Below are 71260 nucleotides of genomic sequence, written 5' to 3'. Positions count from 1 at the left end.
ACAGTCAAAATACTGCTTATTCATAACAAATGAAATACTCTGAGTCAGGTACAATAATGACTAGGCTTTGACGTCACTACTGGGGAATAACCTGATTTTTCTTTTTTAAATAAAAGTTGCGTCCCAAATGACGCACTATACACTATGTACTCAACCGTCTACTGTATGAATTTTATACTGTTATTTAGTCATCCAGCAGAGTCACACTTCACTTTTTCAATTTATTGAGTGCATCATGTGGATATACTTGAGTTGCCAGGTTAATCGTCTGCATGCAAACCAGGGCAAAAGGTTAATTCAATAAGCTGATTTTTGGGAGCTTTCATCGTATCAGTGTCTGCAATAATCCAAGAGTCAATGAAAAAATCCTATTAGGTTTTTGTTGAGGGAACCAGTGTGATACTAACTTCCAGGTTGGCCTACAAAAATGTAGGATGAATCTTTTAGATTGTCAACTCTGACCTCTCCAGCAACGTTGCCGAGTGTGTCAAGACCCAGCTGCCGTAGCTGGATGAAGGTGCAGTGCGCACACAGCAAGAGGAAGCGCAGACATGTGCGATTAGCTGCCAGGAGTTTGATGTTGGCCTCCTCGAAGGACAAGTTCCTCAGAATCATTGCCACCTGCAACACCCGCTGGCCCTCTACATCTCCAATGCCTATGTTACGTGCCGGGTGGAAGAGAGAAGTGCAGACGTCTCTCGTCTCCAATCCATCTGAAAAAAGCATGATGCACGCTTAGTTTTAAGTAATACTCGGTTAAAACGTCTCGACTAATCAAAGTGAAACTACACTATTCACCACAAAGGAAACGAGAGTAGCCGACACGTAAACAAACATACTTTGAGGTGTGCAGCTCCTGTCTGAGATGAGATCTTTGACTTCATTGTCTTCAATGACATCTTTCCAAAACTACAAAGAGAGGACAACAAGAGAGTTAAGAGCACAAGAAAAGGACAAGTTATACTGTTAAAAGAAAGCAAAAAGCATGCTTTGCTTACCCTCACAAAGTCTCGTGACGTTTTCTCCTGCCAGTCTGTCCCAAATACAGCAGAAAAGCTGCCTAATGCTGAAAGACAAGCACACATGTAATGTTAAAACACATGCAGTCCCAAAACACAAATACTCTAGTAACCGCAGGAGCAAACGTACAGTCGTCGAAGACTCCCGCGTGTGCCAGCAGCAGTGTGACGAGTTTGGGCTCTTTTTCCAGCTGCATGGCATGCTTGCTCTCGTTGGATAGCAGCGTGCACACGTTAATGGCAAAGTCCACCTCGTTCGGGAGCCCAGACAGGAGAGACAGCACCAGTTTGTTGTAATCGGATGGAGGGATGAAATCCGTCGACAGCCCATAGCTTTGGCGGAGATAGTCTGTCAAAAAGAATTAGCAAAAAGGAGGTGGTTTTCAGAGACTCATACAAAACACTCAGCCAAGTGTGAATGCACAACCCTCTACAATGCGACTAAATCACTCACATATGCGACTAAATCTTCACTCTGGGCAACTAAATAATGTTTATCATTAGCCACTGGCTAATAAATTCTTAGATTTTACTCGCTAGTGTGTGTGTTAGAGGCTAAGTATAAATTTAGCATAGATATATTATCACTTGCTGAACACTGAATGAGCGCTTGAGAGTTTCGGTTTCTGTCAAGCGATCTGTACTATTTCAATTCAGCTCAAAGGATGCGCAGCGTAGCTGTATTTGACGTACCGCAAACTCTAGTGTGAAGGTGCACAACTCACGGTCTCTTTTTGCTGAGAGCGTTTCTCTCACACACACGCAGAGAAAGAGCGAATCGACACGCTACATGTAAACAATATTGTTGCATTTTCCTGTCAAAATAACAGAGTTCATGTGGAATTATTCAGCTTTTAAGAACAAGCAGAAGAGATGCTGGTATTAGTAGTAATATTATCTTTTAATAATTACATTTATATCAGTCTGGAGAGTAAATATAGTCTACTATTTTTATAGCAAATGCCGATTCTATTGCCAAAGTGTGCGTAGAGGGCTGATGCATTAGTTTGTTCAGACCACAAATGTAAACTTCACTCCTCACTACATCAGCATATGGACGTTGAGTGTTTGTTGGACCCTATGAAGTTTTATTTTTTCCCAAAAACTGTTTTCTGTGTTAATTTGGCTGTATTCTGTTTAAATGGCTTAATGAAAACAAAAGAATGTCTAATCAATTGAATTCATAATACAATCTTTTTAACAATGCCATATGAGTATGTTTTTTTTCCGGATTCTACATTCACAAATGATCAAAAATGATGGTAATCAAATGAATGCATAAAACTAACAATTTAACTAATCTTTTAAAAAGTTATCAGGTTTGTTCAAATCACTAACCAAGTATGAGTGGTGCAGCAAACGGCACTTAAAGAAAATTTGACAATGCACAACAAGAAAAACCTACACCAATCCTTATATAAACGTAAACATCATCTGTCTGTCTGAAATGAGTGCGGTAGCAGGAGTACCATTTCCTTCATGGCATTCAGAGTTTTCACAGGTGCAGCTCCAGCACACACTAACCCTTTGAGCCAGGTGTGTGTGTATGTGTATGTGTGTGTGTGTGTGTGTGTGTGTGTGTGTGTGTGTATATATATATATATATATAAAAATATAAAAGCCTCAGAGCAGCAGACAGGGCTCATCTGTACCTGATACAGTGTGTTGCTGGTAGTTGTATGACGTGGGTATTGCACCAATCGGAAGCAAATGTTTAGGATTTCCCGGCTGCTCCTCTTCATCTTCCTCTCCAAAATGATGCACCTTTTCATACTTCTCTAAATAGCTGCAGAGAGAGCAGAAAAAGACATCAACACACCAAATGACAGATAGACAGATATATGCTCATGATCCCGGGGGAAATTCAAGAGACATGAAGACTTTAACATCCAGACACATTTATTTGCTGAGCAGTGAGCACCTGTTTAAAAGATTGAGGGATTATAATAGTATCGTATACATTTCATAAGATGTTTTAAATGAGCAGACGTCGGTTTCTGTACTCAGACGTGTATTTGGAGGGATAGCATGTGTGACTGAGAACATCATTTACTTCAACTGCAAAATCCACACAAACAAAAATATTGCTCCAAACTTGCATACCTCAGGGACTGAGAAAAAACGTTTACAGTTTAAGTGGTTGATGCCAAGAAAAGATATTTAGAGAGCAGAGTGGCTGATTGCCAATGCAATAACCATATACAGCATACAATTTAATGATAGTAAATAAGACAAACCTTCTTAGGATGTACAATATTTCATTTGACAAGATTTTGGAAGTAACACTAGGCAGAATGGCCAAGCGTGTTCAGTTGTTGGCTAAGATGATAACCGATTAATCGGCCTGTCAAATGCAAAGAGAATATGCAAACGCAAATGTCTGCACCATTTCCATTCTAACATAAATCACATTTTAAAGACCCACCAAAGACTCCAACCAAACATCACCATCATACAACTCGCATAATGTATGACGTTCAGAAAGCACGAGAAGTTTATTCCAGAGAATCAGGGATCAAATCCTATTGTGAGTCTAATAGTAATATTCACAGTCCAGCTCCGCGTGTTTGAGTGTGACTCATGAGTGGTTCCCTCGACTGAATGAGCTTTCACTTTTGCGCACACACTCACACACACGCCTCCCACTGTTACAATACAAACACTATAAATAGACATCTACTCACCATAAACACTAGAAAACACACTGTACTGGACACACGCAGCGGTGTATTAGGATTTTAATTCGTGAAAGCTGATATTCAAGACAACCAGAAGACAAGTTCTCCCATGTCAAATCAAATGTCATTTTCTTTAAAGGGGAGCCTATTATGCCCCTTTTGACAAGATGTAATATAAGTCTCTGGTGTCCCCTGAACATGTCTGTGAAGTTTCAGCTCAAATACCTCACAGATCATTTATTATAGCTTGTCAAATTTGCAATTTGGGTGTGAGCAAAAACACGCCATTTTTGTGTGTGTCCCTTTAAATGCAAATGAGCTGCTGCTCCCAGCCCCCTTTCCAGAAGAGGGCGGAGCTTTAACAGCTCACGCTTCGGTTACTCAACAACAACAACAAAGCTGGAGAATCTCACTCAGCCAAAATTAGGATTGTCAGTAACGGTGTTCAGCCTTACATTGTTCAAACCGGAGTCGGACACTGATGGAGAGACTAGTAGTCCATAAAAAGTGATTTCTGTAAAAGAAAATATCTCCCTTTGCATTGAACTTTGAGTGTCGTAACCTTGCAGATGTTGTTTATGCTCAAACAGCAACATTACACACTAACTTTATAAAAAAAAAAAAAAAATGTGAAATCATAATCAAGGACGCCTTTAATTAAATTGTGAATTGTATATAACAACTTATCTGCTGCCATCCAGTCCATCCAAAAATGAAAACTGTCATTACTTAATTGCCCTCATGTCATTCAACACATGTATGACTTTGTATGAAGTATTTTTTTCTGTGAAACACAAAAGAAGATATTTTGAGGAATGTTGGTAACCAAACAGTTTCGGTTCCCATTGACTTTAATTGTATTTTTTTGTCCATACAATGGAAGTCAATAGGAACCGAAATTATTTGGTTACCAACATTCTACAAAATAACTTTTATAATCCACAGAGGAAAGTCACACAAGTTTGGAACAACTTGTGGGTGCATAAATGACAGTTTTTATTTGTATATCATTTTCACCACCTGCAAATATATATCCCTATTGGCCATTGAGAAATTAATGAATTAAAAAACAAAACAAAACAAAACTGTAGTGATGACTCTTTGGTTGCTCAGTGTGAGAGTTCAGACAAACCCACAGCTGATTACAGGCTGATGTTTCACGAGACACTAAATGAGGACCTTCTGAAAGCATCAGGCCTATTCTGTACAATTTAAGTCAATTTTGTTCCTGCAAATCTACCTTCCTGCAAAGTTTAGCTCCAACCCTAATCAAATACACCTGAACCAGCTAATTAAGATCTTCAACAGCACTGGATAATTCCAAACAGGTGTGTTGCAGCAGGGCTGGAAATGAACTTTCATCGAGTGAAACCTATTTTTCATTCACAAACCTGCCAGGTAAAAAGGCAGACTCATTATCTGCTGCCCAAACCAGACATGTAAATACAGAAATGAAGCTGACAGATCAGGAACTATGGCATCCAGTCAGCGCTCACGTGCAAAGCCTCAGGTCCAGACAGTGATTTACTGCCCCCTACTGGAGACACAGTGAAAAAGGTCAAGTTTCACCTGCAGGAGCTGCTGAATGTGTTCTGTGTCTGGCAGAAAAATCACACAGTCTAGAGAGACAACAGTTGTTCTTTTATACAACTAATATATCCTCAAACAGAATTAAAGTGCGGCACCTAAAAACTAAAACAGTGCAGGTTATGAATAAACTAGAGCAAATTCAAAGTATTCATATTAGCATGAAGTTTCACATATTTACATGCAACTTCCATGCTTACTTGATGCTTCTATGATTACTTGAACAGCAGTACTAAAAAAACCATGCAAAATGTTTCTGGGAAAACTTGAATAATGACTCAAATGAATCAATGAATACTTTTTGCTAACCAGCTCATTGACATGAACCAAATCAATTGATTCGCTAAAATGAATCAGAGCAACAAATGACTGCATGGTCTGTACCAAACAAGGAGAAGAACGAATAACACCACACATGCTCCAATACGCCGTGCATAAAATAAAGCTGCCCTGTCCTTAAAAATAGACTATTTGCCAATTACTAAGACATTGACATGTGTTGTTCAGTTGCTCTCCTCTCTTTAGTTGGCAGACGGAGCGCCTGAATGCAGATGCCACATTTAAATGACTCATTTCACATGCTCCGATCGCTGGCGAGCGGTTCAGCGGAAAGCGCATCACGCCACGAACCCAAAGACCCAAGTTCAAATCCCTCGCCAGCTCTTCCTCAGCTGTGACGGTGAAAACAGACACACGGATTCCTCTTTTCAGCATGAGATAAGAGTTAGACTACACAACGGTTTCCACCTGTTCTACTACAATCCATCAAAAAAAAAGCACAAACGAAATTCCTTCAGAAAACAAGCTGTTTTGGATTCATTTCTCAGTCTGTGTGGTGCGAGTGAATCGGACTGAGGTCCGACAGGGCCTGCAGGACTTTTCCTCGTGGTATGTGTGTGGGATGCTCCCAAGGTTTTCAGAGGCTTTGAGATAGTTCTGGGAAAAGGTCTTTGTAAATTACATCTGTAATTAAAACATTCCAACATCCTGATCCAATCAAAACACCTGCAGCTTAAAACACAGGGCTTACTAGTTTTGAGTGTTTACTAATGTATAAACAGGGATGATTTGTTTTACTGTAAAAACTACACAGATTTAAACTCACAAGAAGATTCCCCATCACAGGTATTGAGTTTCCTCTGAACAATCATGTCTGTCTAAACTCTTAAAAGCTTCCAGATCCGCTTCCACCAAGACGGATACACCTCAACATGACACAAACCTCTTCAGGATTTCAAAAACTACCGGCATTAGTTACATCAACATTGAGCAGCACTAAGGCTACGTTCACACTAAAGCAGGTAAATGTGACCCAAATCTGATTTTTTTTTTGTCCACATGTGACTCATATCTGTTTTCCCCATGACAGTGTGAAACAGTACTAACCACATGGAATCTGATCTCTCCAAATTGTGCCACTTCCATATGTGGTACTAAATCCGACAGGGTCAGATGTTGTTTTGTGATGTACCTACAGTGTGAACAGTCATATTGGAATTCATGCGATTTTTACGTCACTCGAGATCAACATTCGTCTCGATTCTGCGCTCATGGGAGTCTATTCAAAGATTTGACATTCCCTACGTTATCAAGACAGTTATGAAAGGTAGTCAGTAGAAGGGCAGTGATGTGTCGTAAGTACCCCACGGAATGCGATTGTGCTAGTTTTGGACTAGTTTTGAGAAGCAATTGAGTGGATTTTGTGGTAGAAACCTGGCAACCCTGTTTGTATCATTCTTTTGGGCATGCAGGTCAGTTCAGAACCATGATCTGTTCACACTGGAAATCTGATACTGGCCACATTTAAAACAACAACAATGTAAACAGCTATACAAAAAAAAAAAAAATAGTTCTGAGCAAAAATCGGAATTGAGCATTAAGGCTCGCAGTGTGAACGTAGCCTAAGACCTTTTGATTATGAAAATAAAACCAGAGCATGTCTAATAAATCCATGCATGACTGGATGCCACAAATAAAACTGGTTAATGCTCTATTCACACTATTCTGTCCTTCATATACCGCTCTCATGAGGAAGACACACAGGAGAATGCGGTTTGCATCCCTCGGCGTTCTGAGGTCTTCTCACAAACAACCTCTCTTGCAATGATAGTAAAAGAGACTTTGCAGAATGATAATTACGTTTAGTCCGTTGCATGGCAGGTGTACGTCTCCTCGCGGCCCACACAGCCTAAACGCTCCCTGCTGCCAAGTCTGTCTGTCTCACCCCCCCATAACCTACTAAACTACAGAGAGATGCACGTGGAAAACCAGCAGCCGCTCTCACTGTACAGCAGACAACACTACGCTCCTCGCTTCTGATGCTATGAAGATATATCTATGAACAGAAAGATTTTGCATGTGCAACATCTTTGGTTGTTTATACATGAATCAAGTGTGCGCATGTTGTAAAACACCATTAACCACATTCATAAACAAGCAGATAACAACCTAGAAAGCACAAAACAAGTTCAAGTACAAGAGGAAAATAAAACACACCACAGATCCAGAACACAAATATAATCACAAACACACAGGAATCAGCACATGCATCATGTGAAACTTCTTGTCAAACTCTTATCGAACCACAAAACCCTGCCTCCAAAACAAAAGACTCCAATAGACCAATGCAAGTGACAGATGCATCCTTAAAAGTGACTCAAATACAAGTCCAAAAGAATCATCTATGACAGTAAAACACGCTGGCTTAGATTTTATGTCACAATGTTGCATTAACAATGTGTAGAACACTACAAGCTGAAAAGGCTTTTTAAAGAGAGTAAAAGCTAAAAAAATATCTAAACTAGAACCTCCTTAAGAGTTTTTTTTTATCTCTTATTCAAATATACAGGAATTAGCAAATGCATATTGTGAAACAAATTGAAAAAAAAAAAAAAACTAAACTAAACTAAACTTCAAACCATATAAAACAAAACCGTGCCTCCAAAACAAGAGTTCTAGTGACAGATGCATCCTTAAAAGTGACTCAAATGCAAGTCATTTTAAAGGAACCATGTATAAAACACAGAAAAATGATCTAAGCTAAAGCCTCCTTTAGAGTTTTTCTTTTTCTCTCTTATTCAAATATACAGCATGCATGTTGTAAAACTTATATAAAAAATATATATACTTCAAACTACATAAAAGTGCAAAGAAAACAAAGTATTATAGGCCAATGCAAGTGACAGATGCACCCTTAAAAGTGGCCCAAATACAAGTGCATCTATCCCTGCAAAACTCCCTGATTTAGATTGCATTTGTCACTTAATGATGCATTAGAATGCATGTGTAGAATACAAGTGGAAATTAATAAGAGTGTAAAAACTATCTAATGAAATCATCAACGCGAACATACAAGCCCCCAAAACACAGGCTTTTGAGTCGGAACCGAGCCGCATGTTTGAGTGCATCAGAGCAGAGAAGCGCCTGTAAACATTGAGCACATGTGCTGGAGTTGATCAGAGAGAGAAACTGAATAAGAAAGACTCACCGAAGGTAGTACTGTTTCAAAACAAAAGCAGCATTCGAGCAACTCCTGGGGAAATTGAAATCCTCGCCCAGTTCGGCCCACTGGTTCTTGTCGGACACCTGTAGGGTGATGAGACAGATGAGAGGGGTTCGGTTCAGATGCAGGACCGTGTGTGTAAGAGAGAGATAGTGTGTGTGTTGTGTATATGTGTGCATGCTAACTCCCATTAGCACTCCGGCTAACTTACACTTTCCCATGTGAAATGAATAAATCAGACCCGCTGCCGAAAAACAACGTGCTCCGAGGCGAACCTGTCCGAACCCCCGCGACTGGACCGCGGATCTGACGCGGTTGGTTTGCGGGTGTATTTACAACGCGGAATACACAGGCCTGTGTGCGGCCTACAGTCTCGCAGTCCTCCGCCACACGGGAGGAATAAATCCGCTGATGCACACGGCGGGTCCGGACGGGATTCGGCGCCTCAGCTTCGGTTCTCGTAATCGATGTAAAAGCCGCCCGGTAATTTTGAAGTGAGTGTGTGTGAAAGTGTGTGTGCGCCAACACACATACACTCACTCACTCACTCACTCACATACACATACTCATACATACACTTACACAGGCCGATGCTCGGCAGAACCGCAGGGAGATCCGCCGAACCGGGTCGGGGAGTTGAGCTGGAAGAGTGTGTGTGAGATGAGAAATGTTGAGTTTAGTGAGTGTGTGTGTGTGTTTGTAAGGAACTTACCTTCGCGAAGCCCCCTAAAGACACCACTCTCACATAGAGAGCACCCAGGTCCAGCTCCTTCCCACCCACCACGGGAACCTTTTTAAACGGTGATCTGTGGAGAAAAACAGCCGAATGAGCACCCGTGATCCGTCCGGACCCCCTCACGCGCCCGGCGCGGGTCACTCAAGTTATAATAAGCGCGAAATTCCCGCTCACCCTCTGCTGTGGTGAAACTGCCGCAGCTCGTCCAGGAAAGCCTGTCCTTTCCTCCGCTGCTCGGGGAGGTTTTTCCCCGTCGAGTTCGCCATCGTTTCGCTGAAATTCGGTCAAACCCCCGGCTCAGATTCGGTTACTAAGAGTCCGGGGATCCCATGCTCCGGTCCGGCGCGGCTGAGTGTTTTGAAAAGTTAAAGAAATGACGGAGGATGAGAGTGGAGAAACCCGCTCCAACGGCAGCCAGAACAGACCCCGAGCGAGCTCAGCCAAACAGCAGCGCTGCGCCGCTCATGGCTGCACGGGAAAACAACGGTACCGGCTGCGCTTGTGTTGGGGTTTGGTGTGGGTTTTTTGACAGTGCGGGACGGACGCGGCTCCGGTTTAATCGCGCACACTGTGAAGCGGCAGCGGGATCCAGTTCAGACAAAAAGACCCGAGGCCGCGCAACTCCGCGGCGCCCCCTTGCAGGCGAGCGTCGGTATTGACACCGCCACAGCGCCGCTCATGAACAATAGACGGAGCTCGCTGAAGAAAAAGGGAGAGTCTCGAAACTCCTCCTGACCGTTAAAAACGGAAACCAGCCATGAGCGTCGGTGGGGGGAAGGGAACTGTCAGTTTACACTAGCGTCATAAAAATAACAAAACTTGAGCCAAGCAAAGTGTTGGCTATGAGAAAGAAGTTTAAATGAAGTTGTTTTTAAAACTCAGCCATGTGTCATCTGAATTACTTTGTCTTTTTATAATAACTTTCATTAACTATTGTAAAAAGTAAAAAAAAATTGGGATATTGCATTAAAAACGTTGGGTGGAAAGGCCAAGATGTGCACAAATTCTAGAAATGTGCTTTAAAAACATATAGGTGAATTTGTTTATCCGATAAGAGGCACAAGTAAGTAATTTATGATGGCACAGTTTCTTTTCCGATCGCATCAACTTCCATTTTTAATACAGATATTTAACGGCAATTTCCCATGAAGTGACGATTTTGTTCTCATGAACACATGGGATGGAAATGGTGCTTTATGCACAACTGTTTTATTGTGATATTCCAGTTTTGTGCATAAGTAAAATTTGCAACTTTGGGGGCCGTTTATACAACACCATTTTCAACTAAAAACTGAAAACTTTTCACGTGTTTTGTCCTTTTATTTACGACAACAGCGTTTTGGGGGCCTGAAAATGCAAACTTTTGAAAATGGATTTCAAAGTGCAAGTTTTTGAAAACGATCGTCTCCGTGAGAACTACAAAATGGGAATCTGTGAAAATGGTCATGTCATGTGCACTCGTATTATGTTTTCGGTCTAGGTGCGTAGTGTTTCTTTACAGAATGACATCGCCATCTACTGGCCTGGCAGCATTTAAAACTCAGCAGCATAATACAGCGATTTAGTCGTTTTTGCGGATCCGTGGAAACGGGATCGTTTCGACAGCGTTGTCATCTGTAAAAAGAAAAAACTTTTCCGTTTTTTTGTCACCGTTGTTGCGTAAACATACCCTTGGATGGAAACATTTTTTTCATTGTGCTATGTAATTTTAATAAATGTAGATATAGCCTATATCCAATATATTTCATAATGACTCACAAACATCTGAAATGTATAAGTAAAAGCCTGTTCAGTCTGTTACAAAACGCCACATATCTGGCACTGCGCGCTGCTCAGAAATAAACATTAATAGCTTAAGTTACACCGTGGTGTCTGCAGTTAAAGTAGTACAATCTGCGCTTTGTTGCAGTGGATGGTTAGTCATTTACTCCCGGTCCCTTGTGATAACCGCCGGGCGGATATAAACGACACGGGGTGACTACATTCAACCATTACACGCACCCCTCTCGCAAGTTATTCTGCCACAAAATGGCGGAGCTCGACGCGAAAGACCCCATTTTGTCAAGCAGACGATAAGAAGAGTTCGAAAAAGCGGAATTTTATGTTTCTAACGATATTTCGAGCGAGTTTGGGATGCGTTTCGCCGCGCGTGCTGATATGTTGAGCCGTCGCGCGCCAGAGTGGAGAATAATGTCCGCGCGCTCTGGGTTTGACGCAGCACGATCGCTGCTCGAGTGAAGGCACATATTTAACAAGCTAGATTAGATTTATATAATATTTTAATAAATTTGATGGGTAGTCATTTTATCTAGAGTCTTAAATTCAGTTGAATGTTTTATGTTCTGATCGGTTAGAATTGTTAACCTGGTTTGTGTCCATTTATTTGTAATATATTAATAATCTGTTTTCATATTTTATGATCTGTACTGCAAAGTTGTGTACTTATGTCTGTTAAAAAATGCAGCTGGCTATACATGTACATCTGCGCAAACCATGCATTTATGTACCGGATTCTCAAGGTGATGGAACACCTAAAAATATCAGGGGATTTTAAAATTGTGATGTCTAAAACTGTAAATGTGATGGAAATGTATAAATATGATCATCTCATAGGCCGATCAGTATTCCATCTGTTAGAAACTACTCTTTTTTTTTGAGTGCAATCTCTTTAAAATGCTTTTTAAAAATCCGGAAAGACTGTAAAAGTCATGCAAGCATTGCAATATTGAAATTTATAGACTTGAAGACTGAACTACGTGCAGCTTTACTTCAGCAAACTCAAAAGCCTCCATCATCAGGGTAGTTATTAGACATAAGCCAATGTACCAGATTGTCCAGGTAATCTGTTTAGTATTAATCTATCATCTGAAGGATGCACGACTAAAACAGAATTATTATATCTAAGTCTTTGCTAAACTCAGACAGCAACAGATATTAAGTAGCATATAAAGGTTTTGAGGGGGGAAAGAAGAGCTTCAGGTAGATATGAATAGTGAAAGTGGAAAAGTGCGCCTTCTTGTGGTTAAACATCGAAAATGTTCTGTATTTATTGAGGTGTTTGGCCACATTCATTTAGCACAAAAGTGTCCGTGGAAAAGTTGAGGAAAAAAACCCCTAAAATTAAAAAAAAATTAAAACAAATACGAGTTTATTTAAATAATAAATCAATACATTAAATTAAAATACAATTTTAAATAAAATAAAATTAATAAATAAAATATATTTGATTAAAATAAATACATAAATAAAAACATTTGATATAAATAAAATAAATAATTAAATAAAATAATTTGATAAATATATTTGATTAAAACTATTTAAATAAATTAAGATAACATATTTAAATAAATGAAGGTTTATTTAAATGAACAATAAATGTAAAGTGAGTAAAAAAAAAGGGGCAATGATATAATGTAATAAAAACTAAATCTTTTACACATTTATAATATTAATTTTTCACAGTATTGGGTCTTTAAAATATAAAATGCAGGTAGTTGATCCCTCAGCTTGTAGCTTCCCTTTTAGCCACTAGGGGGCAGCACTTTCACACAAATGAACTGCTATAATCTCATATCAGGAAGCATTATATAGATTTAAGAGGTTAAATAGATTATGACGGAGAATGGTGGTGTTACTGATGTTGGGAATGCACAATATATCGGTTATCGGCTTTCAAATATAAAGAATTATCGGTTATCGGTATTGGCCAAAATTTCCATATTGGTGCATCCCAAACTGATGTAGTTTTCACTGTAACATGTAACAAAATTGTGATGTCCCGGCCTGGAAATGTTATGGAAATTGATAAATATGTTTATCAAAACACATTTAAAAATAAAAAAGGCAATTGCGAGTTTACCTACATCTCGCAATTCAGATTTTTTTGTTGTTGTAATTTTTCATTGTAATATTATCCTGCAATTTACACAATGCCAGTATAAGAATTAAGACAAAAAATTATACTTACCTTGCATTCTGAATGAATTAGTCTATGTTCAAGTAAAGCCACAAATGCAGGGAAATATACACTGTATAGAGCTTTATTTGAGCACAAACAAACAAAACAAACTACATTCAAAACAAACATGTTCTTAAAGTGCTGGAAGAATTTCTCACACACAATCTGACACAAAAAATACAATTAAAAGAACCATATTCCCCAAAAAAGAATGAACCATTACACAAAATTAATATTTTATAATAACCTTTCTGTATAGACGACAACTCTTGAATAAACCTGAAGAAGAATATTTAGCATTGTCCTGGACTGTATGATAAAATAAAAGCTCAGGTGTTTATGGGCATCAGTAGTATTTGTGTGGCGTAAAGGAGGTAGCAATTCATATAATAACAGCTGACTGCTCGACCAACTTAAAAACATACAAATTAATCCGCATGTACCTGCCAAACTAACCGAATAAAGTTGTTCGTGGGCGTCTGATAATAAACCACACACATATATATTCCAACAAACTTAAGGCACACAAACCCTAATCCTCTAAAAATGAGTTTAAAATGTGCTCTAAAAATGAGATTTAAACATGAATTTTGCTTTGGTTGCCGTAGAGAGGCCTTTCTGCATATTATGGGCTGTTACGGATTTCCATATGTCTCTTATGTAATAAAGCAATGAGGCGCTCTCAATGTAAATAGAACAGCACGTGTATTTCAGTATTATGTGATCTGAACGCCCACAGCGCATCTGTTCCTACATCATACATGAAGACACACGCATACCGCTTTACCTTTACAACATTCTGCTGGTTATGAGATCAGAAGGAAGACATTAACATACAGTGAATAAATCAGTGATGTTGATTCAGATAAAACATAATCAGGAGTCAAATCAGATCTTATAACAGACATGGACTGACTTTGAAGAGTAACAGATATTAAACACAAATGGTGACGATTGTGCATAATTTTAAAACAGACTTGAACTAAATCTATAACCTCTTAGCTAAAATAATGATAATTACAGTAGCTAAAAGGATGTGTTAAAGGATTAGTTCACTTCAGAATTCAAATTTCCTTATAATTTACTCACCCCCATGTCATCCAAGATGTTTGTCTTTCTTTCTTCAGTCGAAAAGAAATTAAGGTTTTTGAGGAAAACACTCCAGGATTTTTCTCCATATAGTGGACTTCAATGGGGACCAACGGTTTGAAGGTCCAAATGTCAGTTTCAGTGCAGCTTCAAAGAGCTCTACATGATCCCAGACAAGGAATAAGGGTCTTATCTAGCAAACGATCGGTCATTTAAAAAAAAATAAAATATATATATTATATATATATATATATATATATATATATACACACACACACACACACACTTTTTAACCACAAATGCTTGTCTTGCTCTGCTCTGCAATGTGCCACACATTAAGTAATCACATTGGAAAGGTCACGCGTGATGTAGGCGGAAGTACTGATCCAGTGTTTACAAAGTGAATGTGCAAAGACTAAGACAAATGGCCTTTACAAAAAAAAAAAAAAAAAAAAAGATAAAACGATGTCGGACAATTTTGTAAATGAGATGGAGTTTTTCACCCTACTGCGGTACTTCTGCCTATTTCACGCGTAACCTTTCCAACGTGATTATGTAACGCGTGGTGCATCACAGAGCAGTGCAAGATGAGCATTTGTGGTTAAAAGTATATAAATTTTTTTTTTTTTTTAGAAAATGACCAATTGTCCTGCTAGATAAGACCTTTATTCCTCATCTGGAATCATGTAGAGCTCTTTGAAGCTGCACCGAAACCGCAGTTTGGACCTTCAAACCGTTGGTCCCCACTGAAGTCCACTATATGGAGAATAATCCTGGAATGTTTTCCTCAAAAACCTTAATTTCTTTTCGACTGAAGAAAGAAAGACAAACATCTTGGATGACATGAGGGCGAGTAAATTATCAGGAAAATGATCATTTGAATTCTGAAGTGAATTAATCCTTTAATTCCTGTAAAATGTATCCGAGGCATTTCCTGATGATTTGTAATATGGCACAAATGAAAGCATGAGGCGAATGTTTTGACAGATGCAAAGAAAACAGGTTATGGCATATTTAATTTTGATATGAATGAAAACGAGACTGCTGGAAGACAGACGTGCAGGTTGTACTGTATTAAAAGTCTAATTTTCATGTTTTCCATTGCTAGAAACATTTTCAATGTTTCAAAAACGTGTTTTCAATGTTTAAAACATACATCCACACTTTGGTTTTCATTCAAATCAAATTAAATATGGTATCTGACTCCGTATAGTGCATAAGTGAAGCTTGACCCTTCGTGCAGATAAAAAAAAAAAGAAACATATCCCAGAATTCTCAGTTCTTTACCCTTCTCTTATTGTTCATCTCAAAGTAGGGCTCCTCTCGTTTGGTGGCTTTAGTCCGTGTAGTGAGTTTGTGGGAAGTGCTCGTGGGTGCCGGTTTGGCGGTGGTGCTCACCGCGGGCGGGTTACTGCTGACCAAAGGTTTCCTGTGGGTTGTTTTAACGTTGACGGCCGCGGCAGTTCGTGTGACACCGGCTGCGCTCTGCTCTACAGATTTACTCTTGAGAGGAATCATCTGTTTGGGGTCATTCGGACGCCCCTTCCTGGAATCTAATGCAGGGGAAGGAGGGCGTCTTGGTGTAAGCCGAGAGCGTACGGGTCCGGGAGGAGGTTTCTGCGCGGGCGGTGCCGAAGGTTTAGGCAGCTTGCAGGTGGGTTCAGGGCAGACGGGACTGCGAGGTTGAGATGGAGATCCACGCGGACGCAGTTTGGTCTTGGAGCCGGTGGCGGCAGGGACTTTCTGAGATGTTGGGATTGACTGGGGAAGCGGGCTTCTTTTCGGGACGGGCGATGATAGAGGGGTGGTTTTCGGGGAAGCAGTGGGCGTGTGAAAGATCTTCTTGGGTGCGGCAGCCTTACGAGGCATGGAGGGCGTGGAGGCAGGCGATTGGGCGTAGCCGCGCGGTGTGGGTGTGTTGGGTTTGGACACCGATGTCGTGGAGGCTGAGGATGATGATGAAGAGGACGACTCTGGGAGGAGGTTAACGGCTGCGATGGGGTCCATCGTGGGTGGCTGCGTGGTCTGTGTGCTGAGGGCAGGGCCTGGGCCGGACGGGCCTTTCTGGTAGGCCAGAATCTTCTGCTCTAGAGTCGTGAACTGCAGCACGCGGTCCGGGTCGTATTTCAGCAGAAACCCTTTCAGAGTGTCCCAACCTCCACCGACCCGCACCATCACATGCTTCCCATGGAGCATCTAAAAGAGAGGAGGATTTTAATTAGTGAGGAACCTAATGAATTTGCCACACTGAATGTTTTATCAGAAAGCAAGGTTTCACACAGCATCTGCTTGAGTTTTTCTCCAAAGAAACAACCAAACTCCACCTCTGTAAGCTCATGCTCATTTGCATACATGTTTGAGAGCCACGCCCACACCTCAGCATCCAATCAACAACTGCTGCACAGAACCAAGTCCCGCCCTACATTTATTCTTTTTCATTAATCAGTTACACTCAGAAGTACGTCACAATACAGAAGAAAAGATCTTCATTTCGTCGCGACTTTAAAGATTGTTTAAAGACACAACTCTAAAAACTCCTACCCTGATGAACAGGATCTTGTCTCCGAGCCTGTAGCGTCCCTCAGACAGATACTCAATGGAAAACTTCTGCGAGCAGTTACAGGGAGGGTCGTCCTGGTCCGCACGATCCTACAAATGAAAAGAGTTTAAGGTGAAGAGAAATTCACTGCAAGATGGAAAAATAACAGCTAGTTTGCAGATAGTGTATGAACTCATCAGTCCTTCAGGGACCCGAGGGCGTCCCGCTGGTATTTGGCTCAGAGACAGTGAATTTGTTAGCGTTTAGGGCAAAAATGTTCCCCACGTGAAGCATGAAGTCTCAAAACAACAGCTGCTGTTTACACACTCAACAAACTATAATAAACTTGACAGAAGATGTGTGATAACTGGGTCAGAATGAAGAGATAATCTAACAAATCTGATCAAAATCAGAATATATTTACATGTTTTATATTTACTTGATATGATAGTTTTTAATACTTTGAATTTATATATATATATATAATATAAATATATATATATATATATATATATATATATAAATTTTTTTTAAAAATTATTTTAAAGTTTTAGTAATTCTGCTGTGTTTATCATTTTTATTACTTAATTTTTTTTTAATATACCTTTTATTGTTATATTTAATTTTAGTTTAGTTAAAGTAAACGAAAATGAGAAATGTTATCTTGGCAACTAGCTGAAATAGAATACATTTTTTAATATTTTATATTTTGATGTTTATTTTATTTTAAGTGATGGATTTTTAAAATAGTTTTAGTTAACAATAATAACCCTGGATTGAGCCTACAATTAAACTGTGAAATGGGTAATGATTTTCTATAGAAAACATGAACATTATATTATATAGCATGTGGAACAGAATGCAATAATAAATATATTAGCAAATAAAAACTCTCTTCAATAAATATGGTTATTTTGGGTTCTTAATACAATTTTGGGTAAAATAGCTTGACTTAGGGCTCTCTGAGTAAAGCATCAGACGTTAAAATTTGTAATTTATAATCACTTCCAGTTCATTTGTTACATTGGGATAATTGGGAGGTAAATTTGAGTGCACTGCATTGTGGGAAACAGCAACACAAACACAGTGTGTGCTGCTGTATACGGCACATTGTCTAGGCACTATCTAGATAATGCATGCATGCATAAAGAAATTTGCCATTTTTTATACAATTTTTTTATACTTTATACAAAGTAAAAGCCTGACGTCAATAAGTGTTGGTGGTTTAATGTGTGTGATACTCACAGCGTGGTACAGCGCTCCGTGCTGACAGCATACGGTGAAGGTTTTCACCGGAGAAGCGTGATCAGTCATCATTAAACTCTCTTCCAGTTCAATTTCCTTCTCCAGTTTAACCAAAACCGGAGGCTCCACCCCGTACCTGAACCAACAAACATTACCAGTCACAACACACCCATCAACAGACTGACCTAACACTTTTAACCTTTACTTTTCACAATATAATTGTTAAATATGCCATCAAATATTTGTGTATAATTACCATTAAATGGTGATTTTCTCACATAATAAAATGTCAAACTCAAATCAGAATTTCCTATTTTTTTTTATTTGGTAAGTAACAAGTTAATAAGAAATCACAATCAGATGGTCATTATCACAAAATAAACCCTTTTACATTAGACATATGAGTCACTGTTATGTGTTATTCTAGAAACACTTAATAAATTCAGATTTGTTTTAGATTCTCTAGGACACAAAACACAATAGCTGCTCTAAGTACTGAACCCAATCCACTTAAATCCTGTGAAATCCACGTAAATTTGCCCCCAACCCAACTCCTAAGCCCTGACCTCTGACCTCAAAGCACAACCTGACATCTGTCACCTGTGGGGTCATCAGAGCTGCTTCACTTACCTGGAGACGATCCGTCCGATCTCCAGCAGGCAAAGACACACCTGCCGAGGGTTTTTATGCAGAACTGAGGGCGAGACAGAGAGAGAGAGCAGTTGGTTTACTTTATGATCACTCACTGTCAAAGACGCCGCAGGTGAAAAGGGTAACATTTATAACTAACAGATATCACCAGTTGATTAATCGCAGTAAGACAATTGAATTCTATTACACGTTTTCTGAACTGTTATGTTTAAATATGCAAATGAGGCCTTATTTAATCAAAAATGTACTAATTTTCAGTTTCATTTTTGTTTTGTGATATTCATATAATAATAATCATGTCTCATAACAAGCGGATCTATGAAATCTGTTTTTTTAATTTGGTGTTTTCTGGTTTAATTTTTCTGGATTCTGTTTTAATACTTTAAATTATAATAATCAAAAGCATGTCTAATCAATTGAATTCATAAAATTTAAACAATTTAATATTTATTAAAATATAATAGTGTCCAATTAAATGCATTTTATTTTTTCAGAAACTCCACGCTGACTGTTTTAATGTGTGTATTATGATTTAACACAAATTTATTACCAAAAACGGTGGTAATCGAATGCAGAAAATGTTAATTTGATTTATTTATTTATTTTTTAATGAAATTTACCAATTCATTTTATCTTTCGGCAAACAAAGTGCAAAAGAGCTAAAATATTAAATATATAAATGATGCATTATCTCATGTAAAGTGTAAATAAAATAAACACTTAAATGTCTATTTTGCATGTTTTTTTTTTTTCGTGCATCAGTTATGAAAGCAAAACAGAATAAAAAATTACCAGTGCATGAAAAAACAATGGTTTTGCCAGTAGTGTCTTGCCTTAAAGAGTCATATCACAAATATCAAATAGTTTAAAATGTAAAAAGTTTTATATAATCATACTTTCAGGGCTTAAAACTCCAAAAAGACAATTTTTGGAAACCAAAAGCCCTGAAATCCAACAGTAAGCATTGTTACTCATTTCTCATGCAAAGCCAATCATAACTAGTACGGTACAGTACAGTACACATTGAGTTCTGTCAGTTCCCGTCCCATAATGCACAGTGACACATGGACTTGTAACTCGCACTCCTCAGGACACAAAGTCCCAGGGCCGTCAGGTAACGACTTGCACCCCGGATCCCTCACACTCATTAAGATCGGAGATTTACGGAGACGTTCAGGGACGCAGCTCAACTGACGTACACGGACACAGATCCTCTGAAACGATTACAGCCCGTTAAACAGCTCAGAGAATGACACACTCGCTCAGAGGCCGCTGGGCTTGGTTTAAATTCATTAATTTAGCCAACCTGATTAGAGTCCTGTTCTAATGGACTACAGCGAGAGACTGACGAATGCTGGCAAACCCTCAAAATAGTGCTTCAGTCTCATTTTTGTTATGATATTCATATAAAATAATCATTAATGATAGCAAAGCAAATCTATGAAATCAGTTTTATCAGTTTCTGGTAACGCTTTACTTAAAGCCTTTATGTATAATGCATTATAAAAGGTATTCATGATGTATGTTATAATGCATTATATCCTTTCATAATTAATTGTAACCAAAGTTAAAATGCATTATAATATTTGCAGATTCCTTGTTGCATCTGAAATTGGTTGACTATCCAGGTATCCAGCATGACAGAAATAGAAACTAGGCGATGCACAAACTCCTACACATTTCAAAAGTCCTCAAACAGGTTCTCTTACCCAAACCATCAGACTCAAACAGATACGTCTCGTCCACTCCTATATGACGACACCAGGACAGAAAATTCGCTGTGTTGTCCCGGGCAAAAAACGATCCAGGGGAGGCGTTTTTCTTGAACTGAATTTTTTTTGAGGGCAGCTGTTAACAAAACAAAGACAGGAATTACAACTGAACAGCTCTGCGGTTATGCGCACAGTTTCACATGTTCCTTACCCACCTGTGTTTCTGAATCCTGTGGGATTTTACTCTGAAGAATTCCAACCAGACGACACAGTCTGACGCCATTGTCCAGCTCCTCCATGAAGCGTTCAGCTATCACCTGCTCACCTGTAAAACCAGATATCTTTGTATTTCCATGTTGTCAACTTGAGAATGATGATGCAAATGACCATGTTATGAAATAACTAGTGGCTAACAAATACGGACTATTTGATGGCTGATGTTGATATCTTAGAGAGCAGGATGGTCCATATAAAGCTGATATAGGCCTATATGATAATCACATCATTTAATTTAAAGAGAGTACATAATTTCGGCAATATATTTTTTTTCATAATATTTACTAATGTAAAATTCTGTATTTCTATTAATGTAACCAACAGTGCACTGGGGACCATATCTCAACTAAAGACTAAATGACAAAATTTGCTTGTATTTACTGAATGCAGACAGTACATGAAAAAAGTATTCCAGCATTTGCTTTCTGTTTAAATTATTAGACAGAACTGTTAAACAAAGACAGTAAACTACTGAAGACAGAGAAAGGAAGTCCCTGTTCGGTTCTCCGTGCTGTCAAAATAAAACTTTTTAACCACAAATTCTCATCTTACACTAGCTCTGCGATTATGTAATCACGTTGGAACATGATTACGTCAGTGCAAGTGCAAGATGAGCATTTGTGGTTAAAAAGTATATAATTTTTTTTTTTTTAGAAAATGACCGATGGTTTCACTAGATAAGACCCTTATTCCTCGTCTGGGATCGAGTAGAGTCCTTTGAAGCTGCACTGAAACTGACATTTGGACCTTCAACCTGTTGAACCCCATTAAAGTCCACTATATGAAGAAAAATCCTGGAATGTTTTCCTCAAAAACCTTTATTTTGAACTGAAGAAAGAAAGACATAAACATCTTGGATGACATGGGGGTGAGTAAATTATCAGGAAATTTGAATTCTGACGTGAAGTAATCCTTTAACTGCTGAAAAGACATTTCAAACTTCTTTTTATCCCAAGTGAAGAATGAAAAAGAACTTTGCTGTGAGTATTTCGGGCAAACAGAAAAACTTATGGGCTGAGAATTAGAAGAAAAAAAATTACCAGCAAAAATACCCTTTAATTTAATTAAATTTGGATCATTATGCCATCATGTGCTGGTCAGAATTCAATATATAACAAATAAAATTCACATTTATGACAGGGCATTCGCCAGCACCCTGTCATTGGAAAATAAAGTGCAGTCACATTTTAGTATTTTGTTCAAATTCCACAATGTGTGCAATGTATAATCTGAAAGAGGACTATAGGATTACAAGGACTTTAACAAAAAAAAAAAAGCAACAGGTTTATGGGTGAACAAGCTTTTCTGGGTGACACTTTTTCTTTTGGCCTACGTGAAGCATGTAGACAGACAGGTAAAGGCAACACCCTCTATTATTCTACAAAGACCGAGAGATTGAGTTCTTGTTTCGGGGGTCGTATGTCACCATTATACGCGAGCGAATGCCGTTTCCCACACTTCTTTGCTTGATTTATGGGGCTTTAGGTTTCAGTTATTTGACTAAAGGAAAAGACGTTTAGGCTAATAATGGCAGTGATTCTTGGCTTTCGAGCAAGTAAGTGGAAGAGGAAGTCACAGAGGTCTTATTTTGCGTGAACAGATTTACCCAGCATGCCGCTGAGCCAGATGGCGAGATCCTCCTGCATGGGCACCAGCGTTGCTTCGTGCCGCACGGCCAACCACTGGTCATACTGGAACACATCAGCCAAACCGGGGCCGGGACGGGGAGACCGCAGGCTTCGAGGGCTCTGTAACGGGACATCAAACTTCTCACCAAACCAAGCCTGAGACAGAAAGAGGAAGTGCAGACATCTCAGCTCAAGCACACAGAGAAACACACTCTACTGAGACCAAACACACACACAAAATTGTGTGGTGGGGCCACAATGACCCCTCACACGGATTCCACGCTCCCTCTCCGGAAGGAGGGTGTCTGCTGAAATCAGGACAGTTCTGCAAACACTCAGACATCAAAGTGAAGCTAACAAGCATGACTAATCAAATAACAAACTTACACATGGAGGAGAGAGATTCAACACACCTATTGCATGAAAAACAAACTGCTGAATGGAAACAGCTCATTGATTCTAAAAATGCGCAAGAAAATTTGTTTTTATCTGATAAGAGATGTGGATAAACTACAATGGAAACACATAACCCAAATAAATCCCTTGATGCGTAACAACAACAAACAACAACAACAACAAAAAAACTTGTGTCTTTGCCTTAACAGATCATGTGATTGGATAACTGGACTAACCAGCAGATCAATTCCATTGAACAGCATCTCAAATGTTTAAGTTATTCGGAAATGCCTCAGCCAAAATTGGCCATCAAAACGGTTGGGAAAATGACCTCCTAGAAGCGTCTCACACAATTGCGTTCCCAAACACCAGGCATCCAAATGCAAGATTTCATGTGTTTAATGCGTTTTGTCCGTGCGCTCTGAGGCTCAAGTCATTTATGATGTATGATAAACATGGGATGGAAATGGTGCTTTGTTTGCTAATGTTTTATGCGATATTCCAATTTTGTGCATTAAGTTAAATTCGCAACTTTCGATGGAGTTAAAGTGGATAAACTACAACATGTAAACATGTTAGCTGTGTGGACTCTAGCGCTGGGTTGATCATATTGATTTCCAATTTTTAATCAGTCTTCATTTCGATGAACCAAGATCTTTTAGTCTGTGCGTTTTTCTCTCTTTGTTGTGTGAACAAAACTTCACTAAACATTATTTGTAGAGTGCCCGTCATCCATACTTTTGATGTGAAATAAAGTTAAAAAAAAATTAAAGTATGAAAAAGTTATGGAAGTTTAACATTTACTGTATTAAACTTTTTACCAAATATATTTTACTCTAAAACTGCTATCAAATGAAAGCCATATGTCTAACCAAGATCTTTTCCAAATTTCAAGTTGATGTCACAAAAATTGAAGTTCCTATGAGATTTTGTTTAGGCGCTGTACCAAAAAATAGCCACCGGGTGTCAACAACATTGTATTGAATTTTTTTTATGCATTCTCCTGTAACAAATTTATAAATTTCTGTCCAAATATCACTTCTATCACAAAACAGTTGGCAAACATGGAACCGTGAGACTCAGACCTTTCCGACAATATGCATTTTTTTCAAGATCAGAAAAGATTGTGATTATAAAGTAGTTAAAATAAATTTTGTAATATGAAACCTGACTCCACCCACTAGGGGAGGAGCTCGCTAAAAGAATTTAAAGTAGTGTTTTCATGGTAAAGTCCGATTTCAAAACTGTTTTCACAGGATGAATCTTGAGTTTGTAAGCTTTTGTGATAAAAAAAAAATGTGAATATAAATGTGATATAAAAAAGGCAATGCATAAAACGAGCGGCAAGTGTCCCGCCAGCGAGATGTGACAGTTAAGAGGTTAAATAAATCTGATTAAATAATCGATTATTTATTTCGGTATAAAAACATTTTGATGCATTACTGACAAAACAACTCTCTCACAAGTGAACTTGTGGTAAAATCTCTCACAGGCTTTATTTGTGCTTCACATAAACATGCTAAAGTTAAATACTTGAGTTTAAGTATTTAAACAAACCCTTAACCATGAGTATAGTGCTGCCTTAGCAAATGCCACTAACAACATCTAATTTCTGTCTCACAGTCATATGGCCCCTTAGAGACTAAGGCGGAACATCTGTTTGAAACACACAAACAACACGACCATCCACAGCCACACACAGTATCAGTCACCAATTCGATCAGATCTTTAAAAGAGCCTAAATCACACCTCTGTGCTGGGAATGACTGAAAAATGAAATCACACACAAGCAGGCCACTCCAAGAGAAACCCCACAAGCTCACTGCTACTTTGTGAGCATGAATCCTGCCTTTCCCACACACACCGAACTCCCAGGAGGAACAGAGCGGGCGAGAGCTTCAGGCTCCTACTAACACACATATGGAGTGTTTCTTCCGCTCGTGCTCAAAACCTGACTAATTAAACAGGAAAGTGTTTGCATGTGGGGTTGCTCTGTTCATATTATATAAAGACATCCAAGATTACGGTCAGCTCAGCTCTACTAAAGTTTTATTGCAATTAATTACTGTTAGTCTTTGCTTTTTGGACTGCTCTTTCTGACTGGTCGATAACTCAATGCAAACACCTGCGCTGCCTGTCTGGTGTGTTCAATCTCACATGCACAGATTCAGCTGCATCTGTCATTACATAATGTGGTCAGTTCACACATGACATTAGATACAATTACAGATACACACATGCTGAATTACTAGGGGTGTGACGAGACAGGTAGCTCACGAGACGAGTTTTGCGCTCGCGGTTTACTTTCGCTTTCGTGCATACTCTGTGTAAAGGGAGCGGCGGTGCTGAGTGCGTAATTTACAAGATAAGACATTTATCAGGCGCTTTTAGGCTCTGTTGTGCAATGAATCCTCTGCCATGGTCTTGTCAGTCATCTCGCCGCTTACTCTCATCACGTGATTAGTGAACTCTGATTCCTGCTGCACTGTACCGCTCTGAAGCTCGTGTTGGATGAGCTGGATGGGATTGAAGCAACTGTTATCCAACCAAATTAAATGGTTTTTATTTCTATAAAAAGCAAAACGACAGTGGAGGCGTAATGTAAACGTAACGGTGGCAAATTCTATTTCACCCTCACACTAGCGCGAGACAGCTTTTCACCTCGATGCGAAATCTCGTCACGTTTTAATATCGTGAGATCTCGTCACACCCCTATGAACTCTTCTCTAACTAGCTCAGATTACCAACATCATTATTTTCCTTAATTCTCCTAAAAACTTATATTTGCTTGTTGTATTCCTCATTTTCACGTCTTTTTTGATAAAAGATCCAAAAAAATAAATATAAATATTCTAAACATCAAAGCTTTGGCAAGGTGGCTGCAGGATCTTGTGCCACTGATTCAAAAAGCATGCAAAAGCACATAAATAAGACATAAAAAGGCATAAACTTGTACCTGCAATCCAGCCTGAACCGCCATCATCAGTTACAAGAAAGATTCACGTCCACATTCTGAAAGAGAGACAGACAGATACTGTTAAAAACAGACACACCAGCTCAGACGCGCCAGTTATTTCCTGTGAACACACAAAACTGAAACTCTGTTTGTCCCATCACAGGATGGATAATCATCGCCTGCAGCTTATTGTTAAAATAAATTGTAATAATGCCCCCCCCCCACCACACACACACACACACACACAAAACAAAAAGAATGAAGAAAAAAACTAATCACTGTGACCAAACACCAGAGAGAAAGACGGAAAGATAGGCAGCAAAATTAAGACAGTTCAGTCAACATAAGCACAGCTGAGGAAACAAAGCAAATGCCTCCTTTCCCCAAAACACACACACACACACACGCTGTCAGTGACACACTCATGCGAATCCTGAAACCTCCATCATCTCCATCAGACCACAGCGAGACGCTCACCTGAGAAACACACTCAGAAGAATCCAGTCCCGCTGGCACACCTGAACACCTCAACGCATTAAATCCCACACACACACACTCACAACAACTCGCTGACAGAGGATATGAGCGCACGAGAGAGAGAGGGGAGGAAACAGAGATTGACTAATGAAGCCGCTCAGCAAACCCCCATCCAATCCCAGCCAAGCATTTACAATGGCCCTATTGTTACAACCCCCTCAATCAAACACACAGTCCAAGGTTCGCTCACACACAGTCCTTCACAACAAACTCCTCCATGACAGCACACAAAAGAATCTGAAAATTTTTTGAAGGGCACCAAGAGAATAAACAATCGCTTTCTCTCTTCGGCTAGACATAAAATACCACAGAGAGCGAGAGAACGAGAGTTAATTACTGGAGGAACAGCATGAGAGCTCGAATCAAGTCCGTCTTCTGTGCATTTCAAGCCCACAAAATGTCATGCAGCGGAGGAGATGAGAAACAGCAGAGGACACACAAAACCCAGAATTGATGGCTGCGGCTTATGAAGTGGGTGGCAGTGTGGCTTCAGGTCTCAAGGGCCACATTCCTCTGTCAGAACACAACGGCTGTGGAAAGAGTCCGTCACTAACGGACACGCTGACCGAGAGACGTGTCTGACCGCTCTGTGTTTATTTACAACAGAACGTGTTTCTGTGTCTCTTTAAAGGAAAAGGGTTGTTCCTCCCTGAAAATTAAAAATCTGTCATCATTTACTCACTCTCATGTTGTTCCAAAACATGCAATTATCTTTTTCAGACAAATGGATATTTAGTGGATACTTAAAAGTAGATGGTGACTAATAGCTGCCTAACTTCAAAGTACCATAAAAAAAAAAGTATAATAACAAATAATGATGTAAAATTAACTATTGTATGGATTCAGAAAAATTGTAACAATGTTTAAGGCACAAATTGGAAACAGTATTAAAATTCTATTGATTCTTTCCTTTTTTGTTCCATGGAACAAAGAAAACATTTGAAACAGCATGATGACAGGATTTTAATTGAACTATTCTTTTAAGACATTTAATTGAAGTTTCAGCCCAAATCCCATATTTCCTTTTCTGGAAAAAAATATAAAATTTAACACATGCTCAAAAGCAGAAAATGACAAATGGATGTCAATCTTAAAAATAAAACAAAAAAGTATCAAGAAAAACAGTGTTGGGGAAAGTAATACACTACTATATTGCGTTACGCCCTAAAAAGTAACTAATTGCATTACTTAGTTACCTTTAAAAGTAATGCATTACAATATTGCGTTACGCCCTAAAAAAGTAACTAACTGCGTTACTTACTTTTAAAAGTAATGCACTACAATATTGCGTTATGCCCTAAAAAAGTAACTAATTGCGTTACTTAGTTACTTTTTATGGAAAGTAATGCGTTAGATTACTTTTGAGTTACTTTTTCTCACTTGGGCTTGCTTGTTTGTTTTTTAGTAACAACAAAAAAAGTTCTATTTTCGGTAAATGTAAAGACCCTTTCACACCAAAAGTGAAATGAATAAGCTTCAGGCTGATCACAAATGTGATATTTATCTAAAGTCATTTTTGCTTATTAGTATGGTTGAATTAGATCATCGAAGGTCAGCAGCAAAGACATTGGTTAATAAAGTGAGATTAAATACATTAAGTATATGTTTAATTTAATATATTTAATTATTGCAGGTTTCTGCAATATTCTGTGATTGTGTTTCACTGTTTTTATTCATTTTGTTGAATACTGAATCATTTTTTGTGCAAGTGAGATGAGTAAATGCTCAGTCTAGAACTACAATAACCATCATGTTCACACAGCGCACACAACACCTCTGACCTTGATTTCTCTTAACATGCGGACAGGAGAGCTGTCAGTCAATAAATGGGAAAACACAGTAACTTGAGTTACTTATTTGAAAAAGTAATTCAGATATTTTGTTGTTAATTTAAAAGTAATGCATTAGTTTACTAGTTACTTGCAAAAGTAATCTGATTACATTACTCAAGTTAATGCATTACCCCCAACACTGTAGAAAAGTATGAATTGTGACTGTTAAAATTAACTATTGTATGGCTTCAGAAGAACAATTTTAAATGTAGTACATGAGTCTGGATTGGTTTTGTCATGCACTTTTCTGTAGCTTGACAGTCCCTGGACACTTTGTAGGAATTTTAAAACACTTAGATGGAAAAGTGTATTAAAATTATATTAATTATTTCCTTTTATGTTCCAAACATTTTAAACAATATTACATAAATGATGACAGAATACAATTTTTTTTTTCTTTTAACTAATTAAACTTTCAGTCCAAATCACAGACAGATGAAAACATGAGTAACCTCTCATAAACGGCGTCCTGATAAAAGACACACCCACAAAATAAAGACAGCTGACTTTTACAGCAGAAATGAGGCTGGGCGGAACATCAGACAGAATGTTGTAATCCCACTATAATGAACGTCTGCATGAGTTACAGTCGATTTGTCGCTTTAATTAAATGCAACGACACAAAGGGAGCGAGGGCTGGGGTGTCCACATGGTTCCTCAGGTCATCACATAATCACGTAAGAGGATCACGCTTCCAGACGCATCCCCGTTGGCCTGCTGCTCCTCCTCCCTCTAGACGTGAGCTGACACGTGGCACATGCATGTATGTATGCGTGTTTGTTTGTATATGTGCACCAGTGGCTCGCACATGGGTCCTAAAAAAAGCCGGCCATCAATCAAAGCCCCTCCCCTTCCTGCTCCTTTGTGATCTTAATTGGCCTGTCAGTTGCTTTCATTAGTAGGCAGAGCCATAAACACACATACAAACAGAATTAATGGTCCCGGAGAAGATGGGCGTCCGATAAACCAAGGGTCAGAAGCCCATCCCCCGTAAACCAGATTAAAACCCCTCTTATACACCTGCCACAGGCTCCGGATCAGTCTAAAACCATGCACACCTCACACGCCTTCTGATTTATAAAATAAGGGTCAGGATTTAGGAAAAAATAACCCCAAATGAACAGTGAGAAACGTACTGTAGGTGGTCAGTGAGACAAATTCCATATATTCAGCAAGAGACAGTGGCTCAGTTTGCGGTCTACTTTGGCAGATCATTAGGTTGAGACAATCAAATGGTCACCAACACAGTTTGAGACACGCTTTAGAGAATCATAAGTGTGATCTATTGAAAAGAAGGAAAGGAAAAACAACTTTCTCATGCTTCTACAATTACAAAACAAAGCAACATTTCACCAAAACAAAGATGATCAATGCAGCTCAACATAACAATGACCTCACCGCAATGATTCAGAAAAAAAATATCCAGAATTGCACGCTAATCTACAAGGAAACAGGCACTTAAAAAACCAATGGTGATACTCTATGGCATAAGGTAAACAGAAGCGGTTGTCGTGGTAATGCAATGACATGTTATAAGACACTAACAATTAACCAGTCAGCAGCAGCAAGAGGGTATGCAGCACCCCCGTCCCACTAATCATCTGCTGGGTCATTAATAAACTAACAGTAATCCAAGATTCATAACAATGACCAGCATGTGCACCAGAGATCATGGGAAATTAATCCCAGCATTCATTTATTTCAGGATTTCCCCCCCTTCACCCTCCTCTCAAGCTCAAGAACCCCCTGATGCCACGTATCAGGCAGATGGTTGGTAAAGTTGCAGGAAATGGGGTGTTTTTGGGGCGGCTTACATGTGCTAGTGTTCACACAAACACAGAAATAAAGTCGGCATGAAATGACACTATTTATTTTCTAAATGCATGTTATAGATTTTATTGTGAACAATCCAGTTTCTTTTTCTTTTTTTTTTTATGATTTTGACCTTAATATGTCATAACTGTCCCGAAAACGACAGATGATGTTTGTTATACTAGGATTTACATAACGATACAGTAGAAAATGGTCATCTTGACTTTAACATAAAAGCATGAGCTCAAATACTGTCGACACATTCAGTAAACAATCAATGCATTTGTCTATGCAGTCATATGCATTAAGTCTTAAAACATTAAAAAAAGCTCTTTTATTTGGCACTCATGTAATGGTTTCCTTATAAACAGCTGATTAATATGGGTTTTTCCCTATGGCCAGTGCCAGTACCGGTAATCTTGAGAGCAGGGTGCCAGATAACCATTGAAATTACAACATTTATATACAAAACAATTAAACAATGGCAAAATGAGATGTAAACAAAACAGTGAAATAGATACTTGTTTTACCCGATGTTTACTCATGTATTATCTAGGGTTGGGTTAAAAAAAAAAAAAAAAAAAAAAAACTTTTTTAAATCGATCCTTATTTTGAAGAACCAATAACGATACTTAAATCCAAAGAATCCATCTTTCAGTCTGTGCTGTATTCAGTTGATGAATGAACAAAACTTCGTAGTGTCTCTCATCCAATAAATCGCAATAAGCTTTGTGCTTTGTTACTTCTGATAAGAAACAACGCCTAAGATTTCAAATTCTGTCAATTTTATTACGAAATTTAAACAATAAATATGCTCTTAATGTGACGCTGTAGTGGTACGTGAACTAATCATCTCTTCCGCTTTACTACTAGTTGCAGCTCAAAATAAACATGAACATCAGAAGGTGTGTTGACAGATACAGTACAACTTACTGAAATCTGTATCATGTCTCATGTAATGTTTTAATCAGTGTTTCAACCATGGAAACACGTCAATTAAAACAGCTTGTAAACAATGTCACGTAATGTTACATTTACTTCAGAAAATCCATTCAATGTCCAAAGACGCGTTAGTCAGCTAGAAAAATGAACTTAGAGAGCAGCATTTTGATATGCACTATATTGCATATTCATTGTATTTCTACTTAACCTGTTCTTCAATATTTATTGTATGTTTGAATAAATCCGTTTTTATGACAGCCACCACTAAAATGTTTATATATAAAAAAGGAGTAGAAATATAATTATGTCATTAAAAATGTATTATAATAACATTATTATAAAAACTTCCTTATGTGTAATTTAAAAGTAAGTAGCCTACAAACCACTTAATTGTAACCTTTAATATTATAGAGATGTACCAACTGGGGTTCCCTGTATAGTATGGAAGTTTGTCAGAATTACGCAATATAAATTCGCAATAGCGAGAAATAAGTCAGAATTGCGCGATATAAAGTCGCTATTGCAGTCAGAATTGCATGATAAAAACTTGCAATTGCGAGAAATAAGTCAGAATTGCACAATATAGCTAAAATCACAATTGCGAGAAATAAGTCAGAATTGCATGATAAAAATGTGCCATTGCGAGAAATAAGTCAGAATTGCACAATAATGCTAAAATCACAATTCCGAGAAATAAGTCAGAATTGCATGATAAAAATGTGCAATTGCGAGAAATAAGTCAGAATTGTGCGATATAAAGTCGCTATTGCAGTCAGAATTGCGTGATAAAAACTTGCAATTGCGAGAAATAAGTCAGAACTGTGCGATATAAAGTCGCAATTTCGAAAAAATAAGTCAGAATTGCACGAGAGCCTATAAAATCGCAATTACGAGAAATAAGTCAGAATTGTGCGATATAAAGTCGCAATTGCAAGAAATAAGTTAGAATTGCATGATATAAATCAGAAATAAATATAAAATGTATAAAAAAATATAAATGATAAAAAAAAAAAAAAATCAGAATTGCAAGAAATAAAGACAGAATTGGACTTTATAACTCGTAATTGTGTTTATATCTCACAATTCTGAGAAAAAGTTTTTTTCTCGGAATTACAAGTTTATATCGTGCAATTCTGACTTTATAACTCAGAGTTGTGAGATAAAAAGTATCAAAAAAAGTTCAATTGTTTTATTCCGTGGCGAAAACAAGCTTCCATAGTACAGTTTACAGAATTAGTTGAGAGATTTTTTTTTTGCCATGTACTGTACCTGATAGGCCCGCCAATTAATCAATATTGAATCGAAATCGAATCGTGAAATTTGTGTCAATGCCCAAACCTAGCATTATCCATTGATAATATGATTTAAAAATGTCCAAATATCAGAGGTCTTTCGGTATAGTTGCCATTGTAAGCTGCTTAGGATAATAGCGTCTACTCGATAAATGGAGTTATTCACAACACAAAAGAATAATTCAGCTTCCTGAAATGTTTTTCTGGCACATTCAATCTGTTAACAGCACTTCAGCATGACCGAGAAAGTCTTTGGTGATAAACAGAATTCCCTGCCAGAGCTCAAGGACATGCTGAAATCTTTATGGCTGTAGTTCCCATCAGGAAACACCTGCAGTTTTCCACTCCTCTGGTGCTGGACCTATATCCAGCACACATCTCTGAGAGATGAAAGTATAATACTCAGATGAGCATCATAATTTGCAATTTTAATGAGACGTGGCTGAATATGAGGCAGTGTTTAACATGTTTGGGCAATTTCACTGTCCCTGTAGAAACATGTCTATCTGTCACTCACCACTGACACATATTTTAAGATCATATTAACTCAAACCGTTAAGATTTGATCTTAATCTTAAATATGTGAGCTGTATTTTTAAATGCTTGGTCATTCAGTACACATTTTCCATGGAAACGTCATGCAACTTCCTTCCTAAGAATCCTCCTCTTTCAGTGTAACTACCAAAAATAAACAACAGAGACCGTCTTTTATCACTTAAGTCTGGTTTGTTGACATTTCATTTCCTTTTCTAAGGAAATTATTTTTTTAAACAAGCACACAATCTTCAGATAAACAAAGTCCCTCCCTTTCACTAACTCCTGGTTTCGAGGGTTTGGGTTGAAAAAACAACATGAATAAACTCACCAGCGTTAAATGCGTTTGTTTAGTTGTCTCAGTAACTAGTTGCTTCTCTTCAGTTGGCTAAATTTGATCCACGTTTCGCTGCTCGGCTGCAGGGGCGTGCGCGCGTGGGTGCGTGGACGCGCATCAGCTGAAGCTGGAGCTGCTCGCTTGCTTTTCCTCCACGCGACTTGGAATGTTCAGTTGAGAGGGATTCGCGGTTCAAAACAGCCAATCAGAGCGCACATCAAAAGCCTCAATGGAAAGGGGCGGGGACATGAGAGCAGGTGGGCGGCGCCGTACATTACATGACTGAAAAAAGAAAAATAGATAAGAAATTAACATGGTTGCTATTTTATATATTTTAATATATTTTATAACTCATCAAATCACTAAAACAATGTTTAAATAATTAATTTAAACATTAAAATGACATTTTAATGTTAATATTAATGTTAATATTAATATTAATGCTATATTAAAATATTTAAGATCTGTCTGTGCCTATGGTTAAATAAAATACGCACTGAATTATCCATCTGACAGTGCATTTGTGTTTCTGTCATTGTAATTTCGCTGTGTGGCAAAGAATCCAAATGCTTAAAATAACTTAAGGTAGCAGGAAAAAAAACTTTTAATGATTCCTCTATATGGTTAGTAAGCTGGACATTGGATATAAAACTGAGTCATAATCACAAGACAGGATTTGTTTGCACAGGTAAAATCTGATTACCCCCTCTGGGTCACATTGGGGATTAAACTGGCCTCTCTCCACTTTTAAAACCCCTCAAACTCATTTAACAAAAGAACATTAGCTGGAGCTTTATAATGGTATTTTGAGGCCAGAGACATTTAGAGAATAATAGAGAATAATACGCCTCACCAAAGTGATTTGCGTATTTTACAGTAATAAACATTCATAATATTACTAATTGCAGTTTAAACATTCAGAAAGTTTGTCCATTGCGCCTCCATGTGGACGGTGTGCTCGGTAATGTAGGACGTTGGCGCCTACATCTCCCAGAAGTCCTCGCGCGTGACGTCAAGCCCGCGGCAACAGGAAGTGTTCTAACTGAGCCGTTGCTGTAGATAAGGTAAGACAGGATTTTACATTCGTTTAAAATTATTCACTGTGTTATTGGTAAATACAATAAAACAAAAAGTATTTCTGGCTTCAGGACAGTATTTATTTACACGATCTAGCATTTTATTATAATGAACAATGGTAGATTTATGTTCGTAGAAGCTAATGCTAGGCTTTTACCAAAACATTTGACAGTCACCTTTCAGTATTTCTGAAATCAAGACATACATTTAAGCCACAACAGTAACAATATAGGGCAGTAAAAGAGTGTTTCACTTATCTCATCATCTGTAGAGTATTTTTTTTCTCTCTGTATGTATTTATTAATGTAATCATGACACCAAGTCAGTCCAAGTGTGTTTCTTGTGCTCTTCAGGAATGACCTGTACACTTGAGAAGGTGCTGGCTGATGCCAAATCACTGGTAGAGAGACTCAGAGATCATGACAGTGCTGCTGAGATCCTGATTGAACAAACCACACTGCTGAATAAGAGAGTGGAGGCCATGAAGCAGGTATCATTGCTTGTTCTCAGTCTGCCCAATGAATAAAATCAAGTCTCATCCTCATATTTCTTGTTCTCTCAGTATCAGGAAGAGATTGAGGTGTTGAACCAGGTGGCAAGACATCGGCCACGCTCTACTCTGGTCATGGGAATCCAGCAGGAAAACCGGCAAATACGGGAACTGCAGCATGAAAACAAAGGTGTGTTTGGAAGGTATTTTAATACCCTGCATTTGTCAGGTTTTAAATCTGACTCCTCTCATCTCTCTCTCTCTCTCTCTCTCTCGGCAGAGCTTCGCTCGTCGTTGGAGGAGCATCAGTCTGCGCTGGAGTTGATCATGAGCAAGTACAGAGAGCAGGTGTTTCGCCTTCTGATGGCCAGCAAGAGAGATGATCCTGCTATAGTCACCCAGCTCAGAGAACAGCACACTAACGTCAGTCCCGCAGACGCTCTTTCTGAGATTCTCCCAAATGCTGGCGTTCAAATAGGCATTTACTGTGTTTATGTTGCAGGAGATGCAAGCGCACATTGAAAAAATAAATGAAATGGCCACAGTGATGAGGAAAGCCATCGAGGTGGATGAAGGGCGACTGTGTGAGGATGAAGAGAGAATCAAACGTCTGGAGGTGAGACGCACCATATGAATCTCAGTGGGGTGGGCGATATTACCCAGATTTTATTTCACAAAGTGAGTAATTTTATTTCACAATTCAGTGAAGAGTGGTGAGTTATTTTCACTTTGTCTTTTGTTGTTTGTTTAACATTAAAAACACAGACTAGAAAATTGTTGTTAGTAACATTATCTATTAGATTATACATTTTTAGGTAATGTAGTCTGACTACTTTTTGAGATTACTTTTGACCTAGACATAGATTTCAATAGGAAAATCCCACAGCATATTGATATACAAAATACATATAGAGAGAAAATTACTTTTTTTGTCTGCGGAACCCCTTTGACCTAAAATATTTACTTTAAGTACCCCTAAAATATTTAAATAATTTTCATGTTCAGAATTGAGCTCTCTTTTGTGCCATCTTGCGCTCAAATGGTTTAAAATCGCTTGAACTGACAGGATCTAAAACACGTTCAAATGATAATCTTTCATTGTATGATGGTCAAACTTTGCAATTAATCTGAGAATCACGTGCGTTTTGAACCGTGGTCTCTGGTCCGTATGGATTAACGATTCCTACACTTGACCGCACATCCTGCGACGTGACTATCGCGGATGCACACATCACGATTTCGATGCTAAAATGATACATCGTTCAGCCCTAATTCAAAATATTAATAAAAACTATAAAAGTATCTCAATAATACTAAAATAACACTGGCTGATTAAGACTGTTTTAAAACATAATATAATCTAATTACAAGTACCCAATTTAAAAAAAAAAAATCTGATTATGTTTTCCAGATTACATATAATCAGTTACTTTGCATGATATATATCGCCATACCACCCAGGCCTATACCGCAGTTAATGAAACACATATAATGGAGTAGTGATATTATGGTTTATACGTTGATGTTGATGTTGTTCTGTACAGCTGGAGAACAGCGGTCTACGAGAGCTGTTGGGAATCAGCCGCGAGGCGTTTCTGGTGCTGAAGAGGGACGACACGTCTGACAGCACGTCTCTGTCACCGCTGCTCACCAGCACAGATGTCAGTCTGAGGAAGAGCTAAAGGCCGTCAGAGACTCGGTGTTTACAAACCATCATTCAGAGCTGCCATACACATCCCACAATCCTCCATTACAGGGTCGTGATGACCTCACACGTTCTCACTGCGCAACCTGGATGTCCATCAGAGATTGAAGGCTGTCATTTGCAGAAAGGGCCTGTGGAAACTGTCAAACACTGGGATTCGATTACTTTTCCATCTCTTCATCATCATGGCTTCAGTCTGGAAAAGTCAAATGACCAAATTGACTGATTCAGCCATATGAAAACAATCATTTGTGGAATGACCTGTAGGCAGATTGTGAATGATTACTTTACCTGAGCATGGGACTTTGTAAAGGGAATGTCACAATGTGCCATTTTAATGAAAAGCTAGTTTCTTTTTGCTTGTTGTGTTTGTAACAATGTTTTATGTGAGTGTGAGCGGAAGTAGCATTGAAAGTGATTAAAACTGTTAAATGAACAGTGGCTGTTTCATTGGCTGATTTCATTCAGGATTTCCACCATCAATAATTCAGTGTGTTCAAATATAGCAGTGCATGTTATTCCAAAGAAAAGACTATAATAACTTGTTTCACCTTTAACATGAATGTCATTTTTAGCTTGAGTATTCTTCCACTGCAAACCAGGGTTATCACTGGCTAAAACATAAATTCATTTGTTAATTAAAATAAAATATAAATAAAATGTTGCCTTGACATTATGACATTTAAGTTTAAGCTGAAGTACTAAAATTATTAACTGGAAATAACACTACTACAAACTCTTGATTCTTTTCACAATCCAATTAATTCTTAATGGTTAAAATCAATTCCTGCTTGACATTTGTCTCATTTAATATCTTGTTTCACTCACAACTACGTCACATTATGAGGCAAAATGCATTGCAAATGCTATTTTATATAGACTTGAAAGGCATCAAAGCAGTTGCCAAGGCAACATTTTTTATTTTACTTTAGTTCTTGATATACTAAAATATCAAACTGAAATAAAAATTAATAAAAACTATATAGACGTAAAAAAGTAGACTAAAAACGTAATACGCCAACTAATGACGTCACAGACTTCACAAATTCGCGTTTTTGTTGTTTACACAGACGATAATGGTATCGTTTTCAAAAACTTGCACTTTGTAACCCGTTTTCCGATGTTTGTATTTTCAGGCCACCAAAACGCTGTTGTCGTGCAAATGAACGGCCAAAACACAATAGATTTCCGTTTTTAGTTGAAAACGGTGTCGTGGTGTAAACTCCATGTAAACTACAAAAAACGCGAATTTGTGAAAACGGCGACGTCGTGCGCATGCGTATTACGCGTTCTTGCTTCCACATCATGTACGGTCTTGGCGGGAAAAACGGCCGCGACTTCTCCCGATACAGCTGCACGACGATTCCCGAAACCCCCAGAACGACCCACACGGTGATCAGGATGAATTCTGGAGAAACATAAGACATGACAAACTACAACAAATATATTTTTTTGCTTTCCCATTTTCCCCAATATCAATGGGCGCGTAGTGTTTCTTAAAGTGACACCGCGAATTACTAACTAACGCAAAAGAAAAAAAAAAAAAAAAACGTTAAAATTTTTCATCATCATCAGTGTCGTGTAAACGTACCCTAAATTACTAAAACTTCAACTGGAATTAAAATGAAAACTGAAAATATATAAATAAAATCTATGATAGTATCTCAATAATACTAAAGTAACACTGATTCTAATCTGTCTTGGAACAGAAAACAATATCATTTTAGGTATTATGGCACAATTTACAACTTTATTAAACATTTAATTATTAAACAATTTTATACAAAACAAAAAATACATACTGCTACCACATAAAAACAGTTTCAACATGTGAAGTCTTTACTGCATGTTTTAAATGCTTTAGAAAAATAAGATGGTTAGTTCTGTGAGAGACACAAAGATCACATGAAGAAACCCTGAGAGGATATCAGAAATTAATGAATACGCTCATATGCCCGTATAATGCAAAATGACTTATTCTGGAGTCAGTTAGAGAGAGAAAACATTGAACTTGGGCTTGTGTCTCCATAAGAGCTACATATTCAGTTATAAAGCACAGATAAGGACCATCTTTGTGGACTGAAAGAACATTTCCTTTTAAACTCTACAGATTCTCAATATTCCTCTTACACTTGAATCTGCAGTTTAAATCCTCATTATCAAGTGCAACAGTCACATTCCCACAGGAACTCGGTCAAAATAAGCTCATTATTTCCATCATCAGCTCCAAACCTCTCCGAGGACCCGCAGGGATTTAGACATTTAGACACACACAAACATCAGCCATAGAGGCTTACAGTGGCTACTAATGAATACCTGTTCATTCGGTCTGCAATCGCAGCGTGTTATACATTCATTTTAATGATGAACATGAAAAACAAATTGCATGTCTTTAAAAATCCGACAGGCACATTGTGCTTAGATCCTATACTAATTAGACACAATAAAAAAAAAAAGTTTAAAAAAAAATCTCCACTGGACAGGACTGAACATGTGACATGTCTATCAAGTTTAATGTTTCCTCTAAGCTGCTAAAATGCATCTAAAATCAGGCAGTGGCAGCTTCTGTATATAGTAGAGGTCAATTGCTTAACATGAGTAAATCCGGTCAGAGAGCAGCAATGGGATCAAGCACTGCTGGGAACATACAAAAACACCATTAATGCTGCGTGTTTCTCCACAGGTTCTGTGACCTCAATCAAACTGTGTCAGGCTCTTAAAATCGAGCACAATCCTAATGTAAGTGTTCTCCACAAGTTTGAGCAACTGGAAGGACTAAAGTCAAGGGTTAAAACAGGAGAGGTGTGGTTTCACCGGCCGGTTCCGTGCGCCGCGTGAGCTGGCGAATACGTCCGAGGATTCGGGCGGACAAAGACGGCTTGTGGTGGCTGGGATCTAGAACGTTGGTTTTCCGGCGCTCTCGTTCTTGCCTCCACATTACGTACGGGCTTGGCGGGAAAAACGGCCGCGACTTCTCCCTATACAGCTGCAAGACGATTCCCGAAACCCCCAGAACGACCCACACGGTGATCAAGATGAAATCTGGAGAAACATCAGACATGACAAACTTTTATAGTGGTGAACAAAAACTACAACAAATATATATTTTTTGCGTTTCCATTTGCCCCAATAGCAAATCAAAATATAGCTGCGGACAGCAATTAACACTTTAAGGCATTTAAGCACATGCATAAAAAAGGTATAATCTTTTAATTAGCAAGCCTGTAACCATCTTGATCATATATGGAAAAGACCATTTACAGCCAATTTACCACAGTTTATAAAGCTTCTTAACAGTTATCGAGTTTGAGCCAAAAACCTAGAACTAGTTCGCCAAAGTTGGTTTTTGAAATAATCTCCAATATTTAACAAATGATTCGATGGACAGTGGCGGTCCTAGAGGCAAAGTTGCTCAGATGAGGAGTTCTACCATGTGCTATGAATGTCGTGGGCGTGTGTGTGAAAAATCACACAATACACAATCCTTTATGCGCATGAAAAACGTGAAGGCACCCCCCAGTGGCCGATTTCTTTCGAATTTCTCACAGGCCTCTAGGGCCGTGAGTCAAACATGCCCAGCGAGTTTCATTCTGATCTGCCTCCGTTAACCTTGTCTGATAGCTGCTTAATTTTCATTGGCCAATGGTGGACATGTTTTTTGAGATGCGTCAATGTCCTCATAGACAATCATGGCACCTCAGACAAAGACACTGCATGCCAATTTTCAAGTCGATCGGACTAACGGTAAAGTAGTTATAGCCATTTTTATGTTTTTTTTTTCTGTTATAGCGCCACCAAGTGGTCAGTCGCCACGTCCTTTTTCACACGACCACAGAATGACCTCTTACATACGTTTACCAAGTTTGGTGAAAATATCTCATTCCGTTCACGAGTTATAGCTATTTTAGTAAAGGTGGCTCTGCCCACTTCGAATGTTTTGGCGGCCCTGAATCGAAATTATAAAGTTTTTTATGATAATTATTGACATTATTATTATTATTATCAGACTCCAGAGAATCTTGCTGCACTGGTTTGGTTGCGATTGGGCCAAAAACCTAGGACTAGTTCGCAAAAGTAGGTTTTTCAAAAAATTCAAAATGCTAAAAAATTTCGCCAGAATGACAAGCAAATCTGAGGCATGCATTTTGTCCATCTTGAGCCAAGGATTCCAGCGATACAAGACATTTGAAAGCTGATCCTTGGAAATTTTAACAATTACAATAGGGTCTCAGCTAGCATCACTGATCGATATTTTCCTGTTTATTACCGTGAAGCTGCTTTGAAACAATCTGTATGTATAGAAAGATACCAAATTTGCCATTTCTCGCTCAGCCGTTGTGTTACGAACACTCACACAGCAGCGTTAACTAGTTAAGGTAAAAAGTATAGTGTTATAAATGAACATTGAAATTAAAATGACTGTGGAATCACTCTCTAAAAAGGATCCATACATCAATATGTTTGAGCGACCTACCGATATCCTGCAGCGGAACCGAGATAAACGCTCGGCTGAAGTTGTTGTTGAGCAAGCGTTTCAGGACGTCCAGTGTGATGTAGGACAGACTGGTATAGGTGTAGGTGTTGACGGCCAGGACAACCGTATATGCGCCAACCACTCCACATGTAGCTATATTGCCCTAAAACATACAGATAAACGTGTTCATGTTGTTTAGGTGTCGGATATTAACTTAATAAATATACATTACCGGTCTGGAATAATTAAAAATTTTCAGTGTTTTTGATTTTTCAGTCTTGTTCACCAAGGCTGCATTTATTTGATCAAAAATACAGTAAAATTGTGAAATATTATTACAATTTATATTAACTGTTTTCTAAATGTAAAATGTAATTAAAATGTAATTTATTCCTGTAATTCAAAGCTGAATTTTCAGCATCATTACTAGTCTTCGGTGTCACATGATCCTTCATTCTAATATTTGCTGATCAATTATTTATTATTTGACTAGAAAACAGCTTCTTCAAATTGTAATAATATTTCACAATTTTTAAATACATTTAAATTTTTGTTTTTGAAAGAAGTTTTTGAAAACTTTTTACTTTGAAAAACAAAAATCTCACCTCTCTAGGCCACCTGATGAAGAACATAGGAACAACCACCATTATGCAAGCAAACACCACCCAGAACACAGCATCATTATGAAATATAGGAAGGTCACCTGGAGGGAAAAAGAAAGAGAGAAGTAAAAATTAATAAACAACTAATATTAAACATTATCAGCAGCAAATTTGAATTTAAGCTGCTGCAGGAAGAGTGCATTTCATTGCATTATTTCCATTGCATTCCATTAAGTACTTCAAACAAGTACTGCAGCTCTCCCTGTCAGGTGCTTTGACAGATGTACGTGCTGTTTAAAGTATTTAATACATGTTTTCCCCACAGCATAACTTACATTTTATGGTTATATAATTATGTTCGAAACTCACACAAGTATTTGCATTTTGTTGTTTGGTTGTGCTATCATAAATAAGCTTTTTTTGTACATTAAATCTATGTTTAAAGTGGTAGCAGGTTTATTATCGTTAACATTTCTGTTAATTGAAATAAAGCTAAAATAAAATAAATAAATATTAGTTGAAAATATTAAATGAAAATTAGACATGTTGCCATGGCAATAAACTGAAATATGTTTTTGGAGACTAGAAATAAATAAAAGCTAAAACTAAAACTGAAATAAAAATAAATTAATCCTAAATCCTAAAAAAACACACTAATAAAATGACAAAAGCACATAATGAAATTAATAAAAATGTAACTAAAACTAACATGAAAACTAAAAATGTAAAAAATAAATGCTAATTCAAAATATTAATAAAACTAAAATAACATGTTTTAATGTGGTATAAATAATTACTATATCCAGATAAGTGAATGTGTATGTTTAGTCTGTGATTTTGTTTTACTTTATTATGGTGGGCATGTTTTAGTATGTTTTAACTGTATGAAACAGGATAACTGAAAGTTTTGAACATGATTTCTTACCAAGTGGAGTGAAAAAGGCAATAGAGGAGACAAGAAATCCAAGAATGAGTCCGACCACCAACACACAGGCCATGACAGAACCAAACCGCCACCAGCTCATCACCAGGGCCACGCCCCCGACCACGCCCATCAGCGCTGTCAGAGCCAATCGGACTGCGGAGAGACATTCATTGTCAACAAGCTGCTAGATGATAGAGGTGAACAGGGTAACATTTTAACTAATAGATACAACCATACTTTCACCAGTTGATTAATCACAGTGCATTAAGACAATAGTTTTGTATATTTAAATATGCAAATGATGCTATATCTAATTTGCATACATTTCCATAACAGAAACCTGAACATTGGATAAAGCCAAAAAATTAGTTTGATTTTATTGACATATTAGAGTGATTTTGGATCTCTTTTTATCCATCCATGGATCGATCAGAAAATACTGTCAACAGTCAGAATTTTTTATAAAGAATAAAATCAGAATATAGATGGTAATAAAGCTGTAAAGTTTGGCGTACGTAAATGCTGAAGTGGAAATTTCTGACTCAAAACTTGTGGCCTTTAAAGAGATGTACTGATAATAAAATCTACAGACGCAATAAAAAAAACACAAGTGTATTTTGGATGTTTTCTTTCCACTAGTCTGAAAGAAGACATGCTATGGAAGAAAACTAGACCAAAACTGACCAGTGAATAAAAAAAAACAATGGCTTTGCCTTGTGTCTTAACTTATTAAAAGTGTTTTACATACAAACTTGAGCTAATTAAAATGATCTGATTAATCAGAAAGCACCTACAACTATCTCAGAGAACCAAAAATCATTTCAAAAATGTTCTTCCTCATTTCAGCACTGCCTGTCCTGCAAACACATAAACAGCTGACAAACATCCTCCACACGCAATGCATTTGATAGAGACAGACTTGTTTAACAGCTCCAGCTGAAATCCACGGCACATGACTTCAGCTGCAGCAGCATGACTAATCTTCAGAGAGTTACGGCAGAACAATAACCTCAATCCTCTGAGATGGCTAATGACATTCGCTGCAGGTGAACTAGTTTGTGTAGCCAGTTTCAGTCATATTAAACTCGTCGTGTCCAGAAACTATTTATAGATATGTAGACATCAGCTCAATGCAAATCATCCAGAATGACATGAAACTCGGAATATGAGCACAGATGTAAGAGATGATCAGAAACCTCATACTAAAGGTTCAGGCAGACACTATTTGTTCTTCTCGAATTCTACAGTGATTCAGTACGTGTGTAACAACTCACTGTCGTATTCCAGCGTTGTGGTTCTGGTGATCAGGACAAAGAAGAGAAATGCCATAAACCCAAAGCCCATGAAGAACAGCTCTGAAAAGAAACAGAAATGGACATTTTTTACTGGTTACTTTAGGTGTGTTTATATGCACTAATTTTAGTCAATCTGAGTCAGTGTTATTTTAGAATCATTGAGATACTGTTAAAGTTTTTATTTACATATTTTTCATTGTAATTTTAAAGTTTTAGTAATTTTGTTGTGCGTTTTTGTAATTTAAATAGGTCTGTATTGTTTTTATTTATTATTTCACATGACATGCGGACAATAAAAAAATATATATATATTTTGTGGCCACGAATTAAGAATTCATACTCTCGTTTCAGTAAATTTGGTAATTCGTTCCCTCGTTTCACTAAATCATGTGCGCAATATAATAATTTGTTCCCTTGATTTAGTAAATGGCCACGTTGTACGAATTCGTTCCCTCGTTTAAATTTAAATAAAACATGGGGAAATTATTATGTGGCCAAGATTTAGTAAAACAATGAACCAAATTATTATATTGTGCGCATAATTTAGTAAAATGAGGGAACTAATTATTATATTGTGTGCATGACTAGTTTTAGTTATTTTAGTAAGTAAAAAAAAAAAAAAAAAAAAGACAAATGTTGCCTTTATATTTTAAATTATTTCAGTTAACGTTTATTTTATTTCAAGTAACAATATAACTAAAATTTGTGTTTTTAGTTTTAGTTAACTATAATAAACTATACTGATCCAAATGAATCCAATCCGATTTCAGATTCTTAAAGTTCTGTTTATATAAACCCTAAGCTTTGCAATCTGAATCACATATTTGTTTACAAATACATTTCTTGTATTCAGAACACAGGAAGAGTTCAGGTATTTTGAAATCTGATTGTCAGATTCAATCATTTACATGCTTTTTTTTTTTCCTACTGATCATATTACTTCAGGTCTACACCACCTCTTCCAATCTGATTGAAATTTAATTCGGATTGAGCTCAATCAGATCGACTGAAGTGTTTACATGAAGGCTTTTCAGTTCAGTTGAGCCATCAATCTGATTACTAATGGACTGGTTACATGTAAATGAAGCTGTATCCTATTGGTAAACTGGTATAAGAGTCCTGCTAACAGAGACATATAATGAGAAATCAAATATTCTTAGAGTTTAAAACTGACAAAAAGACCATTTAACGAAACTAAACTGCACATACAGCTCATTATTATTTAGCTTCACTAATGGAGAGAGTGTTGAAATGGTCATAAAACTCTGAATGGACTGTTTGTTGTGCAAGAAGCCTTGACTAACATTGCAAGTGGAGAAATTATGCATCATGTGACCCCTTTAAAAACATGCCATCCATTTGAGTGTTCAGTAACTATACTATATTTGTAACTATAATATGTCAAACTTTGACTCTTCAAATCTGTGGCAAAGACTTTCCCAGACCGAAAATACTTGGGTGTCTTTAGTAGATCGACAGATATTAATAGCAGTACCAGGGTCTGTTTCTAAGATAAGAAAAAAAAACATCACTCACCACATTTGAAGAAGCGATGGCCCACAAAACACACAAACAGCCCAGCCAAACCCATCAAAGTGAAAAACACTTTAGTGGAAGCTCTCCCTGCCAAAATGAGAGTATAATACCACATAATTCTATCACACCAAAACATGTCAATATGAAATCATCATTCAATCAATAACCTTTTTTGTAGCACATTTAAAAACAACAGAGCTTCACAATAAAAGCAATAAGTATACATTAACAAAGTTAAAATATAGCTGCAAGCAGCAATTAAGGGGCCAAGCACAAAGAAGGCACAATAAGGCATGCCATCATGGCTGGGACCATCAGACTAAATGAAACAATGAGCAATTAAAGACCCATTAAGATCATTTTAGGCTGAAAAATTATAAATATAGTCAATTTTAATACGATTTAATCGTTCATCACTTTTTACTAATAGGTGGCGCTGTGACCAAATTGATGTGGTGTGGTCAGAGTGAGGTGACAATGACGCATGCAAAGTTTGGTGTCAATAAGCAAAAGCACTGCAGATATATACTGTCTTTAGAGTCGTTTTGGCATCATGCCTCAACTTTGTTGCTGCGTCCATAACTTTTTGCCAGCATGGTCTGAAGATGATATGATTCAATTTTGGTGAAAATTGGACCAATGGTCTAGGAGGAGTTTGAAAAAGTAGGTTTTTAAAGAAAAACAAAATGGCGGACAAGAAGTTCGGCCGACTATGGCAAAATTTCATTACAGTAGGCAAATTTATTCAAAAGTTATTAGTATTTTTGTAAATTTCAGTATAACTTTTGACCACAAGGTGGCGCTGCCCCAAAACCTTTTGAGTACTGTTAGGGCATGGTGCCGAAGACCCATACCGAGTTTCATAATGATACACTAATGTGTTCACAAATTTTACTACAAAATTCAAAATGGCCGACACCCAAAATGGCAGATATGGGAATATTGGATGATTCGACTCGGCATGATGCCCCAAATATAACAAGATCACTTTTATGATTTTTGGACAAACCATTCAGAAGTTATAAGCCAAAACGCAGCATGTTACCTCAGGTCATGCTTGTGATGACATGGACCAAGTTTGGTCTGAATACGCTAAAGCTTTGAGGAGATACAGCCTTATGTCTATTTTCCCCAAGCGCTACATGAAATTTGGTTGCATGTTTTTCGAAAAACATTTAACAAATCAAATTAAGAAATTGAATTCCATAACTTTTTGTCAGCATGGTCTGAAGATGATCTGGTTCAATTTTTGTGAAAATCGGAGCAAAGGCCTAAGAGTTTGTAAAAGTAGGTTTTTCGAAAATATTCTCATGATGTCATAGCAATCGAACTGTATTAAGCCAAGGAATCAGAAGAAAAAATATATAATATTGTGGAGAGAAAATTTTGTTTCTAGCCCTTACGGTTAAAAAGTTATTAGCATAAGCGTGAGTGCAACTGTGGACAGCTGGTGGCGCTAGAGGGATTGAGTTAGAGACTCCAAATTTGCTATGGAGACAGTTCAGACCGTCCTCTATCTGTGTGCCAAATTTCAAAACTTTTCCGCAAGGGGTTCTATGGGCTGTCATAGACTACCAGAGCAGAAGAACAAGAACAAGAATGTCAACGATTACAATAGGTGCCGAGATTTACATATGAAGGAGGAAACAATGGTGTTTGTGGCTCACGGTATGTCATTTCCATGTACAGAACTCTAATTATTCAACTATGCCAAGGTAATACAATTTTCCATTCTATGGCACCTTTAATAATGTATACTCAAACATTCAATAAACAAACAGGAAAAAAAAAAAAAAAAAAAAAAAAAAAAACATTTGAATAGCCAGTCAAACCATAAACCTGTCATAGAATCTATTAAAAAGCTAATGTTTTCAAGTAGGATGTAACAGTTGCAGCTGAAGGAGCTGACCTCACAAACTAAAGAAATTTCTAAATTTATGAATAAAATAATTAAGCACGAATCTACAGCGAATCTCTGCAGGGAGTCGTTACTCTTCTAACCTAAATCGCTGCATCCGTCCAGCGTGGAGTTGAAGCTGCAGGCGTAGGTGTGAACAGGGATGTAAGACGCCGAAGTGTTGAGCAGTGGATCTCTCACAATCACTGAGAAAATCACACCTTGACCGGGCAAAGAGTTGAAGGAGAATTGCTTCCGGTCATGAGAGGATAAAGACATCACCTGAAAGAGCAGAAAAGAGTTGAATAAACTAACCAGTAACACTTCTCATTTGTTTACATTAGTTAATGCATTAACTAACAATGAGTGAATACATTATACAGCAGTTATTAACCTTTACTTAATAAAAACATTCATATTCATGTTAGTTCACAGTGCTTAAACGAATGTTAACAGATACAAATCTTTAAAATGTTTTAGTAAATGTTGTTTGTTAGTTCATGTTAGCTAATGTAGTTAACTAATGTTAACAAATTAAAACCTTATTGTAAACTGTTACAACTAAATAAATAATATAAATGAGAAACGAGTTTTCACACCGGTAGATCATTAGCTTTGTTCCAAAACATGGACTTAAACTACAAGTCTCTTCTGCTCAGCCAAGTCTGCATTTTTTAGAATCAAAATACAGTAAAAATTGTGAAATATTATTGTAATTTAAAACAGCTGTTTTCTATGTGAATATATTGTACAATGTAATTTATTCCTGTGATCAAAGCTAAATTTTCAGCATCATTTCTCCAGTCTTCAGTGTCACATGATCCTTCAGAAATCATTCTAATATGTCGATTTGCTGCTCAAGAAACATTTATAATTATTATCAGTGTTTAAAACATTTGACTGGCATGTTCATATATGAACAAACAAGCCAAACTAAGAGGGGAAAAAAAAGCACCAGGTTCTGAAACAAACACTGCAAACGAACCAGGTGTGAAAACGCACTAAAACAACATAACAGACCCCAGAAAGTTGAAAGGAAGGACAGAGAGAGATTTCACACACTTTTCTGCTGTTGTCCTGCACGTTCTGCACATTGGCCATTCTCTCCATACTGCTGATCAGACTCTGCTCTGATAGGTCACCTTCCGGCAGGAAGTACTGGTACACCTCATAAACCAGACGCCAACGAGTACTGGAGCCTGTGTCCACGTCACACACTGGAGGAATTTCCCCTCTGAAAAAAAAAAAAACATGTTAGATTTTTTTTGCACAGAATATTGCATTGTATTTATTATAATGATTCATCCGTGCACATCATTATTTGTTTAAATTCATGTTTCTCGTAATCTTGAATCAGAATAACTTCCCCTCCCTCTTGCAGCATCTCTTCTCTTCTCTGATGACGAGGGCGGGGCAACCTGTCACTCGCGTGAGATCAGCTAATAGCAAACCACAACCATCCAATCAATTCCCCACGGACAAAATCAAACCCCGCCCTACATTTGTTCTTGTACCAGAAGCCGTTTCACTTAGATATACGTCACAATAGAAAAGGAAAGACTTGCGCAACTTCTGTTTTATGGCAACTTTAACAGGTGTTGCACATCACAGAAGATGACAGCATCCATTGATTTGAATTGTAGTAGAAAGCTGGTTAATTTTGAGCTTTTCCTGCACTATTTATTCTTCTAGAAATAAGTTTTCACGCTGATGACTCATCGGTCTCATTCATGAGACTGTCGCATCCTTATCCTATGAGAAGACACTTCTCTCATTTATTAATGGCAGAACGTGATAAAGGCTTAAAACTGTGAGATCACGTACAGTAGATGCAGTGAGTTTTCGCTTTGTAAGAGTTTCTGCGTGAAATAAACCCTCTTCCATAGTTCCCAAGTCTTTGACACAAATGCGATCCATCCATCTTTAGAGCTCATGCATTTAACAGATCAAACACCACAATATAACAGTCTTATTAAAAATGCAACAGTGCATTTATGTGCATTACATTATAGTTCTCACAGGATATGCATGTATTTGTGTAATGAATTTAAAACTTGCTTAAAAACCAGTGTATAATATTTTTGTTCATTTTGTTGCATGCAGTGGTGAACTGCAGCATGCATTTGTGGAAACCTTTCAATTCAAAAATGTTCAGCTAATTTGTGCTGAAACAGAGGGTTTCATAACCCTTTAAAATGCCCTGACAAGTCCATGACTTTATTAAATTTCTCTCACCTTCCATATCCGATGTTAGCAGATGCAAAGGTAATGGTGGTCTCGAACAAGTTGTATTGCAGGTAGATGTTTGGATCAATGTCCAGCGCAAACTCCTGATTACAAGCTCCTGGAACGGGATCTGCACACAACAAGACACACTAAATATTCTCTATTCCAGCCAATAGACTGTTAAAGGATTACTTCACTTCAGAAATAAAATTTCCTGATAATTTACTCTCCCCCATGTCATTCAAGATGTTCATGTCTTTCTTTCTTCAGTCGAAAAGAAATTAAGGAAAACATTCCAGGATATTTCTCCATATAGTGGACTTCACTGGAGTTCAACGGGTTGAAAGTCCAAATGTCAGTTTCAGTGCAGCTTCAAAGAGCTCTACATGATCCCAGACGAGGAATAAGGGTCTTATCTAGCGAAACGATTGGTCATTTTCTAAAAAAAATAAAAATTTATGCAATGCACCACGCATGACGTAATCACGTTGAAAGGTCACCCGTGACGTAGGCGGAAGTACCGAGCAAGTGTTTACAAAGTGAACGTGCAAAGACTAAGTCAAACGGCTTTTACAAAAAAAGGTAAACCAATGATGTCGGACGATTTTGAAGTTGGAGGAGAAAATGAGATGGAGTTTTTCACCCTACCGCGGTACTTCCGCCTATGTCACACGTGACCTTTCCAACGTAATTACGTCATGCGTGGCGCATCGCAGAGCAGTGCGAGACTAGCATTTGTGGTTAAAAAGTATATTATTTTTTTTTTTTTTTTTGAAAATGGCCGATGGTTTCTCTAGATAAGACCCTTATTCCTCGTCTGAGATCGTGTAAAGCCCTTTGAAGCTGCACTGAAACTGACATTTGGACCTTCAACCCGTTGAATCCCATAGTCCACTATATGGAGAAAAATCCTGGAATGTTTTCCTCAGAAACCTTAATTTCTTTTCCACTGAAGAAAGAAAGACATAAACATCTTAGATGACATGGGGGTGAGTAAATTATCAGGAAATGTTAATTCTGAAGTCAACTAATCCTTTAATGAGAGCGTTTGTGTTGTGGCATGCAGGTGAAGTGTTAGGTCTCTAACCAGCGCTGCTGTACGGCAGAATCACACCGATTCCTGCTGCGCTGCTCCCATCTGGTGTCTTCAGGAACCAGGAGAGAGTGGTCTGGCTCAGCATCAGGGTGGACAACAGACCAGCATCCAGTGCCGTGACCGAGAAACCATAAACAGGGACCTAACCAATACACACAAAAACACACTTATACTGTATATAAACATGGACTCTATATATGGAAGTAACATGGGTTCCAAACAGCATTTCATGTTGACTTTAACTATGTGTCTGAACTTGTGTACAGCTGCATAACTGCTGACATTATGAATAGAATGCATGGAGGCGTGTGTGTGTGTGTGTGTGTGTGTGTGTGTGTGTGTGTGTGAGAGAGAGAGTTGAGATCAGAGCTTGTGATTAAACTCTCACATGATGTCTTGCTCAGTCAAGCCCCATGCAACTGGGGCAGCGGTGTGTGTGTGTGTGTCTGTTTCTTACTCATGTATGTCAGTGCATTACAGTCTTGTGTGTGTGTGTGATATCTTACCTGTAAGTATGAGAGTGTAACATTGCTGCGTTGTGTGTGAAACTGAAGTGTTATGAAGGAAACGTTAGCGGGAATCCGGGAAACGACAGCTTGAACCGTCCCGTTCACTGGGACACTCACATTCTGGAAGGTTCCCAAAGAAAACACCACACGGTCTGCAAAACACATACAAGAACGCGTTTGTATCAGTACCTGTTTTTTTGTTGTTGTTGTTGCCGCCAATATTATAATAAAGGCGCAATATTTGGAGTTGTTTTTCCCATTTTTACAATAACATATTTTTTCTTACGATAAAAAAGTGTTTTTTTTATGTTAAATACTTTTTAAATGTTATGTTTAAATATTTAAGAAACATTTATTTATTCATACATACAGTACCGGTCAAAAGTTTGGACACATTACTATTTTTAATGTTTTTGAAAGAAGTCTCTTCTGCTCATCAAGACTGCATTTTTTTGACCAAAAACACAGTAAAAATAGTGAAATATTATTACAATTTAAAATAGCTATTTTCTATGTGGATATTTATTAACATGTAATTTATTCCTTGTGATTCAAAGCTGAACTTTCAGCATCATTACTCCAGTCTTCAGTCACATGATCCTTCAGAAATCATTCTAATATGATGATTTATTATCAATGTTGGAAACAGTTGTGCTGCTTAATATATTTTTATAACCTGTGATACTTTACAGGATTCATTGATGAATAAAAAAGAACAGCATTTATTCAAAATAGAAATATTTTGTTACAATATACACTATCGTTCAAAAGTTTGGGGACGCTAATTTTTCTTTCTCTCTTTTTTTGAAAGAAATTAATACTTTTAATACCCTTACGTGTTAAATTGATAAAAAGCGATAGTGAAGACTTATATTCAAAATAGAAATATTTTCTAACAATATATCATCATATTAGAATGATTTCTGAAGGATCATGTGACACTGAAGACTGGAGTAATGATGCTGAAAATTCAGCTTTGCATCACAGAAATAAATTGTATTTTATAGTATATAAAAATAGAAAAACATTAAATTGTAATAATATTTTACAATATTACTTTTTTTCTGTATTTTTGATCAAATAAATGCAGTCTTGATGAGCATAAGAGACTTCTTTCAAAAACATTAAAAATAGTAATGTTTACAAACTTTTGAACAGTACTGTATATATATATATTTTTTAATATTTAACAACTGTTTATGTATTCATATATCTCATTTATATATGTATATATACAGCGATGTAATAATTAAATACTGCTAGGAGAGACATCGCTGAACGCTTCGAAGGAGGAAGTGGCTTTTGACAGTTTATGTGATTTGGTGTAGAAAGAACGCTCATGATTGCTCAGACTTCCTGCCTGACTGTGAAATCTTACCCAATAATCAAGTCATCTTATTTCATAATGACTCACACCTGCGGTACGTCACGGAAAACCTGAAACCTTTACAGGCGGAATGCTGAGGTAGAAAGCCGCCAAATATTGTCTTGTTTTAATGTTAAATTTGTTCTACGTCTACATTTAAAAATGTTTAACAAACAGTAAGTGAATTTGTTTTGAGGTCTGCAGAGATCTTGAAGACACTTCACTGCTCTGGAAGAATCTCTCTTTCAGGAATGTGGAAATAGTTTCTAAATTGCATCTCATGGATTGTTGCTCTGTTTCATTGTTGTCGGTGCATCGTGAGCAGGAATTAGGTTTATTAATAGAAAAAAAAACACTGAAAGAAAATGCAACACTATTACAGTCTTTTAGTATAAGCGTACAAACGTCCACCTTGCCTTTTTGCTGTGAAATCTTATAAAGTGCATGTAATAAAAACTTTTATATTGTTAGTAATATTTCAATGGACTGAAGCAACTTAAGTTTACTTGATCATTTTTTTAGAAAAATCTGTGAGTCTCAAATATGATCATCAGGTTTTTGAGGAAGGTTTATTTATTCATCTCTCAATCATCTTTGTATTGCACTGCATTATATGTTTTAAAACTACAGAGGAAGCATTAAAATATCATCTTACTAAGAGATATTATTGGCAGATACAGAGTGACGACTGATATTTACGTGCATTTTATGCAAGTAGTTTGCAGTTATTGTTATAAAGATCTCAGTGATTTATATCTGAATTTCATCTTACTTATGAATTTGCATATTTTTGCTCAGTTTGGGACTAAAAAAGTAAAATTAATGTGTTTAACTTTCTCGAGTTTGAGCTCCATATTCTCACTTTTTCATACTATGAGCCATAAAGGCGTGATGCATATGATAGAAAACATAAAACACATATACAAACGTACTTTTTTAATATTTTGCCTTAATTTTTAATAAATGTTCCAGATTTTTCTGCCCTTTAATTCATACCAGACTGTACATGTACACTTGGTCTTAATATGGGGACTTACATTAGTACATTATGTGTCTTACGTACATTAGTTTAGTCCAGTTCATAAAGAATACAGGTAGTCAATGTGTGTGAGAGACCTCAGAAAACATAAATACACCCCAGAAAAACTAGCTTTTGTAGCATTATGTAGTAATAATAGGGTGAATTCAAGGGGAAGATCAGCATTAAGTTGGTAAATCATGTCTCAGTTGTCTCATAATCCAAGCAAATGTCCTTTATTAAATGCAAACGTTTGTATCTGTGATTATTATAACGATGTATAATGTTTGTTTACTCACTCTCATCCTGCGCGCGCAGAGAACTGACCCACGACAAGACGAGCAAAACGAAGCATTCTCTCTTCAGTAGCATTTTCACGGATCAGTCCAGTCCATAAACACGCTCTAGCAGCAGCGCTTAGAAGCGGGAGTCATCTTAAAGCTTCACATTTAGCCTCCGGAAGTGTCACTCGCAGACTAGCTCCTGCACTGCGCTACAAGTGCAACAACTTTTGAGTCAAACGAGCGCTTCTCCTGTAGTGCGCAGGCGCGGTTGCATGGCGTCACGTGATCTCGCTTTGAACTCTGCGTCGGCGGAAACGGAAAAGGAGAGAACGCGCCGACATGGCGGACAGGCTAACGCAGCTTCAGGATGCTGTTAACTCCGTAAGACTAATTTAAACATTTCTTTCATGATTTATAAGTTGCAGAAGACGGCAAATATCGTCAAATTATATTCATTCAGTAGTCTAGTTCATGAAATCATATTATGTGTAAGAGGTCATATTAATATCCTGGAGCGTATGAAGGTTTTAGCATAGCATGCAGTTGTGAATGAATATACAATTAAAGTTTGCGCATTAATTTGTAGAGAAAGAAGCTACTACTTTAATTAAATTACTAGATGTTGTTTTAAAGTATGTTTTAATAGGAAATAATGTAAATGTAATACTAGCTCTGTTATAAACTCAGTAAGTGGGATTAAAATGCTTTTTTTTAAATTAACATTGAGGTCAATACATACCTGAAATACATACATAAATAAAAAAATAGAATATACATATTATATTTTATATGTATAAATTTTTATATATATATATATACACACATTAATTTATATGTATATATAAACAATTATTTAGTTACATTAATTATGTAATATTACCTTTATTTGTGACATACCAAAGCATTGTTTTTGTTAGTGTTCTTTAAAGTATGTACTCTTTTTACATATTATTTAAATATTTTTACATATTATTGCCATGTACTCTTGTTTTTACATATTATAAAAATAAATAATTTAAAAAAAACATAGTAACACTTAAGGTTAGTTAATGGTAATTCCATCATTTACTAATACACAATATTAAAATCAAAAGTTGTACCTGTTAATATTATTTAGTGAACTTAAAATAACATGAATTGATATTTTTATTAACTAACATAAACAAAGATTAATAAATACTGTAAAAAATGTATTTTCCATTGTAAATGTTAGTTTAGTTAATGCATTAACTAATGGGGCATTATTTTAAAGTGTTAAACATTTACACATTATTCACAATATTAGCACTGAATTGTAAAACTTTTCAGCATGTTTATTTAGGAAAGACAAATACCCAATAAAGCAAATGCAATGGTGTATTGTTATACAAGGCTGTATGCATGCGCAGTGTGTTTGATTTATCTCTCTGATGTGTGTGTTTTAGCTGGCCGATCAGTTCTGTAATGCGATTGGAGTCCTGCAGCAGTGCGCGCCACCTGCCTCCTTCAGCAACATCCAGACCGCCATCAACAAAGACCAGCCCTCCAACCCCACAGAAGGTGCACGAATCAGGGCTGAATGGGGTGTGAGAAAATATTGTCGTTTAACTGACATGTTGTCATGTGTTCTTCTAGAATATGCTCAGCTGTTTGCCGCACTGATAGCAAGAACAGCAAAAGATGTTGACGTGCTGATCGACTCACTGCCCAGTGAAGAATCTACTGCTGCGCTGCAGGTACATTTATGTGTATATTTGTCCACTTTTTACAATGAGCCTACTGCATTTGTGTCTACTAACTTTCCATGTTCATCTTCCTTTAGTGTGTAATGTTGCTGTTAGAGCATAAAAAAAGGTCTGCAACTATGAACTCCCTGAAACGCCTCCATTGTAGTCTTGAGTTTTCTTCCGGGAATGAACACGTCACAATATTCCTTATTTAAATAATATAAATTCTACTGGACAGAATAGTGTAAATCGGGGGTTCCCAAACACATTCCTGGAGCCTCTTCAGCACTGCACATTTTGCATGTCTCCTTTGTCTGACACACCCATTTCAGGTCTTGGAGTCTCGACTAATGAGCTGGTGATCTGAATCAGGTGTGTTTGATTAAGGAGATATGGAAAACATGCAGTGCTGGGGAGGCTCCAGGAATGTGTTTGGTATAAATGCAACAAAAACTCAGGCCAAATGTGCATAAAAACACCTTTTACAAACCCATTGCAAATGTTTTATTGAAAGTAAAATCTATCAAATGCAATTAACTAATCATCTAATAATATATATGAAGTGTCTGTATATGTTTAATCATCAATTTTCAGGTCTTGTTTTGTTTGTTCCATGGATTGCTCATCTAAACAGGCAAATAAGAGACTATTAACTACTGTTATTCCTTTTAATTTTACTAATGTCTAATTAAAACATCTACAAATGTATAAAATGAGAAGAGATCACGTAAAACCCATAGATACTTGTTCAATGATACCCAGCGGTGAACCATTGAAATTTCGAAACGTTTTGAAAAAGTTATGATGTAACGAAGCCTCGTTTACTGAAATCACGTGACTTTGGCAATTTAATACACGCTCCAAACCACTGATGCGGAACTAAAATCACCCATCACTAATATAGATAGAAATGGCTCATTCTAAGGTAATATATAAATGTTCATTATGTAAGGTCTTTATACACCACTGAAAACATAGTTATGTATATTATATTGCATTTCTGTCAATAGATCCTCCTAAATATTACACACTGGACCTTTAAAATTCTTTAAAAAGAGATCATGCCATCTTGAATCTAAGGTTGTTAAATTTCTCATTCTTTTTGTGTTGCAAAATAAACAGGAGTTTTACTTCCACTTATTTATATGCTGCTTTGCGCTTCTGGCTGTGTACTATATTATTTGTTGCAGAGTCCAAGACCAATAGAGTTGAATCTAATCTAATCTTATACCTTTTCTCTACACGTCATTTAATCTCTCTCCTCCCTCTTGTTTCACAGGCTGCCAGTCTGAGGCAGTTGGAAGAGGAGAACCAGGAAGCTGCGGCCCGTCTGGAGGAAGTGGTTTACAGAGGAGACATGCTGCTGGAGAAGATTCAGTCAGCTCTAGCAGACATCGCTCAATCACAGCTGCGCACACGCAGTGGTGCCCCGAGTCAGCCAACACCCCAAGAGTCATGACCCGAACCAAACATGGACTATATCGTCTGTACACAGCAGGGATTTTATACTCATCCTTCATCAATTGCAGGAGATCTTGTGTTAAATGTACAGCTTGTTTCTGGACTGAAGAATGATTCTGATTTCATTCTGTAAGTGCCCACTGTTTCCCATCGCACGTCTTTATTATGTGACATCTGACATTGTTTTCTACCTGATAGCAGTATATGTTCAGCATTCATCAGCCCTTTTCTGCAATAAACAGTCAGCGGTTGGGTAAGTTGGTTTTTGTATATTTAATGATATTTTTTCTGGCCAGGATCATGCCGTGATGCTGTTTGTTTTGTTTTGAAAGAAATTTTGTCTTTGTGTTTGACCAATAAAAAATTGTTGTATGAAGGGCTTGTTATTCATTGCAAATTGAATTGTGAATGTGGTAATTTGTTGCCATTGTCGGTGAATGAGTGAAGAGACTATTCTTTAAAAACAGATTTTTGCAAATGATGTCTAGCGCACACAACAGATCTAAAACCTTATTCTTGTCTTATTCCTATGACCAGCTGAAGTTATTTCATGAACAAATGCTTTGGTTGGTTCTGAAATGTACAAGGTGTTATATGCTATCCAAGAATTGTAAATATTACCTTCAATATTTTGTTTGTGTAAAGAAAGTTTGCTAAATAATTATAGGATTTGTTCACTGTTACAGTGCTGCCATCTGCCGGTCATATAAGCGAATTTTATGTGCTCAAACAGACGTCACTTCGTGGTCATAAAGAGCTTCAATAGTTTTCTTTAACACTAAATTATTTTTGTACTGCAGCCACGCTGATTAGCGCATGACGTTTACGTTTTTCCATCCAATAAGAGCTCGCCTTTTTAAGAACGTCAACAAAACAGTTGCTGAATTCGAAACCGCATACTACTCTTACTATTTCTGCAATAGAATAATATGGTAAAAGTAGTACGAGTAGTATACTAGTATGCAATTTCAAATTCAAGTATGTGTGTTTGAACTTAAGCGGCGCTTCGCAGACCGTTGGGTGTATGACATCGAAGTACCGCGAGAGCGATTCGAAAGCATACGGAGCGCTCTGCTCTCGCGGTACTTCGATGTCATACACCGATTCGGTCTGCGCAGCGCCCGCGTCGCTTCAAGTCGACCATGCCGTCGCCGCGTTCGTGAAGTGGAAGAAGATTTTTATGAAAACGAGTCACTAACAAGGTAAGAGTCGACAGAATATTATTAATACCATTTAGAACTAGCAAAATATTAAAGAATTTCTGACGAACATTTAAAACATTCAGGCCGTCATGGCTGTTGGACTCAGTGAAAGCAAACTGAAATTGTAACTTCTAAAACATTTAACTATATCTTTCCAAGCCATAATAATTGAAAAAAACATCCACCAAAACATATATCAATCTTTAGAATGTAGATTTATGTTGCTTGTAAACATTTTATTAAATCAGACTTTTTAAATGGCTGTCAATTTAGAACCACGTGATGCAGTGCCAGCGGAGTTTAGTGGGGGGGTCATACTAACTAGCCTAATTAGTCCACTTAGGCTGTCAGTCAGGTGATATAACATATACCTGAGTATTACTTCATGCCGTACGCTGTATGTACTGTGGTTAGTGCCTTAAAGTTAATACATTTTATGTAAAATTAGCACCAGGGCCAATAAAACATATGTACTCATTAAATGTACACACAAGGTTGAATGACAGTAAAAGCTGCATGGAGAATTAAGGGTAAGCAAGTATTTCAAGCTGTACTTTTTATCTACCTGCTACCTCATATTTAAATTGTTTTGTTTTTAAATTGCCAGAAAATAATTTTGTTATACAGAAAATGTCAGCCGATGCCATTAATAATCTCTGCATTGATTGTGCAGACTTGTCACTTATTTTTTGTTATTCCAACCTTTGAATAAAAACTCAACTACTTGTACCTGAAGCTTTTTCTCTCATATTTAGATTATAATTTTCTCATATTCCCTGTCAAATTGGTTTGCTGATAGGCATCATTAGTAACCTATTTAAAAGATCATCAATAAATTGTCAGAAATGTTTCAGAGCTGTTAAATGTATTTATTTGTGTGTGTGCAAAATAAATCGACACGTGTGAAATTTATGTCTGCATTATAATAAATATGATGAGCATGTGGGAAGGTCAGTTTCCACAGATCAAACATTGAGATTTTATGTGAGGGATTGAATTAGAAAAGGTTTTGCATCCACACATTGCAAAAAAAAAAAAAAAAAAAAAAAAGCACAGACCAGAGTTATTAACCAAGTCTTTAGTAATTGCCAAGCTGAAACACGTCTGTGAGGTTCTTTGGGATTTTCTGGAGCTTGTTCCAGCGATTCGTCTTTGCCACAAAGTTCTCTGAAGTTCGAGATTCAGATCATTGGGTGCTGGTTCGAAATTTTTGGAGAAATCGATCCATGTCAGTGTGCTCAGTGGTCTTCCGGATCCGGGTTTGAACCCTAGTTCCTTTGGCTAGTGTACTTGCGTTTAAACACCAGTAGGTGTAAAAAAAAAAAGATATGTCCCCAAAAAAAGCATGGTGAGTGTGAATGTGCCAGCAGCTCAGTGGTAATGAGCACATCCTTCCATGTGGAGGGTTCCCGGTTCGAATCCCGGGCTGGTCACTGAAGGAGGTTGTGGATGAGCTGGAGAGTGGACCGAGTCTGGGTGGAGGATTGAAGACCATGGCTGAGCAGAGGATTATCCAAGCAAAAGTGGTATAAAAATAACGACTTAGTCTCCGGGCTGGATATTTTTTTATATAAGTCGACATCTTGGTGTAATAGATAACCGCTGCTGGTTATCGTCCCAGAAATCCCCAGGGGGAGGCAGCTGGATATTACCTCCCCCCTTCGTTTCCGACCTTCTCTCGTCCTCCTGTCAGGACCTGATCGCTCCTGCCACAGCCTGTCACAGATCCTGATCAGGTGACCATTCCACAATGCAACCACGCTTCAGTGTCCAGGCCGGTTTTGAACCGGGAACCTCCCGACAGGGAGATCATGCTCATAACCACTGAGCTACCTTGCACACCCACACTTCCACTTCTTTTTTTTGGGGGCATATCCTTTTTTTTGGACAAACCCAGTTAAACTAAAGCTTTTCACTGCAAAGAGAGAGGATCGAACCAGGATTCTCCACATAGAAGAGCAACACTCAGATCGCTGAACCACTGGAGCATCTACGCTTGTAGCTCTTTTTTTTGGGGGCATATCTTTTTTTTTTGGACAAACCCAGTTAAACTAAAGCTTTTCACTGCAAAGAGAGAGGATAGAACCAGGATTCTCCACATAGAAGAACAACACTTAGACCGCTGAACCACTGGAGAACCCACACTTACTTTTCAGTTTTGTGGGGGCATGTCCTTTTTTTTTTCTTTTGGACCAAACCAGTGAAACTAAAGCTTTTCACTGCAAAGAGAGAGGATAGAACCAGGATACTCCACATAGAAGAGCAACACTTAGACCGCTGAACCACTGGAGCATCCGCACTTACACCTCATTTTTGTGGGGGCATGTCCTTTTTTTTTTCTTTTGGACCAAACCAGTGAAACTAAAGCTTTTCACTGCAAAGAGAGAGGATAGAACCAGGATTCTCCACATAGAAGAACAACACTTAGACCGCTGAACCACTGGAGAACCCACACTTACGTTTCAGTTTTGTGGGGGCATGTCCTTTTTTTTTTCTTTTGAACAGAACCAGTGAAACTAAAGCTTTTCACTGCAAAGAGAGAGGATAGAACCAGGATTCTCCACATAGAAGAACAACACTTAGACCGCTGAACCACTGGAGAACCCACACTTACGTTTCAGTTTTGTGGGGGCATGTCCTTTTTTTTTTCTTTTGAACAAAACCAGTGAAACTAAAGCTTTTCACTGCAAAGAGAGAGGATAGAACCGGGATTCTCCACATAGAAGAACAACACTTAGACCGCTGAACCACTGGAGAACCCACACTTACTTTTCAGTTTTGTGGGGGCATGTCTTTTTTTTTTCTTTTGAACAAAACCAGTGAAACTAAAGCTTTTCACTGCAAAGAGAGAGGATAGAACCAGGATTCTTCACACAGAAAAGCAACGCTTAGACCGCCGAACCACTTGAGCGTCCGCACTTACACCTAATTTTTGTGGGGGCATGTCCTTTTTTTTTTCTTTTGGACCAAACCAGTGAAACTAAAGCTTTTCACTGCAAAGAGAGAGGATAGAACCAGGATTCTCCACATAGAAGAGCAACGCTTAGACCACTGAACCACTTGAGCGTCCGCACTTACACCTCATTTTTGTGGGGGCATGTCCTTTTTTTTTTTTCTTTTGGACCAAAGCAGTGAAACTAAAGCTTTTCACTGCAAAGAGAGAGGATAGAACCGGGATTCTCCACACAGAAAAGCAACGCTTAGACCGCCGAACCACTGGAGCATCCGCACTTACACCTCATTTTTGTGGGGGCATGTCCTTTTTTTTTTCTTTTGGACCAAACCAGTGAAACTAAAGCTTTTCACTGCAAAGAGAGAGGATAGAACCAGGATTCTCCACATAGAAGAGCAACACTTAGACCGCTGAACCACTGGAGCACCCACACTTACACCTCATTTTTGTGGGGGCATGTCCTTTTTTTTTTCTTTTGAACAAAACCAGTGAAACTAAAGCTTTTCACTGCAAAGAGAGAGGATAGAACCAGGATTCTCCACACAGAAGAGCAACGCTTAGACCGCTGAACCACTTGAGCGTCCGCACTTACACCTCATTTTTGTGGGGGCATGTCCTTTTTTTTTCCTTTTGGACCAAACCAGTGAAACTAAAGCTTTTTACTGCAAAGAGAGAGGATAGAACCGGGATTCTCCACACAGAAAAGCAACGCTTAGACCGCCGAACCACTGGAGCATCCGCACTTACACCTCCTTTTTGTGGGGGCATGTCCTTTTTTTTTTTCTTTTGGACCAAACCAGTGAAACTAAAACTTTTCACTGCAAAGAGAGAGGATAGAACCGGGATTCTCCACATAGAAGAACAACACTTAGACCGCTGAACCACTGGAGAACCCACACTTACTTTTCAGTTTTGTGGGGGCATGTCCTTTTTTTTTTCTTTTGAACAAAACCAGTGAAACTAAAGCTTTTCACTGCAAAGAGAGAGGATAGAACCAGGATTCTTCACACACAAAAGCAACGCTTAGACCGCCGAACCACTTGAGCATCCGCACTTACACCTCATTTTTGTGGGGGCATGTCCTTTTTTTTTTCTTTTGGACCAAACCAGTGAAACTAAAGCTTTTCACTGCAAAGAGAGAGGATAGAACCAGGATTCTCCACACAGAAGAGCAACACTCAGATCGCCGAACCACTGGAGCATCCGCACTTGTAGCTCTTTTTTTTGGGGGCATATCTTTTTTTTGGACAAAACCAGTGAAACTAAAGCTTTTCACTGCAAAGAGAGAGGATAGAACCAGGATTCTCCACATAGAAGAACAACACTTAGACCGCTGAACCACTGGAGAACCCACACTTACTTTTCAGTTTTGTGGGGGCATGTCCTTTTTTTTTTCTTTTGGACCAAACCAGTGAAACTAAAGCTTTTCACTGCAAAGAGAGAGGATAGAACCGGGATTCTCCACACAGAAGAGCAACGCTTAGACCGCTGAACCACTTGAGCGTCCGCACTTACACCTCATTTTTGTGGGGGCATGTCCTTTTTTTTTTCTTTTGGACCAAACCAGTGAAACTAAAGCTTTTCACTGCAAAGACAGAGGATAGAACCAGGATTCTCCACACAGAAGAGCAACGCTTAGACCGCCGAACTACTTGAGCGTCCGCACTTACACCTCATTTTTGTGGGGGCATGTCCTTTTTTTTTTCTTTTGAACAAAACCAGTGAAACTAAAGCTTTTCACTGCAAAGAGAGAGGATAGAACCAGGATTCTTCACACAGAAAAGCAACGCTTAGACCGCCGAACCACTTGAGCGTCCGCACTTACACCTCATTTTTGTGGGGGCATGTCCTTTTTTTTTTCTTTTGGACCAAACCAGTGAAACTAAAGCTTTTCACTGCAAAGAGAGAGGATAGAACCGGGATTCTCCACACACAAAAGCAACGCTTAGACCACTGAACCATCCGCACTTACACCTCATTTTTGTGGGGGCATGTCCTTTTTTTTTTCTGTTGGACCAAACCAGTGAAACTAAAGCTTTTCACTGCAAAGAGAGAGGATAGAACCAGGATTCTCCACACACAAAAGCAACGCTTAGACCGCTGAACCACTTGAGCGTCCGCACTTACACCTCATTTTTGTGGGGGCATGTCCTTTTTTTTTTCTTTTGGACCAAACCAGTGAAACTAAAGCTTTTCACTGCAAAGAGAGAGGATAGAACCAGGATTCTCCACACAGAAGAGCAACGCTTAGACCGCTGAACCACTTGAGCGTCCGCACTTACACCTCATTTTTGTGGGGGCATGTCCTTTTTTTTTCCTTTTGGACCAAACCAGTGAAACTAAAGCTTTTTACTGCAAAGAGAGAGGATAGAACCGGGATTCTCCACACAGAAAAGCAATGCTTAGACCGCCGAACCACTGGAGCATCCGCACTTACACCTCCTTTTTGTGGGGGCATGTCCTTTTTTTTTTTCTTTTGGACCAAACCAGTGAAACTAAAACTTTTCACTGCAAAGAGAGAGGATAGAACCGGGATTCTCCACATAGAAGAACAACACTTAGACCGCTGAACCACTGGAGAACCCACACTTACTTTTCAGTTTTGTGGGGGCATGTCCTTTTTTTTTTCTTTTGAACAAAACCAGTGAAACTAAAGCTTTTCACTGCAAAGAGAGAGGATAGAACCAGGATTCTTCACACACAAAAGCAACGCTTAGACCGCCGAACCACTTGAGCATCCGCACTTACACCTCATTTTTGTGGGGGCATGTCCTTTTTTTTTTCTTTTGGACCAAACCAGTGAAACTAAAGCTTTTCACTGCAAAGAGAGAGGATAGAACCGGGATTCTCCACACAGAAGAGCAACACTCAGATCGCCGAACCACTGGAGCATCCGCACTTGTAGCTCTTTTTTTTGGGGGCATATCTTTTTTTTTTGGACAAACCCAGTTAAACTAAACCTTTTCACTGCAAAGAGAGAGGATAGAACCAGGATTCTCCACATAGAAGAACAACACTTAGACCGCTGAACCACTGGAGAACCCACACTTCCTTTTCAGTTTTGTGGGGGCATGTCCTTTTTTTTTTCTTTTGGACCAAACCAGTGAAACTACAGCTTTTCACTGCAAAGAGAGAGGATAGAACCGGGATTCTCCACACAGAAGAGCAACGCTTAGACCGCTGAACCACTTGAGCGTCCGCACTTACACTTCATTTTTGTGGGGGCATGTCCTTTTTTTTTTCTTTTGGACCAAACCAGTGAAACTAAAGCTTTTCACTGCAAAGACAGAGGATAGAACCAGGATTCTCCACACAGAAGAGCAACGCTTAGACCGCCGAACTACTTGAGCGTCCGCACTTACACCTCATTTTTGTGGGGGCATGTCCTTTTTTTTTTCTTTTGAACAAAACCAGTGAAACTAAAGCTTTTCACTGCAAAGAGAGAGGATAGAACCAGGATTCTTCACACAGAAAAGCAACGCTTAGACCGCCGAACCACTTGAGCGTCCGCACTTACACCTAATTTTTGTGGGGGCATGTCCTTTTTTTTTTCTTTTGGACCAAACCAGTGAAACTAAAGCTTTTCACTGCAAAGAGAGAGGATAGAACCGGGATTCTCCACACACAAAAGCAACGCTTAGACCACTGAACCACTTGAGCGTCCGCACTTACACCTCATTTTTGTGGGGGCATGTCCTTTTTTTTTTCTTTTGGACCAAACCAGTGAAACTAAAGCTTTTCACTGCAAAGAGAGAGGATAGAACCAGGATTCTCCACATAGAAGAGCAACACTTAGACCGCTGAACCACTGGAGCACCCGCACTTACACCTCATTTTTGTGGGGGCATGTCCTTTTTTTTTTCTTTTGAACAAAACCAGTGAAACTAAAGCTTTTCACTGCAAAGAGAGAGGATAGAACCAGGATTCTCCACACAGAAGAGCAACGCTTAGACCGCTGAACCACTTGAGCGTCCGCACTTACACCTCATTTTTGTGGGGGCATGTCCTTTTTTTTTTCTTTTGGACCAAACCAGTGAAACTAAAGCTTTTCACTGCAAAGAGAGAGGATAGAACCGGGATTCTCCACACAGAAAAGCAACGCTTAGACCGCCGAACCACTGGAGCATCCGCACTTACACCTCATTTTTGTGGGGGCATGTCCTTTTTTTTTTTCTTTTGAACAAAACCAGTGAAACTAAAGCTTTTCACTGCAAAGAGAGAGGATAGAACCGGGATTCTCCACATAGAAGAACAACACTTAGACCGCTGAACCACTGGAGAACCCACACTTACTTTTCAGTTTTGTGGGGGCATGTCCTTTTTTTTTTCTTTTGAACAAAACCAGTGAAACTAAAGCTTTTCACTGCAAAGAGAGAGGATAGAACCAGGATTCTTCACACAGAAAAGCAACGCTTAGACCGCCGAACCACTTGAGCGTCCGCACTTACACCTCATTTTTGTGGGGGCATGTCCTTTTTTTTTTCTTTTGGACCAAACCAGTGAAACTAAAGCTTTTCACTGCAAAGAGAGAGGATAGAACCGGGATTCTCCACACAGAAGAGCAACACTCAGATCGCCGAACCACTGGAGCATCCGCACTTGTAGCTCTTTTTTTTGGGGGCATATCTTTTTTTTTTGGACAAACCCAGTTAAACTAAACCTTTTCACTGCAAAGAGAGAGGATAGAACCAGGATTCTCCACATAGAAGAACAACACTTAGACCGCTGAACCACTGGAGAACCCACACTTCCTTTTCAGTTTTGTGGGGGCATGTCCTTTTTTTTTTCTTTTGGACCAAACCAGTGAAACTACAGCTTTTCACTGCAAAGAGAGAGGATAGAACCGGGATTCTCCACACAGAAGAGCAACGCTTAGACCGCTGAACCACTTGAGCGTCCGCACTTACACTTCATTTTTGTGGGGGCATGTCCTTTTTTTTTTCTTTTGGACCAAACCAGTGAAACTAAAGCTTTTCACTGCAAAGACAGAGGATAGAACCAGGATTCTCCACACAGAAGAGCAACGCTTAGACCGCCGAACTACTTGAGCGTCCGCACTTACACCTCATTTTTGTGGGGGCATGTCCTTTTTTTTTTCTTTTGGACCAAACCAGTGAAACTAAAGCTTTTTACTGCAAAGAGAGAGGATAGAACCGGGATTCTCCACACAGAAAAGCAACGCTTAGACCGCCGAACCACTGGAGCATCCGCACTTACACCTCATTTTTGTGGGGGCATGTCCTTTTTTTTTTCTTTTGGACCAAACCAGTGAAACTAAAGCTTTTCACTGCAAAGAGAGAGGATAGAACCGGGATTCTCCACACAGAAGAGCAACACTCAGATCGCCGAACCACTGGAGCATCCGCACTTGTAGCTCTTTTTTTTGGGGGCATATCTTTTTTTTTTGGACAAACCCAGTTAAACTAAACCTTTTCACTGCAAAGAGAGAGGATAGAACCAGGATTCTCCACATAGAAGAACAACACTTAGACCGCTGAACCACTGGAGAACCCACACTTCCTTTTCAGTTTTGTGGGGGCATGTCCTTTTTTTTTTCTTTTGGACCAAACCAGTGAAACTACAGCTTTTCACTGCAAAGAGAGAGGATAGAACCGGGATTCTCCACACAGAAGAGCAACGCTTAGACCGCTGAACCACTTGAGCGTCCGCACTTACACTTCATTTTTGTGGGGGCATGTCCTTTTTTTTTTCTTTTGGACCAAACCAGTGAAACTAAAGCTTTTCACTGCAAAGACAGAGGATAGAACCAGGATTCTCCACACAGAAGAGCAACGCTTAGACCGCCGAACTACTTGAGCGTCCGCACTTACACCTCATTTTTGTGGGGGCATGTCCTTTTTTTTTTCTTTTGAACAAAACCAGTGAAACTAAAGCTTTTCACTGCAAAGAGAGAGGATAGAACCAGGATTCTTCACACAGAAAAGCAACGCTTAGACCGCCGAACCACTTGAGCGTCCGCACTTACACCTAATTTTTGTGGGGGCATGTCCTTTTTTTTTTCTTTTGGACCAAACCAGTGAAACTAAAGCTTTTCACTGCAAAGAGAGAGGATAGAACCGGGATTCTCCACACACAAAAGCAACGCTTAGACCACTGAACCACTTGAGCGTCCGCACTTACACCTCATTTTTGTGGGGGCATGTCCTTTTTTTTTTCTTTTGGACCAAACCAGTGAAACTAAAGCTTTTCACTGCAAAGAGAGAGGATAGAACCAGGATTCTCCACATAGAAGAGCAACACTTAGACCGCTGAACCACTGGAGCACCCGCACTTACACCTCATTTTTGTGGGGGCATGTCCTTTTTTTTTTCTTTTGAACAAAACCAGTGAAACTAAAGCTTTTCACTGCAAAGAGAGAGGATAGAACCAGGATTCTCCACACAGAAGAGCAACGCTTAGACCGCTGAACCACTTGAGCGTCCGCACTTACACCTCATTTTTGTGGGGGCATGTCCTTTTTTTTTCCTTTTGGACCAAACCAGTGAAACTAAAGCTTTTTACTGCAAAGAGAGAGGATAGAACCGGGATTCTCCACACAGAAAAGCAACGCTTAGACCGCCGAACCACTGGAGCATCCGCACTTACACCTCCTTTTTGTGGGGGCATGTCCTTTTTTTTTTCTTTTGGACCAAACCAGTGAAACTAAAGCTTTTCACTGCAAAGAGAGAGGATAGAACCGGGATTCTCCACATAGAAGAACAACACTTAGACCGCTGAACCACTGGAGAACCCACACTTACTTTTCAGTTTTGTGGGGGCATGTCCTTTTTTTTTTCTTTTGAACAAAACCAGTGAAACTAAAGCTTTTCACTGCAAAGAGAGAGGATAGAACCAGGATTCTTCACACACAAAAGCAACGCTTAGACCGCCGAACCACTTGAGCATCCGCACTTACACCTCATTTTTGTGGGGGCATGTCCTTTTTTTTTTCTTTTGGACCAAACCAGTGAAACTAAAGCTTTTCACTGCAAAGAGAGAGGATAGAACCGGGATTCTCCACACAGAAGAGCAACACTCAGATCGCCGAACCACTGGAGCATCCGCACTTGTAGCTCTTTTTTTTGGGGGCATATCTTTTTTTTTTGGACAAACCCAGTTAAACTAAACCTTTTCACTGCAAAGAGAGAGGATAGAACCAGGATTCTCCACATAGAAGAACAACACTTAGACCGCTGAACCACTGGAGAACCCACACTTACTTTTCAGTTTTGTGGGGGCATGTCCTTTTTTTTTTCTTTTGGACCAAACCAGTGAAACTAAAGCTTTTCACTGCAAAGAGAGAGGATAGAACCGGGATTCTCCACACAGAAGAGCAACGCTTAGACCGCTGAACCACTTGAGCGTCCGCACTTACACCTCATTTTTGTGGGGGCATGTCCTTTTTTTTTTCTTTTGGACCAAACCAGTGAAACTAAAGCTTTTCACTGCAAAGAGAGAGGATAGAACCAGGATTCTCCACACAGAAGAGCAACGCTTAGACCGCCTGAACTACTTGAGCGTCCGCACTTACACCTCATTTTTGTGGGGGCATGTCCTTTTTTTTTTCTTTTGGACCAAACCAGTGAAACTAAAGCTTTTCACTGCAAAGAGAGAGGATAGAACCGGGATTCTCCACACAGAAAAGCAACGCTTAGACCGCCGAACCACTGGAGCATCCGCACTTACACCTCATTTTTGTGGGGGCATGTCCTTTTTTTTTTCTTTTGGACCAAACCAGTGAAACTAAAGCTTTTCACTGCAAAGAGAGAGGATAGAACCAGGATTCTCCACATAGAAGAACAACACTTAGACCGCTGAACCACTGGAGCATCTGCGCTTACACCTCATTTTTGTGGGGGCATGTCCTTTTTTTTTTCTTTTGGACCAAACCAGTGAAACTAAAGCTTTTCACTGCAAAGAGAGAGGATAGAACCGGGATTCTCCACATAGAAGAACAACACTTAGACCGCTGAACCACTGGAGAACCCACACTTACTTTTCAGTTTTGTGGGGGCATGTCCTTTTTTTTTTCTTTTGAACAAAACCAGTGAAACTAAAGCTTTTCACTGCAAAGAGAGAGGATAGAACCAGGATTCTTCACACAGAAAAGCAACGCTTAGACCGCCGAACCACTTGAGCGTCCGCACTTACACCTCATTTTTGTGGGGGCATGTCCTTTTTTTTTTCTTTTGGACCAAACCAGTGAAACTAAAGCTTTTCACTGCAAAGAGAGAGGATAGAACCGGGATTCTCCACACAGAAGAGCAACACTCAGATCGCCGAACCACTGGAGCATCCGCACTTGTAGCTCTTTTTTTTGGGGGCATATCTTTTTTTTTTGGACAAACCCAGTTAAACTAAAGCTTTTCACTGCAAAGACAGAGGATAGAACCAGGATTCTCCACACAGAAGAGCAACGCTTAGACCGCCGAACTACTTGAGCGTCCGCACTTACACCTCATTTTTGTGGGGGCATGTCCTTTTTTTTTTCTTTTGGACCAAACCAGTGAAACTAAAGCTTTTTACTGCAAAGAGAGAGGATAGAACCGGGATTCTCCACACAGAAAAGCAACGCTTAGACCGCCGAACCACTGGAGCATCCGCACTTACACCTCATTTTTGTGGGGGCATGTCCTTTTTTTTTTCTTTTGGACCAAACCAGTGAAACTAAAGCTTTTCACTGCAAAGAGAGAGGATAGAACCAGGATTCTCCACATAGAAGAACAACACTTAGACCGCTGAACCACTGGAGCATCTGCGCTTACACCTCATTTTTGTGGGGGCATGTCCTTTTTTTTTTCTTTTGGACCAAACCAGTGAAACTAAAGCTTTTCACTGCAAAGAGAGAGGATAGAACCAGGATTCTCCACATAGAAGAACAACACTTAGACCGCTGAACCACTGGAGAACCCACACTTACTTTTCAGTTTTGTGGGGGCATGTCCTTTTTTTTTTCTTTTGGACCAAACCAGTGAAACTAAAGCTTTTCACTGCAAAGAGAGAGGATAGAACCGGGATTCTCCACACAGAAGAGCAACGCTTAGACCGCTGAACCACTTGAGCGTCCGCACTTACACTTCATTTTTGTGGGGGCATGTCCTTTTTTTTTTCTTTTGGACCAAACCAGTGAAACTAAAGCTTTTCACTGCAAAGAGAGAGGATAGAACCAGGATTCTCCACATAGAAGAACAACACTTAGACCGCTGAACCACTTGAGCGTCCGCGCTTACACCTCATTTTTGTGGGGGCATGTCCTTTTTTTTTTCTTTTGGACCAAACCAGTGAAACTAAAGCTTTTCACTGCAAAGAGAGAGGATAGAACCGGGATTCTCCACATAGAAGAACAACACTTAGACCGCTGAACCACTGGAGAACCCACACTTACTTTTCAGTTTTGTGGGGGCATGTCCTTTTTTTTTTCTTTTGGACCAAACCAGTGAAACTAAAGCTTTTCACTGCAAAGAGAGAGGATAGAACCAGGATTCTCCACATAGAAGAACAACACTTAGACCACTGAACCACTGGAGAACCCACACTTACTTTTCAGTTTTGTGGGGGCATGTCCTTTTTTTTTTCTTTTGGACCAAACCAGTGAAACTAAAGCTTTTCACTGCAAAGAGAGAGGATAGAACCAGGATACTCCACATAGAAGAGCAACACTTAGACCGCTGAACCACTGGAGCATCCGCACTTACACCTCATTTTTGTGGGGGCATGTCCTTTTTTTTTTCTTTTGGACCAAACCAGTGAAACTAAAGCTTTTCACTGCAAAGAGAGAGGATAGAACCGGGATTCTCCACATAGAAGAACAACACTTAGACCGCTGAACCACTGGAGAACCCACACTTACTTTTCAGTTTTGTGGGGGCATGTCCTTTTTTTTTTCTTTTGGACCAAACCAGTGAAACTAAAGCTTTTCACTGCAAAGAGAGAGGATAGAACCAGGATTCTCCACATAGAAGAACAACACTTAGACCACTGAACCACTGGAGAACCCACACTTACTTTTCAGTTTTGTGGGGGCATGTCCTTTTTTTTTTCTTTTGGACCAAACCAGTGAAACTAAAGCTTTTCACTGCAAAGAGAGAGGATAGAACCAGGATACTCCACATAGAAGAGCAACACTTAGACCGCTGAACCACTGGAGCATCCGCATTTACACCTCATTTTTGTGGGGGCA

General features: G+C 38.5%; 5 protein-coding genes and 1 long non-coding RNA gene across 14 annotated transcripts in view; 2 read left to right on the top strand and 4 right to left on the bottom strand.

The window, feature by feature from the left end:
• The window catches only part of arid2 (AT rich interactive domain 2 (ARID, RFX-like)), a 21102-nt gene extending 10918 nt beyond the window's left edge, over positions 1 to 10184 (bottom strand). The window contains exons 1-8 of one of the 2 annotated variants that reach the window (XM_051891098.1): positions 9697 to 10184; positions 9499 to 9592; positions 8772 to 8869; positions 2672 to 2805; positions 1150 to 1368; positions 999 to 1066; positions 840 to 909; positions 463 to 713 (exon numbers count right to left, since the gene is read on the bottom strand). In XM_051891098.1, the coding sequence (XP_051747058.1) occupies positions 463 to 713; positions 840 to 909; positions 999 to 1066; positions 1150 to 1368; positions 2672 to 2805; positions 8772 to 8869; positions 9499 to 9592; positions 9697 to 9788 (1026 nt within the window). In that variant the 5' untranslated portion in view covers positions 9789 to 10184. The remainder of the gene's footprint in view (positions 1 to 462; positions 714 to 839; positions 910 to 998; positions 1067 to 1149; positions 1369 to 2671; positions 2806 to 8771; positions 8870 to 9498; positions 9593 to 9696) is intronic. The other variant, XM_051891097.1, reaches the window with a different exon arrangement.
• Positions 10185 to 15009: 4825 nt separating this feature from the next.
• Positions 15010 to 34377, bottom strand: gas2l3 (growth arrest-specific 2 like 3). Of its 4 annotated transcripts, none has more exons than XM_051891254.1 (10): positions 34244 to 34377; positions 33253 to 33540; positions 25973 to 26028; positions 22599 to 22776; positions 20932 to 21041; positions 20714 to 20852; positions 18984 to 19047; positions 18354 to 18489; positions 17111 to 17218; positions 15010 to 16765 (listed from the first exon to the last, which is right to left on the bottom strand). In XM_051891254.1, exons 3-10 carry the CDS (start codon positions 25997 to 25999, stop codon positions 15845 to 15847), a joined length of 1683 nt encoding a protein of 560 aa, XP_051747214.1. In that variant the 5' UTR covers positions 26000 to 26028; positions 33253 to 33540; positions 34244 to 34377; the 3' UTR covers positions 15010 to 15844. The 4 variants fall into 4 exon arrangements, with proteins under 4 accessions (XP_051747214.1, XP_051747216.1, XP_051747215.1 ...); XM_051891256.1 differs by having other exon boundaries at positions 22599 to 22740; XM_051891255.1 differs by lacking the exons at positions 33253 to 33540; positions 34244 to 34377 and adding an exon at positions 26450 to 26559.
• On the top strand, positions 34187 to 36966 carry fgfr1op2 (FGFR1 oncogene partner 2). Its single transcript, XM_051891258.1, has 6 exons — positions 34187 to 34322; positions 34689 to 34825; positions 34898 to 35015; positions 35106 to 35248; positions 35328 to 35441; positions 36370 to 36966. The coding sequence occupies exons 2-6, from the start codon at positions 34691 to 34693 to the stop codon at positions 36505 to 36507; spliced, it is 648 nt and encodes a 215-aa protein (XP_051747218.1). The 5' UTR covers positions 34187 to 34322; positions 34689 to 34690; the 3' UTR covers positions 36508 to 36966.
• A 1285-nt stretch (positions 36967 to 38251) lies between these two features.
• On the bottom strand, positions 38252 to 54001 carry tm7sf3 (transmembrane 7 superfamily member 3). Its single transcript, XM_051889989.1, has 12 exons — positions 53774 to 54001; positions 51088 to 51242; positions 50573 to 50723; positions 49495 to 49615; positions 48322 to 48493; positions 47364 to 47541; positions 45363 to 45449; positions 43806 to 43886; positions 42532 to 42684; positions 41610 to 41707; positions 41005 to 41167; positions 38252 to 39572 (listed from the first exon to the last, which is right to left on the bottom strand). Exons 1-12 carry the CDS (start codon positions 53844 to 53846, stop codon positions 39319 to 39321), a joined length of 1686 nt encoding a protein of 561 aa, XP_051745949.1. The 5' UTR covers positions 53847 to 54001; the 3' UTR covers positions 38252 to 39318.
• On the top strand, positions 53941 to 57301 carry med21 (mediator complex subunit 21). The gene is made up of 4 exons (XM_051889992.1): positions 53941 to 54139; positions 55183 to 55297; positions 55373 to 55473; positions 56744 to 57301. The coding sequence occupies exons 1-4, from the start codon at positions 54098 to 54100 to the stop codon at positions 56921 to 56923; spliced, it is 438 nt and encodes a 145-aa protein (XP_051745952.1). The 5' UTR covers positions 53941 to 54097; the 3' UTR covers positions 56924 to 57301.
• Positions 57302 to 59552: 2251 nt separating this feature from the next.
• LOC127510465 (uncharacterized) lies at positions 59553 to 69841 on the bottom strand. Of its 5 annotated transcripts, XR_007929646.1 has the most exons (10): positions 69538 to 69841; positions 68614 to 68768; positions 68209 to 68457; positions 67689 to 67904; positions 67379 to 67533; positions 65531 to 66144; positions 65065 to 65219; positions 64445 to 64599; positions 62753 to 62907; positions 59553 to 61052 (listed from the first exon to the last, which is right to left on the bottom strand). It is a non-coding gene; the product is annotated as an uncharacterized LOC127510465 (long non-coding RNA). The 5 variants fall into 5 exon arrangements; XR_007929648.1 differs by lacking the exon at positions 62753 to 62907; XR_007929649.1 differs by lacking the exons at positions 62753 to 62907; positions 64445 to 64599 and adding an exon at positions 62141 to 62597 and having other exon boundaries at positions 59555 to 61052.
• Between the last annotated feature and the right edge of the window lie 1419 nt (positions 69842 to 71260).

This window comes from Ctenopharyngodon idella, chromosome 4 (genome assembly GCF_019924925.1).
Source record: "Ctenopharyngodon idella isolate HZGC_01 chromosome 4, HZGC01, whole genome shotgun sequence".
Taxonomy (NCBI): domain Eukaryota; kingdom Metazoa; phylum Chordata; class Actinopteri; order Cypriniformes; family Xenocyprididae; genus Ctenopharyngodon; species Ctenopharyngodon idella.
This window is presented reverse-complemented; position numbering and strand designations above follow the sequence as displayed.

What these genes read in the sequence shown, in the direction of transcription:
- gas2l3 (XM_051891254.1), bottom strand. Translation starts at nt 25,999, where the DNA reads ATGATGGCGGTTCAGGCTGGATTGCAG. An exon ending in CACAGGATTCAGAAACACAG is followed by an intron (nt 20,853 to 20,931) that starts GTGGGTAAGGAA and finishes TTTTGTTAACAG; the next exon opens with CTGCCCTCAAAAAAAATTCA. An exon ending in ACGGAGCGCTGTACCACGCT is followed by an intron (nt 17,219 to 18,353) that starts GTGAGTATCACA and finishes TTTCATTTGTAG; the next exon opens with GATCGTGCGGACCAGGACGA.
- fgfr1op2 (XM_051891258.1), top strand. Translation starts at nt 34,691, where the DNA reads ATGACCTGTACACTTGAGAAGGTGCTGGCTGATGCCAAATCACTGGTA. An exon ending in ACTGCAGCATGAAAACAAAG is followed by an intron (nt 35,016 to 35,105) that starts GTGTGTTTGGAA and finishes CTCTCTCGGCAG; the next exon opens with AGCTTCGCTCGTCGTTGGAG. An exon ending in TCAGAGAACAGCACACTAAC is followed by an intron (nt 35,249 to 35,327) that starts GTCAGTCCCGCA and finishes TTTATGTTGCAG; the next exon opens with GAGATGCAAGCGCACATTGA.
- tm7sf3 (XM_051889989.1), bottom strand. Translation starts at nt 53,846, where the DNA reads ATGCTACTGAAGAGAGAATGCTTCGTTTTGCTCGTCTTGTCGTGGGTC. An exon ending in GGACGGATGCAGCGATTTAG is followed by an intron (nt 45,450 to 47,363) that starts GTTAGAAGAGTA and finishes TCATTTTGGCAG; the next exon opens with GGAGAGCTTCCACTAAAGTG. An exon ending in CACAACGCTGGAATACGACA is followed by an intron (nt 42,685 to 43,805) that starts GTGAGTTGTTAC and finishes GTCTCTCCGCAG; the next exon opens with TCCGATTGGCTCTGACAGCG.
- med21 (XM_051889992.1), top strand. Translation starts at nt 54,098, where the DNA reads ATGGCGGACAGGCTAACGCAGCTTCAGGATGCTGTTAACTCC. An exon ending in TTCAGGATGCTGTTAACTCC is followed by an intron (nt 54,140 to 55,182) that starts GTAAGACTAATT and finishes TGTGTGTTTTAG; the next exon opens with CTGGCCGATCAGTTCTGTAA. An exon ending in AATCTACTGCTGCGCTGCAG is followed by an intron (nt 55,474 to 56,743) that starts GTACATTTATGT and finishes CTTGTTTCACAG; the next exon opens with GCTGCCAGTCTGAGGCAGTT.